The 68,587-nt window shown below is 39.3% G+C and overlaps 1 protein-coding gene across 1 annotated transcript; it reads right to left on the bottom strand.

Annotated features, from left to right (window-relative positions):
• Window positions 1-36,821: 36,821 nt before the first annotated feature.
• Window positions 36,822-65,610, bottom strand: ARL5A (ADP ribosylation factor like GTPase 5A). Its single transcript, XM_061438020.1, has 6 exons — window positions 65,218-65,610; window positions 54,667-54,727; window positions 53,410-53,557; window positions 51,593-51,676; window positions 46,455-46,606; window positions 36,822-43,313 (listed from the first exon to the last, which is right to left on the bottom strand). Exons 1-6 carry the CDS (start codon window positions 65,261-65,263, stop codon window positions 43,265-43,267), a joined length of 540 nt encoding a protein of 179 aa, XP_061294004.1. The 5' UTR covers window positions 65,264-65,610; the 3' UTR covers window positions 36,822-43,264.
• Window positions 65,611-68,587: the final 2,977 nt, after the last annotated feature.

The following is a 68,587-nucleotide window of genomic DNA, read 5'->3' as shown; positions in this document are numbered from 1 at the left end:
ACTATGTATCAAGTCCCTCCTTTTATTCCTATTATTGATTTATCATTTATTATCCTTAATAACTTTTTAATAAAACTTATTAGGATTTTGAGAAAGGTAGAAATAAATGTCTGTGCTCAGTCAGCTGTCTTGAATCCAATGCATGGACACAGCAATTTTGAGTGAATTTTGGATAGAACTTCAGAGCCAGCAATGATAGGAGGAAGAGCATTAGTAGATAGTATGAACAACCACATAGGGATGGGAAAGTGTATGACATGTTCAGGGAATGAAGAGTAATGTGATTTAGGTCAGGTAAGGTATATGTAGGCTTCCCTGGTGGCTCAGATGGTAAAGCGTCTGCCTACAATACAGGAGACCCGGATTCAATCCCTGGGTCGGGAAGACCCTCTGGAGAAGGAAATGGCAACCCACTCCAGTACTCTTGCCTGGAAAATCCCATGGATGGAGGAGCCTGGTAGGCTACAGTCTATGGGGTCGCAAAGAGTCAAACACAACTGAGCGACTTCACTTCACTTCTTCAAGGTATATGTAGAGAAGTAATGGAAGACTCTAAAATAGCAGTTATGCTGTGAAGGACCCTGAATGTCCAGCTAAGCAGTAGAAAAATGGAATGCTCCGACAATGTCATATTGCTATTCTCTTCTACATAGTGTAGAGCTTTGTTTAGTCAGACAGTAGTTAAATAAATATACATCTGAAACACATTACATATACAATTAAACACATTCAATTGTGAAACATGCAAATTCAACAACATAGCAGAATATATAGGTATGAAATGGAGCTTTCTCAAATTATCAAAACTCCCAGGTGTTATTTGCTTTTCAAAAGCCATGTCAGACACAGTGAATTTCAGCAATATTGCCTACTCACCCTTCTAAATTCTCCCATCTCCTTTTACTGAGTTTTCCTGCAATCAGAACCCATGAAAAACACATAAACATGGAAGAGGGACATTTTTAAATGGTAACTTACCTTCTGGCCCATTTCTGGGTTCCTTCTCTCCTGTGCCTGCTTTCAAGGCAGACTTGGACACGGGTTTATTTTTTAAGTGAGTTCTCCATTAAGTTTCCTTTTTCTAGAGTCTTGACTTTGAAGCAGCATGTCTCTGAATCTCTGCAGTGAACTGAGAACAGCCAAGGGTTTTCTTTGTTTTTCCTTGGCTGCTTCTCTCTCCACAGCCTACTCCAAATTATCCTTTCAACCCACTACCCATGGTTATTCAATTATAATGGAGTAAATTAACAGAATTTACAATTTACTGCCCATTTCCAACCAAACTTTGCCAATGGATGAGTGTCAAAAAAATGTCAGCCTTAAATTGTTGACATTCCTAGAGAGTTTCCAACTTGAGATATAAAGATATTAATAAAATAACAAAGCTGGTTTTCTTATGAACTTACTCCATAGGCAGTACCTCCAACTCTTACCCTCATACACAAACATGTGTATGTGTGTGTGAATCCTTTCATGCATATATAAGTATGTGTCTGTATTTCTTTTTGAGGGAAATGACTTCCCAAATACTAGTTTGAATATATGTCATTACATTGTTCTTAAAAGATCTAGTGTTCAAAAATTATTCATTATATATATATTTGTGTATATGTAAATCTAAAAAGAGAGGCAGCCGTAGAACTTACAATAGGAGCGTGTAGCTAAATGACAATTTTTTAAATTAAATATACATTTCCATGTATTAGTTTTCATATTTATTGGTCTTAGGGGAGACAGACTCTGTATCACTTTCTAGTTAGCAAGAAAAGACTGTGTGAAGGAGGTGGGATCTTATGAGGTCCTGTGTATGCCAAACCAATCCACCTAAGCCATCCTTAGACAATGACTTTTTTAATCTTTAAAAACAAGAAAAGTTAACCAGTTCCTAATGCTCTTTGAGTTATGAGCAGTCCGGGACTGCATAACTCACTTGACAGAGTTTGAACCAATATCTAACTCACCTGTCTGTCACTGTCAGTGGGATCAAGACAGTTCATTTTTCAAGAAGGAAAGTGAAGAGGAGAGAGTTTGCCAGTAATGTTTTTATAAGCATTCACATAGCATTGGAAGTTGGATGTTTGACAATATAGAAAATATGGGCAGGTAAACAGCGGACAATAGTGGTCCAATTGATTCTCAAGTGTGGTGTAGTTCCAGGAAGACCCCAAAATGCAGGTCTGTTCCTGAAATCCGGTTCATCATGAGATGGGCAATCTAGCTGACCTATTGAATACAGGTGGTCTGGAGGTCACAGGAAAACAGGGTCAATTCTATCTTCTTCAGTGACTTTAGATATTCTTAAGGGAAGACGAGGGTAGCACTATGGACCCTGAATTAAACAGATAATCTTAGATCCAAACTGCAGCCTAAATAGCTGCACTCCTGGAATCATCATTTCAGTAGACAGCTGCCTAAAGTGGGCATAATTGGTACTTGGTTACTCTTGAGAATAGTTTTTTTCCCCAAAATGGAAGCTTGTACTATAGAACCTCTCTATGACTTCCTTTTCTCAAAAGTAACCTAGAAAATTGGGACTGGTCTTTCCCCATAGAAGTTCTTGAGAATCATTAGCCTTACAAGTTGGTCCATGAAAAGAGGGTTCCATTGTCAAGAAGTATGGGAAGTGCTGGGCTTTCTAACCCCTCAATGCGATTTGCAGGCACATTCAATTGTAATGGCTCTAAGCAATGGCCTTCAAGGAAAAGAAATCTACTGGTTTCTTTGGTTTTACTTTGGATGTCTGAAAATTATTTGACCCAGAACAATATATTTAATTTTGTCCCATTGAATATACTTTGCAGATCCTGACATTAAGACTTGTCCAGTATGGCAATTCCAGACCTGCCTCAGTCTAAACAAACCCTGGGGACCAGCACAGAAAAAACTGGCTCCCAGGGCTTGGAAGAGAGAGTTGGTTTACTAACTTTCCCATCTCCAACCTGCATGCAATTTAATTGAGAACTAACTGTATTACTCTTGAAAATCCTCCCCCTGCTTCAGGACTCATTTTCTTTATCTATAAAATGAGTGAGCTCTATGACCCTTTCACTTCTGTCATTGCATAAAATACCTTCCTATGTGTGAGGTTCACTTTAGAACTTGACCTCTCCACTGCTCCTTGGGCTGCTGAGTGACAGACAACACAGCTAATCTTCCATAAATAGATGTTCCACATCTTGGGTCTCAGGATAAATTTATAGCTGAAGATTGACACATAGTAACTTTCAAACGAGACCAATTTGAACTCCATGAGAAAACATATTACACTATTTAAAAAACATTATCTTATATTATAAAGCAATAGTATATTTTTAATTTAACAAGTATGAAGGCACAGTCCTGACTTTTATTTAAAAATAAAAAGTGTTTAGAATTAACCAATACTTATCAAGCAATTTCTCCAGACAGGTCAATGACCAAGAGGCATTTCAATGCACCTTAGAGCTATCCCAGGAGCCACTAGGGTTAAATATGACTTTTTAACCTAGAAAACTTCTTTTTGTTTTCTCCTGTTTTTTATGACGGGCTTCTCTGATAGCTCAGTTGGTAAAGAATCTGCCTGAAATTCAGGAGACCCTGGTTTGATTCCTGGGTCAGGAAGATCTGCTGGAGAAGGGATAAGATACCCATTCCAGTATTCTTGGGCTTCCCTCGTGACTCAGCTGGTAAAGAATCTGCCTGCAGTGTGGGAGACCTGGGTTTGGTCCCTGGATTGGGAAGATCCCCTGGAGAAGGGAACGGCTACCCATGCCAGAAACCAATAAAAGACTTTTCAGTGTGATTAGTACATTTCTTGATTGATTACAGGTATGCCTCATTCAACCATCCTAGGGGTTTAACAACTAGCAGAAACATTTTGTTTCTCTATTATTTTGCTTAACTCTGAGGTGACAAAAGGGTATAAACACCAACTGATCTAAAAATGAATCTAAGGTTGCAGAGGCTGAGAGGGAGCAATAGTAAAGTTTAAATCTAATTTAGATGCCCAGGAAAACATGGCTTTCAAGAAAAAATACTTCAAGAAATATTGCTTAATTTTAAGTCATGGTATTTCCAGCAAGAAACTATGAGATAATAAACTAGCAATGTATTAATTTCAAGCGAGTATCCAAAACAAAATTCTAATCCCATTAGCAGTTTGGAACTTGCTTCATGAAATAAGCAAAAAATAGTTCTACAGATAAGGAGTAGGTCAAGTAAGTCAAGTCCTATACACAGGGAATAGGTAGAGATCGGTAGCTTTAAAATGCACAGTTCCCAGAGGCTAAGTACCTGGCGTCCATAGAAAGACAAAGGAATCCTTCCTCCAGCCTCAGCTCAGTTCACCTTCCTGACTTTCTCTTTATCCAGATGCACAAAATGTAAATAAACACCGAATTATAAAGCTGATTGTTGCTTTGCCATGCCACCTAAAAACCCAGACTGGGGGCCTTATCAGAGACCATTTTGGGCTTTCAGCTCAAGAAAACCTACAGGTGGTGTTTTATCAATGTACCATTTGTCCCTTGGCCCTCTGGACATATCCCATCATTTCTAAAGCCTAATCTGCATCTCTGTCCCTGAGGCCCTTTTCCTCAGGCTTCGAGGAAGCAATACTGCCCAGCAAGCTGCAGACCTATGTGAAAAGAAATTAGCACACCACACCAGTCACCAGCTGCTAAGTCGCTTCAGTCGTGTCCGACTCTGTGCAGCCCCATAGATGGCAGCCCACCAGGCTCCCCCGTCCCTGGGATTCTCCAGGCAAGAACACTGGGGTGGGTTGCCATTTCCTTCTCCAATGCGTGAAAGTAAAAAGTGAAAGTGAAGTCACTCAGTCGTGTCCCACTCTTTGCGACGCCATGGACTGCAGCCTACCAGGCTCCTCCACCCATGGGATTTTCCAGGCAAGAGTACTGGAGTGGGTTGCCATTGCCCTCTCCAGCTACCACACTCAATTGTGACTGTCAGGAGATTTTGTATTAATACCCCAGTTCCCTCCCACCTTGATAGAAGTAATTCTGAGGCACGTGTTTTGCTCTGATCCCAGGTTCCCTGTGGCTTAACAGTTCTGCCTTCCCTTCCTTGTATTACATGCCTTCCTTTACTGGAGTTGTTTGCACTTCTTAAATTGTTGTTTAGTTGTGTCTGAACTCTTTGCAACCCCATGGACTGTAGCATGCCAGGCCTTTCTGTCCTCCACTATCTCTCAGAGTTGGCTCAAATTCATGTCCATTGAGTTGGTGATGCTATCTAACCATCTCATCCTCTGCTTCCCTCTTCTCCTGCCCTCAACTCTCCCAGCATCAGGGTCTTTTCCAGTAAGTTGGCTCTTCACATCAGGTAGCCAAAGTATTGGAGCTTCAGCTTCAGCATCAGTCCTTCCAATGAATATTCAGGGTTGATTTCCTTTAGGATTGACTGGTTTCATCACCACTTCTTAAGTACTTTCACTTTAAATCCATCTTCAGTGTCTGTACCTGGGAAAATCCACACTAAGACATTAGTATATCCATTTCACAATGAGGAAGGGAAGTTCTCTAAAACGTTATATGTACTGCAAAGGCACATCTTTGTCCAGGAAAACATCTTCCATCATGCTCAAGCTCTCCAGAGGCCACTCCAGTGGGCTCTTATGATTGCCTTGCCTGTGCCTTTGACCCCTCCCCAAAATGTCCCCTCCATCTTCTCAGCTAATTTATGTCTAAATCTTTTCTGGAAGCTACATCAAAATATAACTATAGGGATATCCTGGTGGTTCAGTGGTTAGGACTCTACACTCCCAACCCCTGGTTGGGGAACTAAGATTCTGCATGCTACAGCAAAGTAAAAAAGTGACTATCCCATTCTCTAGGATAGTTTCCAAAGTGTGGTCCCAGGACTAGCAGCATTAGGATCACCTGGGAACTTGCTAGAAACACGCATTCTTGAGTCCCTACCCTAGGCTGCTGCTTCTGCTCCTAAGTCACTTCAGTCATGTCCAACTCTGTGCGACCCCATAGGTGGCAGCCCACCAGGCTCCTCTTTCCCTGGGATTCTCCATGCAAGAATACTGGAGTGGGTTGCCAATTCCTTCTCCAATGCATGCATGCTAAGTCACTTCGGTTGTGTCTGACTCTGTGCGACCCTATGGACAGCAGCCCACCAGGCTCCTCTGTCCACAGGATTCTCTAGGCAAGAATACTGGAGTGGGTTATTGAATTAGATTCTCTTGGGTAGTGGCCCAGCATCTCTATTTTAACAAACCCTCCAAGTGATTCTGCTGCATTATAAACTTTGAGAACTACTGCTCTCAGAAGTATTTCCTACCACCCACAATGTAACTGTAAAAACCTCTAACTCCAGTTCCCTGCCCTCTTCCACAATTTTTCAAACTCTCTTGCTGCCTCCTCAATCTCTCACATGAACCTCTTTTCTCCGTCTTTAATGTGACTGGTTTAATTCAGGCCAATCCATATTTCTGTCTTGAATTATCAATGCAGTTCCCCACTGGTCTCCCTGAATATGTACCTCCCATCTATTCTCCATCAGCCCTTAGGTGTGTGTGCCTAAAATGCAAAACTGTTGTGTCCGTTCTAGTGCTTCAAATATTTTCATTGCTGCCTGTCATCTAAAGGTAAGTTTATGACCCAAGGTCATTGGTGATTTGGATCCTGCCTAACTTTTTCTGGATTTCAGACACACCAAAGTACCCACAGCTTACCTCCCCATTCACTCCCTCAAGGACTGGCTGAACCACCTCTATGACAGGTGCATTCCTTAAGATCTTAAAGACCCCTAAGGAAATGGCAACCCACTCCAGTGTTCTTGCCTGGAGAATCCCAGGGACAGGGGAACCTGGTGGGCTGCCGTCTATGGAGTCGCACAGAGTTGGACACGACTGAAGCGACTTAGCAGCAGCAGTGCTCCTCCTTAAACAAGCCGTTCAGTTCAGTTCAGTCACCCAGTCGTGTCTGACTCTTTGTGACCTCATGGACTGCAGCGTGCCAGGCTTCCCTGTCCATCACCAACTCCTGGAATTTGCTCAAACTCATGTCCATCGAGTCAGTGATGCCATCCAACCATCTAATCCTCTGTCATACACTTCTCCTGCCTTCAATCTTCCCAGCATCAAACAACCCTTCAAGTCAATCTCTGCTGCAGGGATGAGGAGAGGAGAGAGGGAGGGGCCAAAGCTTGATTTTTTTTTCCCCCCCGCTACATTTCAGTTTTGCTTGAGGTAGGTCTTACCTCTCAGGGACCAGTGAGGGCACTTGGCTTCTAGCCCATTCTGCATTCACTATCTTTGGCTCTAGGGTTTCTTTTGTCCCTAAACTCTTTGAGATGAGTTCCTCCTCTGGAAACTAGAGATACATGCTTGCTTTGTGTAAAACATGGGGTTAGTTGAGGCTCAAATGAGAAAATGTTTATAAGATTTGTAAACTCTGAAGTATGAGACAAAAGTAAGGTATCACTGTCAAACAATTGTAACAATTACACTAGCCAACATTTAGTGGACATTAATTATTTGCCAGGGTTCATCTGAGCATAAAGTGCACCATTTTATTTTATCCCTTTAATGACCCATGAGTAAGATACTATGATAATTCCATTTTACATAAGAGGAAACTGAGGCAGCAGAACTTACAGATAACCTGCCCAACATTATTTAGAAGTAATGGAGCCAGGATTCAGACCCAGGGACTGTCAGCTCAGAGGCCAGTTTCTTAACTCCTATATGCTACTTCTTTATGAGCATGTCCGTGACTGTAGGGATGTGACATTATTCAAAGGGTCTGACATATTCCAGCACAGGCCAGTTAAACTCACTGTACAGGGATCAATCTATGGCTCTATCGTCCATCCATCCATCTACCTACTCACTGGTCACTCATTCATGTCCTCCATTGGTGGCTGGAGTGGTGAAGGGTCATATTCCTTGGGTCAGAGCACCTGAGGACAAAGATACTACAGTGTGACTCTGAGCAAGTAACCTACCTGCTCTGCACCTTGGGTTACTTTCCTGTAAAATGAGGAAGACATTCGTACTGGCCTCAAAATATTGTGCAGATTAAGTGAAAGAATTTATGTAAAAAGTTGAGCACTGTGCCTAATCTATGATAAATATTCAATCAGTGTTGGTTATTATTATTATCATTTCTCTGGGGGCAGTAGCCATGTGGTCAGACAAAGCAATATTCTGTACCAAAATGTGAAGAATGCATTATAGGAGCCATCACATGTCTCCAGAGAATGCTTGCAGTACTGAGAAAATTGTCTTGAGCCCTTGAGCTGTCTTTGGGTCAACAGACAAGAACAAGCAGGCTTAAGACGTGGGGTCAACACAGTGCTGAATGTGGAGCTCACTGCTGCAAATAGCAGCCACGGGCAGGCTGGACAGAATGTGTCCACCCTCTGGCGAGGAGCAGGCAGGGTGCAGACGAGGAGCGGGCAGGAGACAGCAGGCACTGCTCTGAGTCAGGAGCACGAGGGTGTGAGGAACGCTAAGCCAGAGCAAATTCAGTGTGTGTTGGCTCATGGGCAGAAGGGAAGAAAACCAAGTGCATTTCAATCAAAAGTGGCTTCTTTCTGAGACGGGGTGGGGGCTGTGCTATCTGTGAGGCCCAGCCTCATTTTCACAAAGGATCTCAAGAAGAGGCCTCTGAACTTAAGTTTAATAAGGTAACACAGTAGCTGACCAAGATAAACCAACAGGATTAAAATGAGTCACTGTTCATTGGGAAACTGAAAACTTGGATCCCACTTCTCAGAGTACACTGTAAATTAAGATTTTTGAAGTTAAGTCCTACAGTTGTCTTGTGAATAACATAATTATATTGCACTCTGTTTCTGTGTTATAAGTTAATCTGTTTATTGAAAACATTCAAAGTATCCCACAATATTGATAATCTTGCAGTCCTGCTGCAATGCTTTTTAAAAGTTGTTTTTTTAATAGATCATGAATCTCCAGAGTGCAAGTGGAACAGACCAGGCACTGAGTCTCCTGAAGCTTTATATTACTTTTACAAAATGAACCTCAGGATGTTATGGATTTGTGTGTCTCCCGGCCCCCCATCCCCCACAAAGGTAAACTGACCTTCTAATCCCCCAGGATCTGAGACTATGACCTCGTGTGGAAGCAGGGTTGTTGAAGATGTGACTAAGGAAGTGAGGTTGTAGTGGAGTAGCACAGACATTTGAACACTGTGACTGGTGTCCTCATAAAAAGATGAGCAACACAGAGGACAGTGCTATGTGCAGAAACAGAATTACAAAGGAGGAAATGACCACACGAAGGTAGAGGCAGAGACTGGAGCCATGTACCTACAAGTTGCTCGATAAGCCAAGGATTACCTGCAAACACCAGGAGCAAGAGGAGGCGAGATTGGATTCTCCACTACAGTTTTCTGAGGGAGCCTGGTCCTGCCAACACCTTGATTTCTGCAACACCAGACTTGCAGCCTCAAGAACTGTAAGACAGGTAAATTTCTGTTATTTTAAGCCACTCAATTTGAGGGACTTTGTTACTACAGCCCTAGGAAACTATTACACAAGGTTACATCTTCCCTCTATTTTCACAGACTCTGGGCCAGGCATCTGTTAGAACAGGGTTCCAAGTGTTGCCTTATGTTTGTCTTCTCTCATTAGGCTATAAGCAGGAGCTTAGTCATCTTTAACTCAGCACGTAACAGTTGTTCAATAAATGCATATTTAATTGAATGAATGATTCTTAAAGAGCCTCTGGGATTCACCGTGGCTTCTGGCCCACCTTCAGCCTTCAGCCCTTGAATACTGAACTATTTTCCAGATTAATAGATATACAAAGGTGCCAGAGATGAGAAACCAGGGCAGCAGCAAATGGCCCTGGAGGAAACTATAGGATCTGATACACTAAGTTGGCCACACAGCCTTGATCTCACATTCGTCCCTTACCTCTGACAAGCCTCCAACCATACACTTTTGGGTCTTTTTAAAAGTAAGTTGATTTGCCTGGGAAATAACTCCTTGATATTAAAAATGAGTATCATTTCAATGTTCAGCGCACATGTAGGAGATACTAGCTGTATTCGATACTTCTCCTTCTCCATATATTATGCACACACATGGGAACACACACCTAAGTACATGTGTGTGTAGGTGTGTGTATGCATTTCTGATAACAGCCTTTGAGTTGATATTCAATGACCTTTACAACTAGGCCACTACTGTATACACAACCATTTGGTTGAAATAATCATGTTATCATGAACCATGTCAGTTCTGGAAAGATGAAATATGTAACAAAAGGAAAAGAAACAGTAAAACAAAAATCAACCCATTAAAGGTAATGTGTTTTCAGAAGTACTGGACATTTTAAGTTCTTCAAAATGTATAACGTCAAAGACACCCAATCTGTACTAGAAAAAGTTGTATTTTGTTATTTACCCCAGATGCAAATTGAGTTATTTCTAACAGAACCGTCGTGACTTGAACACCAGAACCATTCAGCCAACCTCAATAGTTGCCCAGAGGATCAGATGGGAAAGAGAATGACTGTGTGCTAACCATCTGTTCGCCATATGCTTGAGAAAAAATTCAGAAAATCCATGTTCTCAGGGCCCCTGGCCTTCGAATCAATCACCTTCAGGAGAACTGCCTCCTGCCACTGGCTACACTGACCACGCTGCAGTAAACACACCTGACGATCAATGCTCAGAACCTTGCTTGTCTACTACAGTGCGACGCACAGTGCCAGAGAGAACGCTGACCCATTGAGGGTACACCTTCACACGTCTGTCTTTTAGATGTGATGCTCGGCTACCACGGACCTTCCTTTCTCTGAATCCATACTCTGGCCTACCTGTCAAGCAATGTGAAATCCAGTAGTTTGCCAGAGGGTTAACAGAGACTGTGCTTTTTAAACTGGGGTATGTTACTCAAAATTAGCGATTGATACAGAGCATACTTTTTGAACATTTAAAAATATTCTTGGGACCCTAGTGGTTGGAAGTTTTCTTGGGGTTGCTCCAGGAATAGCCGACAAAGAATTTCTCCATATCCCCCTCCCTTTACATGTTTGAATTTTGCTCCTGATAAGCAAGCCAGATTTTTGTTTTTTTATTATTTGAATGCATTATAGTAGCTACTCAGTAAATAGTTACTGAATGACCCAAAAGATTCAAAATATATGTGCTTAGTGAATTTTGGATTAACAAATATTAAATAATGTCACTGCTTAAGAATGCAAACCAGACTAAAAAGATCTAGTCAATGAAATCCATAGGAATGACACGCAGGTGACGATCTTCCTCTTGGTGCCGCTTTATGGGTGTTTCATGCACCATCAGCTAGTCCTCTTGGGGATGAGAGAGGAAATTCAGAGGTCTTGAAAGCCTTTTACAACTTTTAACAGCTTCATGGAAACAGATAAACCAACCAACCAACCAAACACAAGAGTGGATATATATATATATATATATATAACTGATTCACTTTCCTGTATACCTAAAACTAACACTACATTGCAAATCAACTATATTCCAATAAAAATTACAAAAAAAATAAAAGCAAACTCATCAACCACATATGGTTGAAACCATAGATGGCCCTGGGGCTGTGTGGGAGATACCAGGACCCTGCACAGAGATCTGGGTCGATATGTTACAGTTCCTATCACCACTAGCTCGGTGGATCCCCTCTTTGAGATGCATCCTCAGCACTACCCAGAGGCCAGACACGTCCTCAACAGCATCTCCCCTCTGCTAGAGGACAAAGGGAAGGTCTGGCGACCTGAGCGCTAGTGGAAGCCTCTGAAGCTGAAGTTCTGAAAGGTTCCTCTGCTTTTTGGCCACATGGGTTTCTGAACGTGCAGCCATGCCTATTTTTTTAATTTTTAAAATTAAAAATAAAAAAGTAGCAATTTTATTATTCTTAACATTCAAATGAATACACATACACACATGTAACCAGTGGGTATAGTCAATGAAGATGACATCCATAGGCTCATGAACCTAGCTTGTGCTGGAGACACTGCTGGACCAGCAAGTATGACTCTGCACCCTCAATCTAAGCATGCATCCAATGAACATCTGCTGAGTGACAACTAATGTGCTAGGCTTCCCTGGTGGCGCGAGTGGTAAAGAACCCACCTGCCAAAGCAGGAGATGTAAGAGACCCCAGTTCAATCACTGGGTCGGAAAGATCCCCTGCAAAAGGCATGGCAACCCACTCCAGTATTCTTGCCTAGTGAACCCCATGGACAGAGGAGCCTGGTGGACTACAGTCCATGGGGTCACAAAGAGTCAGACACGACTGAGTGACTTAGCACACATGCATGCAATCAATGTGCCAGGAATGTGGATATGGCAATGACTGAAAAAGACAAAGTCTCTGTCCTATTAAATTTACATTCTGGCAAGGAAGACAGACTGCGCAAAGTGCACAGATCAAAGCCTAACAGGCGAAAGAGCGGCGAGGCAAGCTGCTGGTCTGGAGAGCCACGGAAGTTCTGTGATAAGGTGAAGTTGGAGTCCAGGTCTCAGTGAAATGAGAGAGCCACATGAACGCCTGAGGGAGACCATTCTGAGCAGAGGAAGCAGCAAATACTAAGGTCCTGAGGGAGGAATATGCCTGACCTATTCAAGCAAGAGCGGAGCCAAGGAAGCAGGAAGAGATTGATGGAAGAGATTAGCAGGGAGCGGTTCATGTTAGGGTCAGATCCCATGGGCCCTTATTATACTTTTGGTAGGTTCTGAGTCAGGGAGTGACAGCCATGTACACTGAACCACATGGATAATCCTGGAAAGGGCATTAGTTCTAACAATTGGGTGTCCTTGGCAGACTTCTCAGGGGTAGCCAGAGAGTCAGCAATCCTTGTAGAGGATGAGTTCTGATCCCAGTATCTTGGATTGTTGTCATTGTTCAGTCACTAAATCATGTCCGACTCTTTGTGACCCCCATGGACTGCTGCATGCCAGGCTCCTCTGTCCTCCACTGTCTCTGAGTTTGCTCTGATTCATGCCCATGCTATCCAACCATCTCATCCTCTGCTGCCCCCTCCTCCTTTAAGCCTTCAATCTTTCCCAGCATCAGGGTCTCTTCCAGTGAGTCGGCTCTTTGCATCAGGTGGCCAGACTATTAGAACTTCAGCATCAGTCCTTCCAATGAATCCTCGGGGTTGATTTCCTTTAGGATTGACTGGTTTGATCTCCTTGCAGTGCAAGGGGGACTCTCTTGCTTGGAGAACCCCATGAACAGTATGAAAAGGCAAAAAAAGTTCTCTTAGATCCCATGGGGCTAATTCAAGAGTGGGAATCACCCTGCCCACTGTTTCTCTCCTTCCTCCTGCTGCCCACCCTCAGGAGCTGTTCCTCCTCAGTAGGCTTCTGGGAAAGGTAAACTGGGGAGAGGAGATAAAATGCAAAATGAAAGTCATCCAATTTGAATCTTTCAACTTCGTCTAAGCATAGGGAAAGAAGGGTGAAGAAACATCTGATCTGAGGTCTGGGAGGTAGCTGATCCATGTCCATCAGTAGTATCTGTCCTTTTTGCTTTAGATTCATGAATCCAGGCCCACGCTGGCCCTTTTTATTTATCAGTTTATTTTATTCTATTTTTTCTTTTATTTTAGAGGGCTTACCCCTCTGAAAAGATGTACACATATATCAGCCCACACAGCCACACACCCTAGAGACACTGAGGCCAGGAGAGCAGTGGTTTTCGTTCTTTGCTTTCAAAAAATTTTATTGAAATGACCGAGGGTACTATGGGAACAATTTATCTACAACACATAATTATTCAGCTTAGCAAATATTTTTAAAAGTAAGCTAAGAGACAAAAATTAGGCATTGCCATCAACTGTTCTGTGTTCTCACAGAGGAGAAAATACAACAGAAAAGGGAAAGGTGGAAGATGACAGGGCTTCTCTTGTCATACCAAACAGTGAACTCAGACTTTGAAAATACAAGACAAACCGGAAGGCATACCCTTTCCAGCCTCCTGCCTGCACTCATCAACTTCACAAGTTTTCCCAGAAGCCCGACCAGGCCTACTCACCTCCCGCCTCCCCGCCGCAACCTCCTCCTCTCACCTCCACCACCTCTCGCCTCTCTGCACCACCAGAGATGGAGGGGAGCTGGGGAAAGCAACCCAGTTAGCAGCAGAGCCCAGGGCTAGAAGTCCAGGGGTCCAAATTCTCCTACCAACCCCGCTGCCTTTGATTCATTCATATTCTCTCTTCCTTATAATGAACCACAAGGGAAAACTCAATGATATTCAGTAAGTTACTTCCTGCTTCAACATTCAAAGTTCAGGCCAAGAAAGGAAGTAAGTTTAGAGCTACTGAGTAAACACTGGTGCTAAAGCCTGCAAGGCAAGGATTCCTACCAAATGTGACCGATGAAGACACTGGCCATCAGAAGGAAGGAAGGAACGTGGCTGTTTAGCTGCAGTGCTGGTGCCAGAAAGCTCTCTCCGACATGTGTGGCTGGGCTCCCTCGCTGACCTGCCTGTGTCAGACTCTGAGTCTCTTTTTGAGTGTCCCCAGCACTGTGATGTCCCAGAGCCATGGTGAGCTATAGTTTCAGATTCTTCATAAGCCATGCACTGTCCCTCATCAGCATTGTGGCAATAGCCCTACCTTTGATTTGGGGTTCAGGGTAAGTGGGTTGCAGGTTGAGGCAGAGAGTTGCTTCCTGGAGTGATAGCTCATCCAGATATCCATCCTTTGAGGGTTCCATCGACTGAGGGAAACTCCAAGCCACTCACTTTTCCTAGGAGTTGCTCTCATCCCCTCTCATGCGTCAACTCACAGGCAACAGGAAGAGCAGGTGGCTGTTCCAAGCTAGAGATCACTGAGCAAGACCACCTTTGAGATTAACAAGCCAATCTGCTGCTGCTGCTGCTGCTGCTGCTAAGTCGCTTCAGTCGTGTCCGACTCTGTGCGACTCCAAAGATGGCAGCCCACCAGGCTCCCCTGTCCCTGGGATTCTCCAGGCAAGAACACTGGAGTGGGTTGCCATTTCCTTCTCCAATGCATGAAAGTGAAAAGTGAAAGTGAAGTCGCTCAGTCATGTCCAACTCTCAGCGACCCCATGGACTGCAGCCTACCAGGCTCCTCTGTTCATGGGATTTTCCAGGCAAGAGTACTAGAGTGGGGTGCCATTGCCTTCTCCAACAAGCCAACCTAGCGCTAGCGCTGAGCAAATGTGGGCTCGGAGGTGTACATTCAAGCACCAGAGTGAACCAGCCAGGCCTGGAGTGGTTACCTCACTTGTCTTTTCTGCTCCCTCCTCCCAACACACACATACACAAACACATACACACACACACAGACATACAGACACACAGACAGACACAGAGTTTTATTTTTTGATCAGCGGTAGGTAACCTCAGGGTTGGAACTTGGAAATAGGGTCACAGGTTAATATTACGTGCATGAGGGATTAGGGAGAATCTGAGCAGCTCCAGATGGTGGAATGAGACATAATGGAGGGTGAGGCAGGTCACAGAGGTAGACTGCGGGTCAACAAGGACAGGCATTCTTATAACCAGAGCTGTCCGACGAAGGGGCAGCCTGCTTGGTAAGGTGATAGTTGCTGTAACTCAAAGGGCACAGAAGATGGCTGCAAAGCCTCTGATTTGGGATGTTGAGGGAGGCCTCAGCATGCTGCAGTCCTTCTGATTCTATGACTCTAAGAGATCTCGAAATAGTTCACTTACTGTCAACTTGCATTGAATCATTTTGCTGAATCACCACTTCCTAAAGTCACTATGACTCAGACAGGGTTTATAAGCAAAGCTTTTATCCCTATATCCCCAAAGTGCTCAGTTTGAATCTGTAAGAAAGAAGATAAATTTATAAATGGGGGGTTTATTTTTTACTTTCAGAGATAACTTACACATATTTCTCACATTTTAACTCTCTCCTGTATTTTTTTAAAAAGTTACTACAGACAGCATGCTTGGACACCCTCAAATATCCTCAAAACCTAGGGAGTCAAAAATTGATGTCCCGGCTCTCTGAACTAGCCAGATAAATACTCTCATTAGCCTAAAACTGTCTGCTCAGCACTCCAGACTCATCTTACACTTGTCTGGGGTGACAGAGAGAACTCACTAACCTTCTTCTTAAAGAAGGAGGGAAATATTTGCCATTTCTATTGTTAACCTGTTCTGTGACCTCGGAAAACTTACTAACTTCTCCAAGACACAGTTTCTTCATGTGAAATAGAGACTATAATAGCATCTATCATACAGAGTTACTGTTAGCATTAAATAATACATGTAATATACTTTTTGAAGTATCTGACACACGGCAAAAAAAAGTTAGCTACCACTATTATTCTTAAAATCATGGAACTTTATTAGAAATTACATACAAATATATATATATACACAAATGAAACTATAAATCAGTCATAAAAAAGAATGCAATTTTGGCATTTGCAACACCATGGATGGACTTGGAGGGCATTATGCTAAGTGAAATAAGTTAAACAGAGAAAGACAAACACTGTATGGTATTACTTATGGGTAGAATCTAAAAAATAAACTAGTGAATATAATAAAAAAAGATACAGACTCAACAGACATAAAGAACAAATTAGTGGTTACCAGTGGGAGAGGGAGGAGCAAGATAGGTATAGCAGTTAAGAGGTACAAAGTGAAGTGAAGTTGCTCAGTCGTGTCCGACTCTTTGCAACCCCATGGACTGTAGCTTACCAAGCTCCTCTGTCCACGGGATTTTCAGGCAAGAGTACTGGAGTGGGTTGCCATTTCCTTCTCCAAAGAGGTACAAACTACTATATAAAAGGAAATAAGCTACCAGGGGGATTTCTCTGGTGGTCCAGTGGGAACCTGTGCTTCCCCTGCAGGGGGTCTGTGTTCAATCCCTGGTCAGGGAACTAAGATCCCACATGACATACAGTGCAGCCAAAAAAAAAAAAGCTACAAGGATATATTGTTCAACACAGGGAATATAGCCTGTCTTTTATAAAAACTATAAATGGAGCCTGACCTTTAAAAATTGTGAATAATTATATTGTACACCTGTAAAACTTCCATTATATTATATATCAACTATATTTTAATAAAATTTTTTTTAAATACTAAGGAACTATGCCTTAAAATGCTCTTTCACGTAAAAAAAGTCTGAAGATAAGCAGTTTGGGGCTAGCATGCAGCTCTCAAGCATTATTAATAACCGAACATTATTAATTACAATAACATTAACTCAGACTCCTATGTTTTTTCTAGGAACTTTAGCATGTGATACCCATTCTCAAATCACCTCCTGGTCCAAGATGGTTGCTAGAGCTCCAACCACCTCATCTGTATTTCAAGAAGTAGGAAGACAGGGGAAAGATAAACATGCACCTTCTTAGTTTCTGTTCTCTGTTTAACTTTGCAAAGGTTACTGAAGCTCTGAGAGTCAGAGGCCAGAAATGGCCTTATGGACAATCTAATGAGGTCTGATTCTCCATTACACTTGGGCAAACTGAGATAAACTGTGTCTATAGACAAAATGTCTTGGCCCAGGTAGTGCCAGAACTAGGGAACTGAAGAAATCTGAGATGATTAATAACTCTGGTAGACCCATCAACTTTCCCTCTGAGGGCAACCCAGATTCAGACTCTCCAATCAAGGAAAACCAGTTCTAAGGAATTTACATGCTAAACAAATCCAGACTTCTGAAGGCCTTAATTTAGAAATAGGGACCCCCAAGCCTTAGCCTTGCCTCCCTTTCCAGCCTTCAGCCTGGCCTCTATGGAGCATTCCCAATATCTAAGCAGATAAGCCATTTTATTGCCATGTCATATTTACAGTTTAGAACTTGCTGCTGTGTTTTCTCAGATCTAGTTCATGGACTAAATAGAGAGGTGACATCAAACGGTTGAGCAAACAGCTGTCGGAAGCTGCCTCTGAGCACTCTGGGAAAGCAGCTGGTCCCCCTCCAGTGACACCCAGGGGCAGGCTCACACCGAAAGGTCATGGCTACCAAACAGCAAGCTGGCTGGGAGGCGCCTGGGACGTGACATCTGTTTGGAGTCCACTAATGCTGGTTTTACTCAAGAATTTGTTGTTTTTCAGGGCAACCATGGATTATTATGACGACCAACGTTTGCTGTCTATTCAATGTCTATGGAGTAAACAGAAAAGGCAACGTCTCCATCGTTAAGAAGAAGCTGGCAAACATGCTACATGTGGGCTGGGAAGGGGGTACATTTCATTCTACAGCCCTTGGAGGCCTCACACATCATACAAACCCACTTACTCGTCCCCCACCTGGGTCAGGGAAGTGCTGGGACCTTCAAGGGCAGCGAAGGTGTGGGATGGGGGAGGAGGGTGTTGGCCATAGGCCCTGAGTCAGGCTATTTTATTTCCAACCTCTTTTATTTCCAGAGAGTCACATGTGCATAAATTGTAGCCAAGACAGTAAACTCTGCAACAATACAAGTAACTACAGACTACAAAGTGAACTAAAAAACACTCACTCTGAAAGACTCCAAAAAATGACTCCAATCAGACTCTTCATAGCACCATGAGTTTTATAGAAAAGTGGAAGGAACTTTTAATATATTCAAATCTAATTTCCCTGTCCTCCACACAACATTCCTGTGAGATAAATTTTAGTGCCTGTTTGAACCATTTCAAGGTCTGAGATTCCTCAGTTTTTTTGAGGCAGGTTTATTAGTAATGTTCTGCTTTGGTTCTGTAATTCCTCAATAGGGAATCTTTAAGTAGCAAGGACCCGGCCTAGAGGAAGAAAGAGAAGAAAGAATCAAATCCTGTACGGTTTTGTAACTTAAATAATAGCATAAACAAAGTCAAAAGTAAACAAACTGGTGAAAAAAAAAACAAAAAACTGTGATACATGTAAGAATGGGGTTAATTTTCCTAATATACAAAAGCACTTATATAACAATTTGATAAAAGAATCAAATTTTAAAAATGAGAAAAGGCTATGAATAGGCAGTTCACAAGACAAAAACGGACCAGTAAGCAGATGAAAAGAGCTTTTACTCCAAACATTATTCGGTTCAGTCACTCAGTCGTGTCTGACTCTTTGTAACCCCATGGACTGCAGCATGCCAGGCTTCCCTTTCCATCACCAACTCCCAAAACTTGCTCAAACTCATGTCCATTGAGTCGGTGACGCCATCCAACCATCTCATCCTCTGTTGTCCTCCTGCCTTCACTCTTTCCCAGCATCAGGGTCTTTTCAAATGAGTCAGTTCTTCGCATCAGGTGTCCAAAGTCGTGGAGTTTCAGCTTCAGCATCAGTCCTTCCAATGAATATTCAGGACTGATTTCCTTTAGGATGGACTGGTTGGATCTCCTTGCTGTCCAAAAGACTCTCAAGTCTTCTCCAGTACCACAGTTCAAAAGCATCAATTCTTTGGTGCTCAGCTTTCTTTATGGTCCAACTCTTACAAACATTATTGGAGAACTGTAAATTCAAGCAATGAAAGGCCATTTTTCACCAATGCTTGACTAATGCCAAATCATCTGATAATACCCAACATGGGGAAACACACTCATTCTTCTTGAAGAACAATTCAGTTATGACTATTGAAATTTAAAATGGACACAGTCTTTGAAATTTAGTTCATAAATATACTTTTATAAGTGCATAGAAATATTTTCAGCAATATCTGTAATAGAGGAATGTTTGCAATAGAAGAAAGTAAACAACTTTCCTTTCTATTGATAAGCAACTGGAGTAATAAATTGAGGTACATCTCGCATGGAATACTCAGAGCTATTAAGTCAAATGAAGGAGATTTACATGGGTAAAAATTAGATATCTAAGACATATTAAGGGAAAACACAAGGTGTAGAAATGTGCGTATGAGCTTATTTATGTAAAAATTATATATGCTTGCATATTCATAGACATAATCTGCAAGAAGATATAAAGTATTAGTATTAGTAATTATTTATTTGAAAATCAAAATATGCAAAGGCAATCCTATATTTCACTTCTGGATATATCATATGTAGCAAGTAGAAAACATGCATGGAGCACAGACATAATAAAATAGTTAAGGCAGGAAGAGGATTGAAACTGGCAAGGGGCCCATAAGAACTTAAAAATGTATTTTAATGTTTTGTTTCATTAAGAATACAACCACAATGTTCTTTATAAATATTTGAAGAGGAAAAAAATAAAAAGACTCATTTGATTCAAACATCCATTAACATTTATAAACTCTCTTAAAATAATCAGTGAGACAATGATGACTCATTTTTTTTTTAATGTGAAATCCTGTAGCAAGTATGGATTAAGTTTTCCTTGGAGAAATCGGATCTACTTGGTAGAACACTTTTGTACTAATCTTTTTTGTTCACTAGATTTTTCTATTAATATAGTCTGAAAAGAAGAGTTGTGCTTTCACAGCATGCTTGTTGTCAAAGAGAGCTGGTATTTTGTCAAATTGCAGCTTCTTTTGTGCTGGGGAAACAGTCTTACCTTCCTCACCCCACTTTGGAAACCTCTCATGAAAATTACTGGATCTTTTATAGATAGACCATGGGTCTCTAACAAAATTTTACTGGCAGATACTGTTTGAAACTTGTGCAGACTGGGTCTTCATTTTCAGAAGTCAACATGTTAAAACCATTCTCAGATACGCACTGTGGAATTTGCCCTTAAATATCCTTAAACGTGCTCTTGTTCACAGATCCCCATGACACCTTCAGGAACTTTGTGCAAAATGATTCAGAATCTACCCCCCAGATTTGCTCTGTCAGAGCAGAGGTGGGCTCAGTGACTCTGCACTAATGGCCCTTTTGTCCTTCTGATTCAGGAACTCACAGTGACAAGCGATGATGATGGTACTGACCAATGAAACGTAATCATTAGTCAAGTGCAGGTGGGAGACAGTTCTTGCTTTGGATACAAGTGAGTAGTTTAACTCTTGTACTGCACACATATTACTCTCAGAGTATGACAACTGAGTTTTAAATGCACACAATGGATTTTTCTCTCAAGCACTGTGCCATAGATGCAATGGTGAATATTATCTAGCGAGAGGCTCTCATCTAAAAGTCACTTTTAGGAGACAATTTCCTACCTGGAAAACCGTCTTCAGTAGACAGCCTAGTTGGCTCGTTTCAAATTCCTAACTGAAAACCTGCTGGCCACAAATTAGCCAAAGGAAGTTTTCATAATAAGAAAAGAAAAAATGATCAGCATTACATACTCTGTCACCAACAAACCCCAAGAACAGTATCTTTCTGCGAGATCTCTGATGGTGTCTCAATGGATTCCGTTCTGAGATTCTCCGCTGGCAGAGAACTTTCTGGCAAAGCCTGCTGCCCATTTTCTTCTCCCACCCAGGCAACAAGGCTGCTGTCCTTCTGGTGTTCTCTGCACGTGCTCTGTGGTTGTCTGCCTTCTGTACAGATGCCCATCTTGCCCCTCATCCTATGGCCTTATCCATTAGGGCACACTAGGTCTCCCTGTGGTTCCAGGTGCTAGCAGGTGAACGAAGAAGCCTCAGGTCAGTAGGTACGGCTCTTCTCTGCAGCTCTCACAATGAGCCTTTCTTACTCTGAAGCTTTGCATTATTTTTATTATCTAATAGCTACAACATATCAAGCCCTATACACTCTAGACCTCACTGTCCAGTGCAGGAGTCAAGAGCCTCATGTGGCTTCTGAACACCTGAAATGTGGTTACATCAAATTGAGATGTGCTGAAAGTGTAAAATACACAATGGGTTTTTAAGACTTAGTATAAAAAATTGTAAAATTTCCCATTAACAATTTTTATGTTGATTGCATGTTGGAATGGTAAGATTTTGGATACACTGGGTAAATAAAATACATTATTAAAATTAATTTTACTGTTTCTTTTTTACATGTAGCTACTGAACAATTTAAAGTTACTTATGTGGCCCACATTATATTTCTATTGGATGACGTTACTCTGGACAAGTGTTCATCCATACCATCCTTCAAATATTACTGATGGCCTACTAGAGTTCAGGCACTAAAGCAGGTACAGATGCATTGGTGGGGTTTGTGAAGTATGCCAAGCCTTTGTCCTCATAAAGACAGTAAATAAGAAGGCAGAAAGATGGATAATCACAATACAGGGTAGGTACAACAAAGAAACAGCCTCAGTTTTGTTGCTCAATCGTGTCTGACTCTTTGTGACCCCATGCACTGCCGATTGCCAGGCTTCCCGGTCCATCACCAACTCCCAAAGCTTGCTCAAACTCATGTCCATCGAGTTGGTGATGCCATCCAACCATCTCATCCTCTGTCACTCTCTTCTCCTCCTGCCTTCGATCTCTCTCAGCATCACGGTCTTTTCAAATGAGTCAGTTCTTCACATCGGGTGGCCAAAGAAACAACCAAAGTATCACAATAGATAATAGCAACGGTGAGAGGCTGGGACCTATTTATGTGGAGTGGCCAGGGAAGATTGCACCAAGAAGGTAACACCGGTGTAGAGACCTGAGGGTGATGTGCCAGATGCATGAAACCCAGGTGGAGCAGGACTTCAGAGGAGAGAAGGGTCAGTACAGACCCTGAGGGTCCTGGAGTACCATTGGTGAAGGGGACCACTGGATACCATATGAGGCTGTTCATGGAAACATGCAGGCCTGACAGGTCGAAAGGAGTTCAGATTTTTCTCAAGGCAAATGGGAAGCCAAAGAAAAGATTTAAGAAGAGTGGCAGATTGATCCATTTTATGCTTAAAATATGTTTTTTTGGCAACTGTGTAAAGAATGGATTGAAAGGGACAGTGGAAGATTCTATAGTTAAGAGGCAATTGCAGCAGTTCAGAATAGAAGGGTGGTAACTTATTCTAAGGTGGTAGCAGTAAAAAGTGCTCAATATATTTCACTCATCCCGAAGTCTTCCAGGCTTCCGGGCTCAAAGGGACACAAAGACCATCAAATGCAAATGAATAACTAGGAGAGTTCAGGTCCCTTCTTAATGTTTCTGAGGACCACCCAAGAGGAAGTTACATTTTCCTGGTGGTTCCTCACCACTTGTCCCTGGTCTCTGCTCTAGACACAACACTTGATCCCTTATCAACGTCTGCAGGATGCCCCAGCCTGTCCCAATCAATCCTTCTCTTGATTCCTTAAAGCAGTGTTAATTCAAGTCTAAGGAAGCTGCAAAGCTCCACTAAGACACAGGAAAGGGTAACAAGAAACTGGAGCACCAAAGAAAAGCAACCTTCACTTTATTATCTACCATGCCTGTTGGGAAGAGCACTCTGGTCTTATTGCTTTTTCCCTCTGATTCCAGGGAGAAAATTGCAAAATCCCATGGCTTTATTTCTCATAGCAAGCTACTTTTAAACCCACTGTATCCCAATCTCTCCCGTCCAGGTGGGTCTGGACTTTGCCTCTCAGAAGTAGATGGCCCATCAATATCCTTTCCTAATCAAAAGCATAAATTTTCCTCTGTTGAGGATCTTTCATGTGGAAGCATCTGAAATTAGGTTTTAAAATCACATTTTCTTTCTTCCACCCTTGTATGATCTTATTTAATTCTCCTCATGAAGTAGATGTTACACCCATTCATGAAGAAGAAAAGTGAAGCTAAAAGAGGTGGCCGAGAATAATTTGCTCCAAATCCTACAACCAATCAGGGATGGAGAGAAGACTGAAAACTGAATCCAGCTAAAACCCTGCCTGGCCATCAGCAGCCTACACCACCTCCTGGCAGAGATGGGGCCCAAGGGCAAGGTCATTTTTCTCCTCAAAGCACCAATGCCTGCTCCCCTCCCTTTGGGAATCCACTTTTTGCCTAGACATCTAGAGATTCAAGGATACATCTTGCAGAATCCATTATGTCTTTCCTCCGTGAGTGGAGAAAACAATCAGAAAATGGGCAGAAGGAGGTAACTATGTAGATAAGAGGCCAGGAAAATCAAGAAATGGACACCTTATAGCCTTGGCTTTTTTTTTTTTTAATTACAAAGCAAGGTTATCTGCTGAGCCCGGGCTAAGGAAGGTAAGGAAAATGGTGGAGACCCTAGCTGTCCACTGAGGTGCTACAATACCTCACATGGGCGAGGAAAGGGGGCAGCTACTGTGTGTGGATTTAGGTACTTCAGGATGCACTCTGTACAAAATGGGATTCCCATCTGTTAGTTATTATCGTATCTACCATACTTAGGTAAGGGTATTCCACTGTTAAGAGATAAAAATTTCACCTTAACCAATGGAAAGCCATTTTAATACCAAGCACTTTGGAAAGTTCCTGGTGTTAGCAAGGGGTCCAGGGATTAGTTATTCAAAGTTAGTTATTAATATATTGTTGTTTTGAATAGGAAGTTCTCTCAGAAATTCCTCTCATATCATATACTATAAGCAACTGTGTCAACATTTGTTCCTTAACTCTAAGACTTTCCCTTTTCTAAAATTATTCCTTGGGTCTAAAGAAGGCACTTTTGAAAACTGCATTTTTGGATTATCACGTCCCAGAATCTTGTTTAGAGGCAAATGTTTTCTCATATAAATTCTCTTGACCCTCTCTTGAACCTTCCCCAGATCCTCTGCACGGAGTTGTTGGGTCAGGGGCTGTCACAGACACCACGAGAATTGGGCCTCAGCCTTTGGGGGAAATGACGCCTTTGTATTACATGAGAGGAAAACTATGTTTTTGGAGACTTCCCCCAACACTGAATCTTGCCTTGGCTTTTGCAAAACCATATCCAAACTTTTAGAAAAAATTCACAATAGCATTGTTTGGTATTGTTTTCACATTCTCTCGTCTCCCTATACCTGTTGTTTTTATCTATTTCTGTTGCACCCTGAGACAGCAAAGCTGAGAACATTCATTTGCATAAACAATTCAATGTCACTCTAAAATAGAGATCCATACTACTACACTATACTGTCATGAACCATTTAGGAACTGTTTTATTTCAGAAAGTAGGGACAGAGTATGTTTGATTGAATAACTACAAATGTATCCTTCAGTTCAGTTCAGTCACTCAGTCATGTCCAACTCTTTGTGACTCCATGAATTGCAGCACGCCAGGCCTCCCTGTCCATCACCAGCTCCCGGAGTTCACTCAGACTCACATCCATCGAGTCAGTGATGCCATCCAGCCATCTCATCCTCTGTCGTCCCCTTCTCCTCCTGCCCCCAATCCCTCCCAGTATCAGAGTCTTTTCCAATGAGTCAGCTCTTCACATCAGGTGGCCAAAGTACTGGAGTTTCAGCTTTAGCATCATTCCTTCCAAAGAACACCCAGGACTGATCTCCTTTAGAATGGACTGGTTGGATCTCCTTGCAGTCCAAGGGACTCTCAAGAGTCTTCTCCAACACCACAGTTCAAAAGCATCAATTCTTCGGCGCTCAGCTTTCTTCACAGTCCAACTCTCCTTAGTTTTGTCTTATTTACAGTAAGATTGAAAATTCACCCCACAGTTACAAGGCCTTAGGTGATGTGGCCTCTCACTACCTCTCAGATCTCATCTCCCATTCAAACCTTGTGGATTCTACATCCTACAAACATCTTGAACACACAAGTTTTCCTATGAATCTAAAACCTCTTTAGCCATCTATTTTGGCTCACCTTCTTATCCTGACTCCACAATACAATCCACATATATTGCACTACTTTTGTCCTCCGAATAGGCCATATACTTCTATACCTCCTCATCTTTCACAAGCTTTCTCTGCCCCAAATCACTTTCTTTTTCACCTGGTTTACTTAGACTCTTAAAACAAGCTCAAACGTCCCTCCCTCCCCAAAGCTTTTCTTGACCTCTCTCCCAGTCTGAATTAAGTGAGTTAAATGTATTCTTTATGGCCATACTGTTGTCAACTTGTCAAAGTGTGCTACATGACAGAGGGTTGTTGTCTACAAATCCCACTATTCCCAAGGTTTGTGATACAGTGATGACCAGGAAGCAGCTTTCCAGCCAGGGACTGTATTTCCCAGCCTCCCTTGCATCCTGAGGTGGCCATGTGACCAGTTTTTGCCAATGGAATGTGAGCAGAAATGAGGCATGCCACTTTTAGGGCTGAAACAGTTTAAGAAGCAGACATACCTCCTCCACTGTCTGTTCCTTCTTCAATCTTGACGCAATTGACAGTAAGGCCCAGGGGATGGGTAGCCACAAGATGGAAGGACCTGGCCATTAAAATGGAACACCTGCCTTGGACAATTATGGGAGAAATAAACAACTTCAAGGAATCTCTTATTTTGTTGTAAGGAAAAGTTGTTTTTTTAAAAAAGTATTGGTTTACAGGTAAACAGTAAATCTGTAGAAAATTAGTCAATTGATTTCAGCACCATTTGATCATTTTACGGGACTTTTGGTTCTTGAATACTGAAAGATTCAATGGGCTTATTTAGGTTGGTGCCAGTTTTTGGAGTAGGAAGAATAAAGGTCTGGACAACTAGAAAATCTCTCAATACATGTTAAAGTTCAACTCAGAGCTGTTCCCTACCAACTTACTTTTTAAACAATATCTTAAGTAAATTTTAATACTATTTTTGGCAAGAGGACTAGGAATTCAAGAAACACATGCATAGAGAACATTAACTTAAATGCATAATCACTAGTAAACATCTATTTTAAATGTTGTCACTGTTCTGCTAAATCTTTTAAAAATGATACTTGGTCTACTAGTACTTCTGTGATAAAGTAACTGATTAGTATTAAATAACTTGAATGGCAATTCTGAAAGAAATATTAGCTAAAACATTATCCTAGACTTCAGGAAGGAATAAAGTTTCAAGCTGAAACCTGGAGAACCTTCCAAACATTTGTTTGTTTGAAGTCTGAAAGAAAGAAACATACATACTGGTAACAAAAATGGGAGAGAGGGAACGGAAAGGGAAGGCTATTCTATTTAAGGAGGTTGTTACTTTACGGCCCAAGAGTACTGAATCAATGGTACTGAAATTTCAGAGAATTGAAGAAGGAAGAGGTGAGTAATAGGAAGATAAGTTTTTCTGACAGACACATCACATTTCAGACACCTGAACAATCACATAGGCAGCATACGTCTGTAGGTGCCACGAGTCTAAATAGAAAGTAAATTGTCAGGAATAGACAGGGAGGTTTGGTAAAACCCTGAATGACTTAGAGTAGCAGAGTGGTGGTGTATCTGGAGGAACTCCCACAATATAGGGTAAAAAAGAAGTCAGTAGGCACACATATAAAAAAATATCCCAAAGAAGAACCAAACTATATAACTGATACATAATAAAAGGGATAGATCTCTTTTATTTCTGGCATAGATTTATTTCTTATAGATCTTGGGCCAGAAACCTTACAACTAGAAACAGAAATACTTACATGTGTATGTTAGATGTTTCTAACACTGCCTAAGTTATTTGCTTGTAAGTCTTCCCCATGAGAGTAAGCAACCTGTGAACATATGTGGCTTCATTCATTCTCTGTGTCTCTGTCTCCTAGCACCATTTCTAAAACATGGTAAGTACTCAGGTATCTGTTGAATTTCATTTTGCTACTATATACAGAAAGATGCACTTTTGGACACCAGAGAAGGGGAGTGAAGAGATACATATGGTGTCAAAAAATCACTTGTAGCTAAAATATTGTCCTAGAAAACTCAGTTCAGTTCAGTTCAGTCGCTCAGTCATGTCTGACTCTTCGTGACCCCATGAATCGCAGCACGCCAGGCCTCCCTGTCCATCACCAACTCCCGGAGTTCACCCAAACTCACGTCCATCGAGTCGCTGATGCCATCCAGCCATCTCATCCTCTGTCGTGCCCTTCTCCTCCTGCCCCCAATCCCTCCCTAGGAAAACTAGCTATACACTTTACAGATTTGGGGCCAGGTTGTTGGTCACTGAATGCTACTCACTTCATTTGTGTTTCCTTTGAGCCAAGGAGGATGGGAATTCTGACTCCTTGCTTTCATGCCGTTGGGATTGTGCACTTACATGCCTGTCAGCCTTGCTCTGAGGAAACAAATAACTAATAAACATCGCTGAAACATACTTAACTGTCTCAGATGAGATTAGTAATGTAGGTTTAAATTCTAGCCACCTATATTTTCTTCCTGTCAGCCTTTCCCGAATTCCTAATGTGGGCTATGCAAGCTGGCTTGGTTGCACTTGGAAGACACACACACACACACACACACACAGCACTTGGAAGACACACACACACACACACACACCCCCCCCCACACACACACACACACACACAGGTTTCCTTTGACTTTAATGCATAGACTCCCAGCTCATTTCCTTTAGAACACTGCCCCTGAATTGCTAATTACTTCACGGTCTTTTTTTAAGTACACTTTCCTCCTAGACTGACAGAGCCAGCTGCAGCATTGTACTGTCTATGGAAATGATATCATCAGTACTCTGTCCTTGAATAAGACCACAATCATTACATGTGGCTCTTTTTCAGAGAGCAGGAACCGAATATACGCTTGTTTACAGCAACAGTGCTCACTAAGTTATCATGTTGGCACCCTATCAGCTAGCAACTTGAAATCAAAAGAAAAGTTGGCATGAAATACCTGAATCCTCTTTTAAAGTAACAGTCATTTTAATACAGTACTACTGTTTAAAATGTTAGCTTGATATATTTTCTCATATTCAAATTCAGCACATGAATTCTGATAAGTCAGCTGAAAATTATATTTTGCTTATAGTCATTATTCATTAGATATATTTCTTATACTTCTCTATTTCAATTTTACATCAAAATTATAACATACTGTTTAATTACAATAAATTTGGTACTAATTACAAAATTTAATAATTATTAAATAAAAATTTTAATAGTTATAACTAAGTCATTTTTATACCTGGCATAAAAGTTAGACTGCATTCCTGCAATCCCATTCCTTATAGAGAGCATCTATTAATCACTTTATGTATCAGCTTTGCTTTTTCATGGATGGGCTCTTACATGTATTCATTTTTAGGGGTAGCAAATAATTTTGTCTGAATTAAATGAATTTGTTATTTAATCAAATGATAATATAAAAATAAAATATTTGAGAGCCATACTACCATGAAAAATGTATAAACATCTTTTATTAAAGTAATATTACCATCTGGCAAATATTAGTGAAGCATTCCATTAAACTATAAATAATTTTAATTTGGTTCTCATTAAAAACAAAAACAGGCAATTTTATAATCTGAAACAAAGATTTCATATTTTCTTAAATGATTCTCTAAAATATATCTTTTGTACAGTCAAAATGTTAACACTATTTACAAAAAGACTATTATTTAAAATTTATTTCTATCTTTAGTAAATCAATCTTTTCATTTTGTCAATTACTTTCATACTTTCAAAAAGTAAACACATTAACAAATTCTAAATAAATGTAAAATTTTAATTAAGTTGGAAATTAATTTTTAATTATACTTCTCCCCCTTTTTTTCACCTAGTAAATATGGGAACTTGCAGAAATAAAACATCAATTTTACCTGTTTTCATTTGACATTCCACAGAATATCACTTAAGGAAAAAGAGTTCCATTGCTAAAACGACTCTGAAAAGTAAGGAAGTTGAGGTCTTAGAAAGTGTGTATGTGGTAGATCTAAGTTTATAGCCCAGGTTGTAGCTCAACCTACTGTTGGGCTTACTGTTGCTGTTGTCGCTAAGTTGTATCCAATTCTTTTGCGACTCCATGGACTGTACCCACGGACTGTACATAGCCTGCCAGGCTCCTCTGTCCATGGGATTTCTCCAACAAGAATATTGGAGTGGTTGCCATTTCCTTTTCTAAGGGATCTTCCTGACCCAGGGATCGGACATGCCTCTACCACTGAGCCACCAGGGAAGCCCACTTGGTTTACCCTACCATCCCACATACACACTACTTCTTCAGCCTCCCGCAATGTATCTTTTTTCTAACTTTCACTACATTTTGCTTGTATCTTTTGAAAAATAACCATTTGAATGGGTCTTATCTATGGTCAGGAATCCTTCAAAAGCAGTAAAATACCAACAATAGCTAAGAGAGTAGTTCATGTCTTTATATATACAACGCTTGATGAGAATTCTATCAAAATTAATCAACCATGCAACTGGAGTTTGCAAGTCGTATTGTATCTGTGAATTAATTTTACTAATCACCTTGATCTCTCTTCATAATGCCCAAATGCAGTTAAAGAGAAAACAGAGTTGCATCTCATTTACTTATAAATTAGAGACATTTTAGTATTTTTCCTACCCCATTAAGATGATTTTGTAAAAACACAAACAAAAGTGATCCAATGCTGTTTTCTAAGTATTAGTGTAACACACTCAATTTAGATATCTGGTGTACAAAAGCATAAAGAGCCAGAAAAATATCAACCATAATGCTGTCATCTTACCACAACCTGTAATACATACTGTTGGATATTATTTCCTTCTCTTTTTCTATGCTTTTTTCCTAATCATGTAGTGGAGATCATACCAAATGTAAAAGTTTGTTCTCACCTGTCACAATCACTAATTATTTCCCCACACTGAAAATCTTCCTTGCAAAAAAAAATTAATGGCAGCATGTTTCATCTTAGAAATTAACAAATCCCTTAATATACTGGACATTAATGGATGGACCTGGATCTCTTTTTGAATTAACACAGGACTTTCAACACTTTTTACCTTTGAATTGTATTCAATGTATAGCTCAAGTAGGGCCCTACAAAAATACAAAATCTTAAAAACAAAGAAAATGCAGGATATATATTTCAGTAGGTTAAAAAGCCAATATAATGTCCTCTTTGCTGATCCTATCATATTAACTACAAACAGTTTATTGGGGGGAAAAAGGAATAGTCACTATCATCCACATAGGTACATATAAAAATATCCTACAACCATTAGTTATAGTTATTTTTCATCTTCTCCCATCACAAAAATTTTTAATCAGACAAATCATAATGAAAGCCTAATATATCCAACTAAAATTTTTAATTTTTCTGAAACGAATTTAAGATATCACAAAAATAGGTAAAAAGACTAATGACATGGCAAAAGATCACTATACTTTAATATAACTTTTACAATACTTTGCCTACCTGATGCAAAGAGCTGACTCACTGGAAAAGACCCTGATGCTAGGAAAGACCAGGGCAAGAGAAGGGGATGTCAGAGGATGAGATAGTTGGATGGCATCATTGATTCAATGGACATGAGTATAAACAATCTCCGGGAGACAGTGAAGGACAGGGAAGTCTGGCGTGCTGCAGTTCATGGGGTCGCAACAAGTCAGACATGACTTTCACACAAAGTGGTAGTAAAATGTACAAAGGAGTTAGAAAATTTATATAATACAAATGCCCAAAAATCTATGAAAATGTTCACTCTCATACCTCAAACATACTAGGAAGGTTTTACTTCTGATTTAGAGATTAGGTAAGAATTTAAAAGCATGAAACAGTAAGTGCTTGAAATATACAAAGATATGTTTCTGCAACTTAAAACTTGTTCACCAAACACATTTTTTTACAAGAGATAATAAGATGGGAATTTCAGTCACACTTGTTAAAGAGTACATTCTATATTATTAAAATGAACCTAAACTTCCTATAAAACAAAGAAACTTTAAAAGAAAACAAGATGACTAGCATTAAAAGCTGACAGGTGTAGACAATACATTTGTAGGAAAAAGGATCACCAAGGCATTAGACCAGTAGTCTATGATAGATGATAAAGTATTAGAGCCTTGTGGCTCAGATGGTAAAGAATCTGCCTTCAATGCAGGAGACTCAGGTTCAATCCCTGGGTTGGGAAGATCCCCTGGAGAAGGGAATGGCAACACACTCTAGTACTCTTGATAGAGGATCCTGGCGGCCTACATCCATGGGGTCACAAAGAGTAGGACATGACTGAACAACTTTCACTTTCACTCCCCCACATTAAAAAAAGATCAGCTGGGAGTATCTTTTTTTAGTTTTTTTCCTTTCTATTCTTCCCTCAAAAGTCAATGGTTACATTACAAGAGGATTAACAAGTAAACTTTGCACAATAAGTAAAAGTTAAATATTACAGAAAACTTGAGGGTAGAGCAGCTCCGTACTGCCCTTGGCCGAGTCAGGGAGAACTAACTAATGAGCTTGTATCACAACCTGAAAACTCCTGGCAAGAGCAGGCCTGTGAACCCCCTGGGAAGAGAGATGAACAGGTTAACAAATCTTACTATAGTACAAGATGTCTTCAGATAGAATTGACCAGGATGTGGGTACTCTTTTGGAAAGATAACTGGGCAATATGTAAATAATGCTTTTTAAAAATCGACACACCTTTACTGGGCCATTCAATTTGTAAACTGAATAAAAAACAAATTCAAGTATTAATTGTAGTATTTGTAGTAAAAAATAAGGAACAATTTAACAACATTAGAATGGTTAAATAAATAACAATCCAAACAGGCAAACACAATATATTCATTAAAATAATGTCATGTAAGAGATGTTTATAGTACATTGTGAAAAAAATTACAGGGTTTTAAAATTCTGTATTCAGAATACTGACTCAAATTTATACCCATTTCAAAGTGTTGACAGTGGTTTTATTAGAATGATGGAGCAATGAACGAATTTTCCTTTTGCTATTATGTCTCTTTTCTAGTTTTTACTCAAAGAAATCATGCATTTCTTAACTTTTTTACATTCACAAACACTTTTATATACTAAAAAGATAATTACAAAAATTAAAGGGACAAACGGGAAAATCTAATGATCAAAGACTAATATATTTTCTATTTAAAGAACTTATTCCATTCACAAGAAAAACACTAAGATTCTAATAATAAACGAACAAAAGCATAAGAAGAATTTGAAGCATGTAAGAAAAATAGTCTCAATAATCAAATAAGTGCAAAATAAGACAACATGCTTATCCTTTTATTCGAGTGGAAAAGGCCCCCCTCCCAAGTATACAATATTAATAAAGTACGGAAAAATAGGCATTCTTAAATCCCATCAAACCATTTAATCCAATAGTTTCTCTGCTGGGATTCCAGCCAAAAGAAATACAGGAATACCCTGAACTATGAAAACAACTTTCAGTGGAAGCTGTCCATCACGATGTTCCTTATAAAAGAAAATAATGGAAATACAGTAGAACATTTTTTGGGGATTTAAATAAGAAAAGAATTTAAACACTGGATCTATTTCAAAAATACTTTATCCATTTTGATATGCTAGAATGTAAGGCATGTAGTGATATGAGAAACTGGTCATTCATGAAGCCCAACTCAAGCAATCCCCCAAAAGTTGGATGTTGTAAGTCATAAGGAACACATTCAAAGGGACTGCCAGAGGCTATTTTCTGTTGTGAAAATATCACTCTTTTCATGGGACAAAGGTTATTTACCACCAAAAAGAGGATATTCCAGATGTGAAAACTAAAAAAAAAGGAAGGGCATAAAAGATCAAGATGATGATGACCCAGATCTTTTCCCAAAAGAGCTGTTTTACCATTTATTATTTCAATGTCTGCAGATGCTAAACCACAAACTCTGGTGCATTCCTGACATTCCTAGATGCAATCACACAGATCTCAAAGAAATAAGATTTGTACATATTTATTTGTTCTGCATGATGCTTTTAGGCAATTTTTAAGAAAACAAGTGTTATTTCTATTAGAAGAACTAGTTAGAAAAATAAATAGTCACTTTGAATTCCTTTTGAAATAGATCAGATCAGATCAGATCAGTCGCTCAGTCGTGTCCGACTCTTTGCGACTCCATGAATCGCAGCACGCCAGGCCTCCCTGTCCATCACCAACTCCCGGAGTTCACTCAGACTCACGTCCATCAAGTCGGTGATGCCATCCAGCCATCTCACTCTCTGTCGTCCCCTTCTCCTCCTGCCCCCAATCCCTCCCAGCATCAGAGTCTTTTCCAATGAGTCAACTCTTCACATGAAGTGGCCAAAGTACTGGAGTTTCAGCTTCAGCATCATTCCTTCCAAAGAAATCCCAGGGCTGATCTTCTTCAGAATGGACTGGTTGGATCTCCTTGCAGTCCAAGGGACTCTCAAGAGTCTTCTCCAACACCACAATTCAAAAGCATCAATTCTTCGGCGCTCAGCTTTCTTCACAGTCCAACTCTCACATCCATACATGACCACAGGAAAAACCATAGCCTTGAGTAGACGAACCTTTGTTGGCAAAGTAATGTCTCTGCTTTTGAATATGCTATCTAGGTTGGTCATAACTTTCCTTCCAAGGAGTAAGCATCTTTTAATTTCATGGCTGCAGTCACCATCTGTAGTGATTTTGGAGCCCAGAAAAATAAAGTCTGACACTGTTTCCCCATCTATTTCCCATGAAGTGATGGGACCGGATGCCATGATCTTCATTTTCTGAATGCTGAGCTTTAAGCCAACTTTTTCACTCTCCACTTTCACTTTCATCAAGAGGCTTTTGAGTTCCTCTTCACTTTCTGCCATAAGGGTGGTGTCATCTGCATATCTGACGTTATTGATATTTCTCCCTGCAATCTTGATTCCAGCTTGTGTTTCTTCCAGTCCAGCTTTTCTCATGATGTACTCTGCATATAAGTTAAATAAACAGGGTGACAATATACAGCCTTGATGTACTCCTTTTCCTATTTGGAACCAGTCTTTTGTTCCACGTCCAGTTCTCACTGTTGCTTCCTGACCTGCATACAAATTTCTCAAGAGGCAGATCAGGTGTTCTGGTATTCCCATCTCTGTCAGAATTTTCCACAGTTTATTGTGATCCACACAGTCAAAGGCTTTGGCATAGTCAATAAAGCAGAAATAGATGTTTTTCTGGAACTCTCTTGCTTTTTCCATGATCCATCGGATGTTGGCAATTTGATTTCTGGTTCCTCTGCCTTTTCTAAAACAAGCTTGAACATCTGGAAGTTCACGGTTCACATATTGCTGAAGCCTGGCTTGAGTGCAATTGTGCGGTAGTTTGAGCATTCTTTGGCATTGCCTTTCTTTGGGATTGGAATGAAAACTGACCTTTTCCAGTCCTGTGGCCACTGCTGAGTGTTCCAAATTTGCTGGCATATTGAGGGCAGCACTTTCACAGCATCATCTTTCAGGATTTGAAATAGCTCAACTGGAATTCCATCACCTCCACTAGCTTTGTTCGTAGTGATGCTTTCTAAGGCCCACTTGACTTCACATTCCAGGATGTCTGGCTCTAGGTCAGTGATCACACCATCGTGATTATCTGGGTTGTGAAGATCTTTTTTGTACAGGTCTTCTGTGTATTCTGGCCATCTCTTCTTAGTATCTTCTGCTTCTGTTAGGTCCATACCGTTTCTGTCCTTTATCGAGCTCATCTTTGCATGAAATGTTCCTTTGGTAGCTCTGATTTTCTTGAAGAGATCCCTAGTCTTTCCCATTCTGTTGTTTTCCTCTATTTCTTTGCATTGATCGCTGAAGGCGGCTTTCTTATCTCTTCTTGCTATTCTTTGGAACTCTGCATTCAGATGTTTATATATTTCCTTTTCTCCTTTGCTTTTCACTTCTCTTCTTTTCACAGCTATTTGTAAGGCTTCCCCAGACAGCCATTTTGCTTTTTTGCATTTCTTTTCTATGGGAATGGTCTTGATCCCTGTCTTCTGTACAATGTCACAAACCTCATTCCATAGTTCATCAGGCACTCTATCAATCAAATCTACGCCCTTAAATCTATTTCTCACTTCCACTGTATAATCATAAGGGGTCTGATTTAGGTCATACCTGAATGGTCTAGTGGTTTTCCCTACTTTCTTCAATTTAAGTCTGAATTTGGCAATAAGGAGTTCATGGTCTGAGCCACAGTCAGCTCCTAGTCTTGTTTTTGCTGACTGTATAGAGCTTCTCCATCTTTGGCTGCAAAGAATATAATCAATCTGATTTCAGTGTTGACCATCTGGTGATGTCCACGTGTAGAGTCTTCTCTTGTGTTGTTGGAAGAGGGTGTTTGCTATGACCAGTGCATTTTCTTGGCAAAACTCTATTAGTCTTTGCCCTGCTTCATTCCGTATTCCAAGGCCAAATTTGCCTGTTACTCCAGGTGTTTCTTGACTTCCTACTTTTGCATTCCAGTCCCCTATAATGAAAAGGACATCTTTTTTGGATGTTAGTTCTAGAAGGTCTTGTAGGTCTTCATAGAACCGTTCAACTTCAGCTTCTTCAGCATTACTGGTTGGGGCATAGACTTGGATTACTGTGATATTGAATGGTTTGCCTTGGAAACGAACAGAGATCATTCTGTCGTTTTTGAGATTGCATCCAAGTACAAAATAAGGCAGAATTAAATAAAAATTGAGATAAGAATTAAATTGAGACAATTAAATGAGGTAGTTCTATGCTACAATCACATAGTTAAGAAAAATTCATACATGGGGGAGTGAGCACAAAAATATTAATAGTTTGTTCACTGATTTGTCAACACGTATACAAGGAACACCTGTTACGTACTAGGGCACTGTGTTCAGTGCTGAGAGACAAAGACTGGTAAACACAGTGCTCTAGAGCTTATATTCTAGGAGACAGAAAGACCAGTAATCAGATAAATATGCATGTGGGAATGTTGCTCCTGCCATCCATAACTTTTTTTCTCCTTTTTCTTCTGTTTACTATCAACCATTCTCACGAATGTTCACTTTAAAAATTTCAGTTAAAACAAAAAGACTGGACTTTCCTCACATTGTAAGACAAATCAATCACACAAACTGGTCACTATTTATCAGGTTCATTCATGATCAATTCAAATATCTAGAAATAAAAGACAGAATGCTATTAATTGACTAAGTTCCACAAAAAGGATTCTAGAGATTAGTACAAGCATTTTTTTTTTTTTTCATTTGCAGAATACAGCTGTCATACCTTTTCAACTGCCCTGGTGATCTCAGTCCTGGGCAATTAACAGAGCTGCCATCACAAAGTCTGCACACATTAAGACAAAAACCCAGAATGAAAACACTGACAACACTGAACATGTGAATAGTAATTTATAATTAACCTTTTCTAAAAGAAAAGGTATTTGTAATAGTACATAATAGGGTAACAGTTTAACTCATCTTTTTTTTCTTTTTACTCAAAGCATAAAGCAGAGACAATACTTTATACCAGGTTTACATGCAACTTAAAAAAAAAAGTTAATATACATATTAAACATGGAAATTCACCAGTAAAATCGTATTTGTTATTTCCCCTCAAACATACCTTAACATTATTTCTTTATTTCATTATAAACAAATTCCTACAATTGGTCACCTGACCCAGTGCCTTACATTTCCGGAGCTTGACATTTCAGTCAGTTATGGACACAAGAATGATGTTACAAGTATAATGAAGTCACACATCTGCAAAAAAGCTGACTGAACTATTTTACCAATGGAGAAGTCCCTACATCATCTGCCATGACGTCCAACATGAGCACCGACATAAGTATCCCCCAGTCACCCACAAAGTGGTCTTGTCAGGAAGGTCCAGAAGCATTATTTCCCTATGTAACGAACATATCAGCAATGATCAAATACAAAAGCACCCAAGTGCCCTAAGATCATCACTTTTTGGAACATTTCTTGAATGTAAAATTTTCCTAGGATACAGAGAAATATAAGTTAATAAAATGACAAAGAGATAAAAAATGTCCACCTCTTCTTGCATACAAAGCTTGAGTCAAAACCTTGTATGATATCATAAAATTTAATACAATAAACCTAAAAATGTTCAAAAAGTTTCTAATGTGGTGTACCTAATGCAGTTTCAATTATGTCAATATACATAGAGCACATATGCCAATATACAGAGACTAGCTGGAACACATCCTCATTTAGGTTTCTCTAGGAAAATACAGTAAGGAAGATTAATATCTACAAGAAGAATCCATCATATTTAAAAATCAATAGTTAATCAGTAAAATGTATTTTAAGCACAAATTAAAATCAGTATACACTTTCCTCATCTCTAGCAACCAAAAGAGCCCTCATTGGACATAATTATAGCTTTCTTTTCAATGTGTTATCTTGACCATTAGCCTAAAAAATATCTTTAAAAGTGCTCTGCAGGTATCACTTCCTCTTAAGGAATCACAGAAAGACATAAAGTAAGAAAAAGCTACTCTAATCTAAAGGACTATGTCAAGCAAAAATAATTAGAGGAATTCTTTATATCACAAATGTAAGAAGTTTGGGAAGAGAATAGTATATAATAATTAAAATCATATATACCTTTTACTTTTCATGCAAGATTGTTTAAAATAGAAACAAAATATAATTGTAAATCACTGAAAAAAACAGTCAAGTCTTTGCCCCTAGAGTTCACAGTCAACAGAGAGAGAGAGGAAGGAAGGGAGAAGGAAAGATGGAAAAGAGGAAGGAAAAAGAAGGAAGGGAGGGAGGGAGAAAGGAAGGAGGGAGAAGGAAATAAAGAAAATGAAAGAAAAAGAAAAAAAGAAGAATGCATAAGAGAAACGTAACAGCAGCCTATCAAATATTTTACTTTTTAAGAAGAATCTAAAGAGGAAGGATTCTGGTGTGCATGCACATCAAATGGCTCAAGATCTAAACGATAGGACAAAATTACTAACCACTAAGTATGAGGAGAATTAAGAGGCTACTCTTACACAGGCAACAAACTTTTACTAAGGTTTTAAAACACACAATATAATTTTATGTGTGTTAAAACTATTTTAAAAAACAGCAACAGAGTGTTTTCTAGTTTGGGCATTAACACCAGAGTCAGGGAACATGTGTACTTGCAAAGAGGAAAAAATGGTTTTGCTCCTGCTTCCTTAACCTATGGGTTATTCAAGGTCAGGATGGGTATTTTCATCTTCAAGGCTTTTTATTCAAAGCAAAAATTATGACTTAAAAACCCTCAAGGCTGTATCATCAGTAAGCCAAGCACATATAATACCATAGAAAACACATATAATTTATTAGATGGACTTAAAAATCAACACAAATCAATTTTAGGCACTTGTTGAGTACAGACTATGGGAATTCTCTACCAAAGAACATAATATCTAGCAGGCAAGACCATAAAGATTCAAACTTTAGTTTTTAGAACAATACACAAGGGCTAGACAATTGGTAAGATATATTGCATAATTAACCCAACTGTATCCTGTTACAATTTCTTCATAACTCCATACACAATTTTAGGGTTTAATAGAAGCAGTCATTCTTTAGCATACAAAGTTTTTAAATTCTTTCTTTCCTTTACTCCACCATTCCGGTCTTAAATATCACACATTCTTTGCGGGAGCATGATATAGAAGTATTATTTTTACATAAGCAGAACTTTAAAAAAAAATTTTCTATATTAAATCTGCATTTACAGTGTCGAAACATGATGGCTGATAATTCTGATGTCTTTTAAAGTTCATTTCAACAGGTTTGGTTTGTAATCATACGTGTCTCATTACCAATTCCTTTAGACAGTTAATGTTTACCTCTGTTCTTTAAGCATGAGGGGGGAAAATGGGATGTGGTTTATGGTTTTAAGGATGTGGGGATGGCTTCAGGTTAAACACTACATATATGATTTGGTTTGTCATCTTTCTCCTCATATTATTTGTACTGATATTACTTAACACATACCTCATTTTTGGTAATGGGAAGAGAATACATGTATATAACTTAATCCCTTTCACATCTAACTAGCAGCTCAAGGAGCTGGCAGTCTAGGTACTTCTCTTATCTTTCTGAATCTACTTTTCAATGTGAGAAGCTAAAGTTTAAGAAGCATTGAAATGCTAAATACAGTATAATTTAAAGGACTTTACTGCAGGCATTTATGTGCTGTGCACACAGCAAGCCAGTTTGTGACGTACTCAACAACTCTGACAGTACTCTCTAATAAGCAAAGTGCAAATCAATGAATCAAGACAGTGGAGGATAGCACAGGACAAGAGAACCAACTTAGAGGCTAGCAGTTTGGAGAATAATGGATATAGGTAAAGTTGAGAATATCTCCAGGACCAAGAGAACATATCTTTGTTGATGGGGAAAGGAGTGGAGGGGATGCTGAGCTAAGCCAATCCCAAAGCAAGAAGTTCCAGATTATACTTGGACAGTGGCAGGGTTCATAGTTAAGTCATGCAAAACCTGGCCTTGAAAGATGGATTCATTTCAGGATACAACTCGGCAACTGAGAGAAGATAACCCGAGAGTTCACAGATAGTCTGGGATGTGCTGCTATCCCCTATATACAAAGTAGAACATGACAGATAAATTCCTGAAAAGGCCTGCAGAGAAAACTAGAACGTTGTCTACAGTTTTTCTATTTACACTAATATGGACAAATTCTGAGGTTGTCTGTACTGTACGTGGTTGCTGTAGTCACAGCAAGAAATGTAAAGGGCCTAAGAGATGGACAGTCAAATCCCATTTCTAGGCATCTTAGTGCTATACACTCAGACAAAAGAGCCAAGCATGTCTCAGGCACTGCCTGCCTCTGCTCGGTGCCCTGCACTCCTCTGATCCCACTGTCACTACCTACCAGGCACTTCCTGAAGACCAGGAAACAGAAACTCGTTCTATTTCATGCCGTGCTTCTAAAATCACTTTAACTACCTGCATTAAAAATGCCAGACAGCAGGTGAAGCACTTTTTTATTCTTAAGGCAAAATGTCATATTCCCTACCCACTTTCCTCTGCACCCCAAACCACCAGCCTTCAATGTATTCTTTGCCCATCCATGAGGGCCAAAGAAAACAGAACTGGAAAATTTCAGACAAGGATCCTCATTAGAATGCGTAAGATATACCTTCTAAATGCTACATGACAAAATTAAACATATTTAAATGCAGTTAGCAATATGGTTCCTTTTATCGCGGTATTGAGAGAAGTTACACAATTTTCAAAATTAGTATCAAACATAGGATATTTAAATCCAGTCACATGAACAGAGGTATGGAGCTTTGTTCTTTTCAAAGTTGAGTGTAACAACCCTAAATAAGATGTTTGTTTAACCCAAACGCAGTATATTAAAAAACCAAAAACAATCCCCTTTGCTTAATTCCACTTAAAAACTACATATAAATTGCCAACATGACTATTCATGAGGTGCTCCATGTTATTTGGAAGTAATACTGTTAAAATGATTTTGATGTATTTTCACATTAAAATTAAAAAAAATTTTCTGCTGTAATTCTGGTTTTATGCACAAGTACAAAGGTACCCTACAGTACATGGGGTCACAAAAGCATCAGACACAACTTAGCGACTAAAACAACAAAAATAAAGGTACCCATCTCATTTCTAATGCTTGGCCTGGAGGGTAGGATATAACCAAAAAAGCATGTTTATCAACGTGGCATAAGAATACATGCATTCTCACGATGCCATGTCAATCACTACACCTGACACGCTTTAAACATCCAGTTAAGATTAAATTTTGGCCAACACCTTGATGACAAGGGACAGACTGTGCAGGTGTACAGCTGAACTGGTGTGGCAGCAATCCAAGGGACTAAATTATAATTACTCAAACTGAAAGGCAAAAAGGATAAAAGGTGTGGATTTGCTGGGTTACTTTACAGAGTATTTGTTTCTGATGACACTGCAACATCTAAAAATAGATTTGGGTTTTTAATATACAAGCAATTCCTTATAGTGATTTGAAAAAGTATGAGGACATATGAACAACTAAAGTTAGTAATTTAGGATTTACTTTTCAAAAGGAAGTTGACAAATATTAAAGTGTTATGCTTGCATTTTGAACATGAAACAAAACATAACATATAATTTTAAACACTGATCTCCCATGCCTGACTTGGATTTATATAATGAGTATTTTATATTTTACAGAAAGGAATTTTCCGAATTTTGTCAATAATTATAGTATGTACTATTTCTCATCAAAATCTTTGAAATTTAAAAGGCTGGTATTAAAATTTTTTTCCCCCCAAAAATAAAATAAAATTTTTTTCCCTTGAATATTCTAAAACACGTCAGTTTTGCACTAGTCACCAGATTTTCAGGGCATGAAAGATATACCAACATAGTACCCAAGAATATGTTTTAACATATTTAGGATAAGTTTGCTTACAGTTACAACAGAAATACCTTAGATTTTCAGATGCAGAAAAAAGAAATACCCAAGTAAACATAAAAAGTTTGGGGGCTAAGTTACTTCTTAATAAAAATAATACATTACGTTGATCAATTTTTAAACCAAATTCTTAAAAGCATTAAAAAAATTCGTATTTTGTAACTGTCAAACAACACATTCACGTGGTGTAAGATGATAAAAGAAAACTTAGACACAAATAAATCCTCAAACAATTTCAACTCCTAAGATAAGAAATCAGAAATTTTCAAATTAAGAAATTATCTTCACTGCTTAGAAAATATGCTTCACCTTTCATCTCAAATTCACTTTAAATGCTTGACATATGATTTGGTATCTAAGAAGACTGTAGCTAAATTATTTGACAATGTTTATGGTGTGATACTTCTCTTGGTAGACATATTTCACACAACAGTTTCCAATTAATGCTGGAAAAAATCACTTTATAATTTTAATCACAATTAATGATCAGCCAATTAATGGATTAACAATTCACTCAGTAAATTTAGATGGCATAAGGCCCAATACAGGGAGCAATCTGGTAACTGCTCAGTGTGCTCTTCTGTCCACCAGTAATACTAAGTTAAGAATATGATAGATACTCCACTCAGCTAGATTACAGCTTTCCATGTACGTGATTTGCTCAACAAAAAATTAGGGACACAACGTGAAGCTTTTTCCTTTCTTTTTTTTTTTTAAAGAGTGGCTCAATGATTTGGGGGTGGGTTAGTATAATACAGAGAACATAGGGGAAGTACAAAATGGCACTCAGCATCAATGCCAGTACTCATCCCAGTACGTTTGTAACTAAGGGCATTAGTTTTTGTGTTATTTGCTTTTCTTTAAGAACATAAATCAAAGCCATTAACTCGAACTTGAGGTATATACACAATACATACACAACCTTATGCAAAATACTTTTCATAATTACATTTTGAAATATTGGAAACTGAGTATCTGTGCTGATTTGTATTTTGACTTAATGGAACAGGAAGAGAACAACATTCAACAGGGAGGGTTATACTGATAATAAAGCTCTGAAAGTTAAAAATGTCTTCCTCTCCCTTTGTACTTACCACAGGCTACACAATGTCCTGAGAGGATTCATTATGAGAAAAATGTCAATCACAGCTTTAAGACCTTGCTTTGGAAGGAACTAATAAGAAAGCAGATTGAAAGGTGAAACTTCATCTGTGTTTTCAAATAAGTGGTCTTAATTTTTCTTCTTATAGAAAAAGTTTAAATGTTTAAATCAGTTTATTATAAATATATCTAAACCATTAATTTTTGCAGCTTTCAGGTAAAGTCCAGCACTTCATTTACACAAAGTCTATGAGAAGAGGTCAGTAGAGATCATCTAATCTTAAGTCGTGACATCATCCATTCAAGTCCTTGGCATAATCTATAAAGAAAATAAAATATCTTGATCAAATTCTCAACTAAAAAGCTATGAAGAGCAAATTAAAAGAAGATACGATTTTTTATCTAAACAACAAAGATTAGAAAAATCAGTAATATTCAATGTGGGTGCTATACTTCTATACAGTACAACTGCACATTTTTGCTTCTGTTATATCTCTAGTGCATAGAGTACTGCCTGATATATAAGAGAAGCTCAATAAGTACATAGTGAATGCTCATAGAAAGTCATTTAGTAAGAAGTATCAAAAATGCTTAAAATACCAACACTCTACCCTTTTTTTCTACTTTTAGAAATATATCCTAAAAAAGATAAAGACATGTTTATGTATTATTACTGTTCATAAAAGCATTTTTAATAGGAAATAGTAAAATCTAGATATCTGACAATAGAGAAAAAATTTAACAAATTATGGAACATTCATATGATGATGTATTTAAAAATTCCTTTCAAAGATTGTTTTACAATATGACAAAATGCTCACAATATAAATGAAGTAGAAATGGCAGGATATTTAATATATAGCAGCTATTAAAACAAAGTATGCACGTAGTATTTGTGACATCTATACATCAAAAAAATCTGAAGGAAATAAAATAAAATCTCATATTACTAACACCAGTTATCATTGAACAATGGGTAACTGAGCATAATCCAAAATATAGAAAGAAATACTTATTAAGGTAAAAGAATCTAAATGTTTATTTAGCAAGAGGGAAATATAACAAAATGAAGGACTGTTATGAAGCATCAATCAATATCTATGAGGAGGTTTTACAGATATGAGAAACAATGCTACCATTTAATACTTAAAAAGCCAGAACTCAGATTTTTGTGCCTAAGTCTAAAAATGTAGAGACAATAGAAATAGAAGGAAAAGAGGGCAATGAAGTAAATAAACGATTGTTTTGGTATAGGCCCATACTTCTTCCCTATTAATTCGTTACCTTTCAACTACTCACAGGAAATGATACAATAACAAGATGAGTAAATTAATTAATTCTACACTGTTAAAGGTACAGGAGTTACTTAAGAGCAAACTAGAGACTGCACTAAGCACTTCATATCCATTATCTAATCTTCACAGTACTAGGACCAGAACCCTTCCCATATTTCAGAGGGAGCCTGACCTTAGACAGGTGAGCAAATGACAGGTGCGAGTCTAAATGTCACCAATACTAAAACCAAGACTAAGGTGGTCAGATTACACAGGAAACAACATTTCCCCTAAACCAAACATTTCCATTTGCTAACTCCTGCAAATGGAAGACCACATAAACCCAAAATTGAAAAGATGGCATCATCTGCTGATGTCCCCCTTTAAAAATAAAACTGCTGGAACTCAAAATAGAGGGGGGTGATGGCTGTATCACACTGTGAATGTACTTAATGCCCATGTATTGTACACTTAAAAATGGTTAAATTACCAGTTTTATATTATATATATTTTGCCACAAAAATTAATTTAATAAGTAACGTTCTTAACACATTAAAACTGCCAGAATTCATATGTATCCTAACTAATGATATATTTTCCACACAATTACTCAAAGTATACAAGTTAAATCTTTTATCCGTCTTAGATCACTTATCTTTGTTGTCAGATTTAGTATTATAATCAGTGCTTTTGCTTTAAGACTTTTGATAAAGATAATACAAATAAAGATACACCGATATCTATATATGTATCCTATATGTATATAAACTATTTAACAAAGAACTATGTAGAAGATATTTTTACTTAAATGAGTATGTGGATAGTCGGTACTGTCTGATTTTTTTTTTTTTTTTAATGAACAGATTTGCTGTTTTGAGATTCTAATAACTACGCTCTTCCAAATGTCTGTAATCAGGTAATGGTGCCTTCTATTTCACTAAGATTCGGCTTCATCTCCAATTTACTTCTTAAATTTGGTGATCAGGTTCCTCAGGTGTTAGAAAAGGGCAGAAGCTTTGAGGCATAGACATGAATTTTCCTGCAGTGGGAGAAATTCCCTTCTTTTTAAGGTCACAGAGAAGGGTAAACCAAATACTGAATTATTGACACTAAAGGCAATGGCACGCCACTCCAGTACTCTTGCCTGGAAGATCCCATGGACGGAGGAGCCTGGAAGGCTGCAGTCCATGGTGTTGCTAAGAGTCAGGCACGACAGAGCGACTTTACTTTCACTTTTCACTTTCATGCATTGGAGAAGGAAATGGCAACCTACTCCAGTGTTCTTGCCTGGAGAATCCCAGGGACGGGGGAGCCTGGTGGGCTGCCGTCTATGGGGCCGCACAGAGTTGGACACGACTGAAGTGACTTAGCAGCAGCAGCAGCTATGCCTCATATAACATTATGTTTTATATCTTACCTATAACAATGCCGACAAGCTCTGCCTGCTTGAAATCCTTTCACCCCTGAGCATTAAACTAGGGCAAAATTCTACTGCAGGCACCACCCTTCCCTCCAGGGCCAAGGACACTTCTGCCACACTCTCTCCAATTCTAACTCTCTTATTTTTTGAAGTGCAGGAACTTCCTTTTGGCAACACTGATAGCATATCTGCAAACTAGTCCCTCATGCATATTTTCTATTTCAGCTTTTTTATGCATGAAACATGAATTTTTTTTTATTATTATTATTTTATTTTTAAACTTTACATAATTGTATTAGTTTTGCCAAATATCAAAATGAATCCATCACAGGTATACATGTGCTCCCCATCCTGAACCCTCCTCCCTCCTCCCTCCCCATACCATCCCTCTGGGTCGTCCCAGTGCACTAGCCCCAAGCATCCAGTATCGTGCATTGAACCTGGACTGGCATCTCGTTTCATACATGATATTTTACATGTTTCAATGCCATTCTCCCAAATCTAACTGGTCTACATGACTATTAGGAATAAATGGTACACTCTATAGAAAGCACACAAGGCACAGGACATACTCAGCAAGTGCCAGTTCCTTTCTTAGAATGTAAGTCTCAACGACAGTGCAAGAACTATTTCCTGACTTGCGTGGACTGTGTCTTACATCTCTCCCTCACAAAGTTCTGTACGTGGTAACCTTAAATATTTGATTTTTAAAAGAAATACATGTTTTAAAGCTAAATACATGTTGTTCATGAAGAAGACACCTTACCCCTCGCCAGTAAGAGCACAGCATGCCTGGATGTGCCACTGGTGATCTTTAATAGAAGTTAGTTTCAAAAACTGGGAGATTTCTGCTACAGTCATGCATCCTTTAACATCTTGTTTGTTAGCAAAAATCAGCAATCCAGCTTTCCTTAGGTCCTACAAAAGCAAACAAAACTGTAAAGGTCAGTTCATTTTTTTCAACACTTTCCGGCTTCACAGATTATATATGATAATCTGTGTAACCTAAATTGTCTCAACTACTTTACATAAAAGTATCTCATAGCTCTTATGATGGAAAGTAAACATCACACTGAACACATTTAAATTAATCAATCTATACTCGCATGTGTTTACATATTTCTTACAGTGCTAGATTACATTTTTATGGTCCTATGTGCTCTATTTAACAGTCGCATCTTCCAATTTAATACATGTCTAACCATTCCCCCAGGATTCCCAAGTGGCTCAATGGTAAAGAATCTACCTGCTAATGCAGGAGACAGAGGTTTGATCCCCTGGTCAGGAAGATCCACTGGAGAGGAAATGGTAACCTACTTCAGTATTCTTGCCTGGGAAATCCCATGGACAGAGGAGCCTGGTGGGCTAAGTCCATGGGGTTGTAAAGAGTGAAATGTGACTTAGCAACTAAACAACCACCACCCCAACCCTAATTACTCTTTAGAGTGGCACTCAAGAGCTTTTCAAAATTCTTGCCCAACCTATACTTTAGGTAGAGCTTCCTTGGTAAACCTAAGGAGAGTTATGGACTTCTCCCTCATAAAAATGTACGTATGTATATATGCCCAAAAAAGTTTTTGTACAATTTTAGGGTGTTCATTGATATCCTAAAGTCCATTCGTAAATACTGGGCTAAGAAACCATGATGGATCCACTCAGCTAGTCGACAGAACTCTCATAAAACTCTGCCTATATATTTTAAGAGATACAGAGAACACTAAGGTTTTGGTGCTATGTCTGCAAGTGTTCCCAGCTCTGTTAAATGCCATCTTCTTTTCAGGGATCTCAGTGAGAATATTTTGGTTTCAATCATGTGTTTGTGTGTTCGAAGAAGAGTCTTTAGTAGGTTTAAAGAGACATTGTTCCACATTATTTTACTCTTGCTAGAAGAGAGTCTCAAAGGCTTTTCATTCTTTCTGAAGTAAATAAACAACAAAAGTAGTAAATTTCTTACTTGGTTAACAGGAGTTCTGCTGCATGCTTTACATAAACAACGAGACTGACTTAGTTACAGTGCCCCCTGCAGGACGGCACTACAGTACTGCAGATAAGGACAGAGTTACCTGAGTAACTTGGTCAGAGAAGGGATACTCTAGCATGAGGGTCTCAAACCTCTGGAATCTAATGCCTGATGATCTGAGATGGAGCTGATGTAATAATAATAGAAATACAAGTGCACAATAAATGTAATGTGCTTCAATCATCAGGAAACCATCTCTTTCCCCTCCGCAGGACTGTGGAAAAATCTTCCACAAAATTAGTCCCTGGTGCTAAAAAGGTCAGGGACCACTGCTCTGAAAACATTAAGTTCTAAGAGTTCCTGTTTATTGCTGTGTGACTCAGGGAGCTCAAACCCATGCTCTGTGACAACCTAGAAAGGTGGAATGGGGTGGGAGGTTCAAGAGGGAGGGAACATATGTATACCTATGGTTGACTCATGCTGATATATGGCAAAAACCAACACAATATTCTAAAGCAATTATCCTTCAAATAAATTAAAAAAAAAAATACTACCGCTCCCCCAAGAGAGTTTCAATTCGTTTCACCTATAGTTCAGATCACCTGCCTATTTATATAAGGCAAAAAGTTGAAGGGATGACCTATAACTAGTGCTCATATGCATTATCAAGTATATGAATTTTTTTCTCTTATCCTAATTGGAAAATGGAACAGTTATCAATAGTTGATATATGGCTGAATCACTGAGTAGATGGACTTTCCATGGGATTTAATTCCTATCTTCCTATCGTTTAGGTTTCACTATCTCTTCTTGCCAGCATGTGTTGCAATCTTTATATAGGTCATGCCAGGTAATGCTGGCATGTTCAAGGAACACACTTTAGAAATACTTAACAACAGAAATATTTGGCACAAGTTAGGACACATAGTTTATGCTATTTATAAGTAACCTATATTCATCACTTTTAGTAACAAAATTATTTGGAGAGGCCCGTAGACTGAAAATTGGAAAACCTAAGAAATAGAGCCAGGTACTGCAATGTCTAAAAAAAAAAGAAAAAACCCATATTGAATGTAATTTTTCTAGATATTAAAGGCTCAAATTTTATTTAAGGTTCTTGATTTTTTTAAAAGCTATGTTATCTACATTTAAATATTTAGGAAAAGAGGAAAATTACGTCTTCCTTTACTTTTTCTTAAAATAACCTCACAACAAAGTATGCATTATGCTAAACAGTAGAAAAGAGATACACTGGATTAAGGCTGTTACTTGACTTAACAAGAGGTCAAAGTACAAGGTAAAGAGTGGTGATCTTTTGTATATCACCCATTTTAAACACTTTGAAAAAGTTCTGCTCCATACCACAGACTTCTGTTCTTAAGAGTCTAAAAATAGTTTTTAGTTTAGTCAAGGAAATGAATAGTAGCACACACAGACACATTTACTTATTAGCATTGTCTATATGCCATATATAGTTGTCAATTTGTTTCTCAAACTCCATTTGTAAAGATAATTACTAGAAGTTGAGTCATTCTGAATAAAACACATCTATTCTTTCGTCTTTGGAATTTTAAAAAAAATTCATGAGTTTCAATGTTTTTGCGCTTCATTTAAGATGAAGCTTTCAGAAATGTATTTAAATGCTCTAGTTCTGTATTTCATAATACATAGAATCATTACTGGTGATGATAAGAAGACTGTTGTTTATTGTGGTATGCATGAAGCACTTGACTAACCCATGTCAGAATTTATTTTTCATTCACAAATTCTCATCCTTGAGCCGGAAGCTCCTCCCCAGAACTCTGCCTATTGGCTCTTCCTGACCCTATTAAGTAACTTAACTCTAGTTCCCAATTTCACCTATAATTCCTTTCTTTTCTGGTAATCTCATCCTTTCTTTCACTTTCCAGCTAGGCTCTATTTCTGGCTTTTACTATTTTTCATCCCTTCTTTCACTTTCCAGCTAGGCTCTATTTCTGGCTTTTACTATTTTTCCTAGCGAAGAGCGGAGAAGGCAATGGCACCCCACGCCAGTACTCTTGCCTGAAAAATCCCATGGATGGAGGAGCCTGGAAGGCTGCAGAGTCCATGGGGTTGCTGAGGGCTGGACATGACTGAGCGACTTCACTTTCACTTTTCATTTTCATGCATTGGAGAAGGAAATGGCAACCCACTCCAGTGTTCTTGCCTGGAGAATCCCAGGGACAGGGCATCCTGGTGGGCTGCCGTCTATGGGGTTGCACAGAGTCGGACACGACTGAAGTGACTCAACAGCAGCTAGTGAAGAGCCTGAATGATGTGAATGCTTAAATTCAAAAGCTCATCAAGTCACATAAACTACTGGGCCTCAGTGTGCTAATCCATAAAAGACGAGGTTAATTGATCTATGCAAGTTAATGACTCAACTCATAAAATCCAACGACTCTGTTAGAGCCCTACTCTCTGGACTTTTTATAATACTGATGTCCTACATATTGGCCAATTAGAGTAAGAATCAAATAGGGAGGCTACCTGTTAACAGAGTAAAAAATATAGTCAAGAGACAAATACATTTTGCGTCTTATTTTTCTTTTTCTAAAGTCTTCATAAAACAACAACAGAACAACTCTTTGGTAAAAACTGAAGAATGATGCATTGTTGTAAAATGCAAAGGGGGACATTTTAAAAATCCTTAGCTCATGCCTCTTTTGAATTGAAAATTGTTAAATACATGTACAAAGGCAAGATGAATTAAAAAAAAAAAAAATTCCAAAGATTTAACAGCTGCTAGAATCAGTTCAAAATAGCATCTTGGTGGGTATGACCACCACAAGCAAAACAGAAACTCCAATTTACATAACTACTTCACCAAGTTTCCTTACATGTGAAACATACCAAAATTCTTAACAAAAATCACAAAAGGAAGCCATTGAATCAGTATTAAAACTAATATAAAACGTCATTACAAAGATATCCCAGTTTCCTTAAAATTACACTCAAATAAAAATTATACAACACATTTAAGTATTTACTATTCTATTGCCACCTTTGAGTTGAGAAAGTAACATCTGTGATAAAAGGCAAGTGAAAATAATCAGATGCCACTACAGTTGGCCTTACTTATCCATGGGTTCTGCAGTCACATGAACCTCAAGTTGAAGATATTCAGGGAAAAACATTCCAGAAAGTTCAAAAAGCAAAACTTGGATTTGCTGCATATTTTCATAGCATTTACACTGTACTAGATATTATAAGCAATCTACAGATGACTTAAAGTATACAGGAGGATATGCATAGGTTATATGCAAATACTGTACCATTTTATACAAGGAACTTGAACATCTTTGGATTTTGGTACCTACAGGCATCCTAGAACCAAAACTGCTAACACAGAGGTACAACTCTATTACAAATAATATATGATTTTATAGTTACTATTATCATTACTGACTATATTATTCAGTCCATTTAATTCTCAAATTATGTTAACAGTTATATTTCTCAAGGGCTAAGAAAATATGGCTAGTTACATAGTTTTATTCAGCTGAGGGAAAAATACCAGAGACTAAAGGGCAACAAATTTAAGTATTAGTCAGATAACTGAGTTATCATCAGAACTTGCTGTGTGTCTTAGAAATAAGATGCTGTAAAGTCTTAATGATAATCCTCTGTATGATTAATCAATTTAAAATGAAAAATGAAAGCCATTTTAGATCTTTTTGTCCAGGAAAACTTCTAAACCAAATTTATTCAAGATAAATGGTGTTAAAAATCTACAAGTGATTCCACAATCTTTCTACTGCTTTCAGATACACTTCCGAATTGGAAAGTGTCAAAATTACAAACTCAGTAGCTAAATAATTTTTTCCAAAAATCTGAAATAGCATCCCCATGAGAAAATATAAAGTAAAAAATGTGACAGAAATATCCCCCCAACACACATCTAATGCCAGAATCCTACTTACCTCATGGGCTAACATTTTATAGAGTTCTTCTCTAGTTACAGAAATCCTTTCTCTGTCTGTACTGTCCACAACAACTATTACAAACTAAAATAATTACAAAAAAAGTCATTAGTGATTACATAATTTGCTATCTGTAAAATTTATCAAGTATTTATTTGATTTACAGTCTAACAACTATCAAGAAATTAGAACCTTATGGTATAGTATTATTGAAAACCAGAGATACCCACTATACTTTGTGAAGCCTAAAGGTCTAATCTTTAATTCAAACATATTTACTAATTTTTAAGAGAAAATAAAAGACAATATGATGTCATCATTCTATTAGAATATTCTGCTAATAAACTAAGCAAAATATAACATGTTTTCTAAATTAGTATCTTAATTCTATAATATCTTAATTAATATCTAATATCTTAATTCTATTTGCACTGTAAGACAAAAATATATTATGACCCAAAATTTAAGTTACTTCTAGACAGATACTATTTATTAATGTCAATTTAAAAATCTAAAAGGGCAGGTGTATGAGAATAAAGTAATATGAGAGTTAATTTTCAAAAAAAACCCAACAAATTTAAAGAATAAATCTGTATCTAAAACCATGCCTTGTTCCTTATATAAGTGGTCCCTGCTACTGCAAGCACAATCAGTTCAGCTCTTTCCTGAACTGTTGACGAGACCAGCATCAGAAGATGCAAACACTCATAAAGGAGCTATGCAGGACTGAGCTCCAATGGCCCCTCCTTCCACTCCATGAGCACCAAAAGGCACCAGGGAAACAGGAGCAGGTATAGTCACTTTATGATGGCACTGGTTATGCCCAAGTTAATTTTGACTGCCTAGTATTAGTATGCACTATATATTGTTTAGAACTAGCATTTCCAAACAAACCACTTAATTTTCAGGATCTTCTCTATTCTTCAGATTTCATCAACCACAATGCAGATGGATAAGAGAACTGCTACTTGACCTCTTCTCCCATTGAGACTTTACTGATATGTGGTTATATTGCTCTAAGACATGTCCTACTCTAAACCTTTCAACAAAGCTATTGATTTTCAAGACGTTGGCATGAATTTACAATACATGCAGCATTTTATATGGGGATACTAATCATATATATACTCCTCCTTCTCCAAAAGACATGATCAAATTCTTAACAGAGTGTTAGGGAATCAAGTCATTAGAGACATTTAACAGTGCCTCATCCATATATACAGTTGGAGACTTATTAACTTATAACCAGCACTACAAAAACAAATATCATAGCCTTTAATCTTACAAGGTCTATACAGTGAAGATCTCAAATGTCAGAAATTTCCTCTTGGCAAATAATATGTAAATAAAACATATGACTATATCTAAACTGTTTTATAATAAAAAGAGTTCTTTAATGTGCAATTGCATTGCATAAAAGAAAATACACAGTAAAATTATTGAACAAGGATTCAAACCACCAGTCCCCTCATTTAACTCGGATTTCCTCTATACAGACACAAGTAAATAGTACTAAAGAAATGAAGTTACAAACTGTGAAATGGAGTTCTTTAGAAAAACAATTATTTAAGACAAGCTCTGGGATCAGTATAAAATCAGACTAATCAATCACCAATTCTTCTTACGGTTCAATGAGACTGGATATACAGAACAATGACCCTGAAAGAGGGAATTAAAGATTCCATTATGTTTAAAGTCTACTTATATTAACATTAATATACTGTGATATTTCAAAAAGATAACTTTAAGAGTTTATATCTAGAAAGTATTTCCCAAGTATTATATTCACAAAAGACTTAGTATATTAAGAAACATACCTCCGTGTTAGTATAGTAAGTGTTCCAGGAAGAACGAAGAGATTCTTGGCCACCGATATCCCACATTAGAAAACGTGTATTATTAATCACTATCTCTTCTACATTACTTCCTATTGTTGGGGATGTATGCACAACTTCATTCATAGAACTGGGGGAAAAGTTCAAATATATCACAATTAGCAAAGAAACTAGATTGTTTGAATATTTTTCAACTAAGGGATAAATTAGCATAACCTCCTTTTATATTTTATACCCAAATATCCCCTTTCCATTAGGTTTATTAAGAGTGAACAAAGGGTTCACTACTGTATATATAGCACAGGGAACTCTAGTTGGTGCTCTGTGGTGACCTAAATGGGAAAGAAATCCAAAAAGAGGACTTATATATGTATGTATGGCTGATTCACTTTGCTGCAGAGCAGAAATTGACATACCAGTGTAAAGCAACGGTACTTCAAATAAAAAATAAATAAATAAAAACAGGATACTACATATTATACATATATTACACACACGTGTAGGATCTCCCAGGTGGTTCAGTGGTAAAGAATCCGCCTGCCAAAGCAGGAGACGCAGGCTTGATCCCTGAGTTGGGAAGATTCTCTGGAAGAATTCTTGAGAATTCTTGCCTGAGAAATCCCATGAACAGAGGAGCCCGGCAGACTACCGTCCATTGGGTCGCAAAAGAGTCAGACATGACTTAGCGACTAAACACCACCACCACCACCACACATAAATAAATAATGTTCAGAAGAATACTAACAAATACACACACTGGACTCTTTATGTTGAAAAAACTACTATATTTCTGGAATCATAGATATGAACCATCCCTAATTTTAAGATGCCACACTTTGGTAAAACCTGAAATACATCACTATCATGTGTTGTATGAAAACAATAAAGCTCTTTGAAACTTCAAAAAAAAAAGAGTGAATGAAGAGTTCAAACAGAGGTGGAACTAGGTAATGGACTAGCTGGAACACTTTGTAGTTTCATTCCAAGAAACTACAGAAACAAATATTTGTCTGCTCTCTATAAGCGAACAACTGAACAACACTCTCAACGTCTTATAAAGTTCTAGCTCTCTAGAAGCAGTTGCTTAAATTCGGCTCCTGGTTCATGGCCAACCTGCCTTCTTACAGAGTAATGTGGATTCCATAAAATTTTTTACTGCTTTTGCTAATTAAGTATCACTCTGGCAGAGAAAGTAACTATATACAAAAAGATACCATTTTTTAGCTAGTTAGTACTTACAATTGGTAAAGGATGGTAGTTTTTCCTGCATTATCCAGCCCAACAATGATAACTTTGTGCTCTGGAAAAAAAAAAAAACTGATTTATTAATCAAAAATTAAAAATTTTCCCATTTCATCTACTCTTTTCAGCCATGGTGTAATTCAGTGTATGGCATTTTATTCCTTCTTGTAACTCAGAAGAACATCACAGCAAGAGAAGAATTATTGGTCTAACCCCTCATTCTGCGTAGATAAGTTTCACCTGTCTAGGAAGCCAGAAGTACTACATTCTTTCCACTCCTTGGAAGCCAACTCTCAGTCAACTATTCCAAATGCAATCACAACAATTTATGTAAGACTTAACTTGTTAATGTTTCACACTGGACTAAGTTACTTAAATTCTAAATATGAATTTAAGGCATTAATGGGGTATGTACAGGTGAGATGGGTGAATGGCAGGGAGAAAAAGGGCAGCCTTTTAAAGCTGCCTTTAGCAGGCATCTCTAAGTATCTGAGCACATGTGAACCATAGGGTCCTTCTAATCAAATTTAAGGACCTATGACTATGGTGGCAGTGACTCCCTGCTTCCTTGGCTTCTACAGCATCACTTTTTCCAACTTTTTCTTCCTCTGTCTCTTGATTTATTTTTTCCACCAACTCCTTTTCCTTGGGTCCTCCTTCAAACACTCATGCTGTCTTCTTGCATTCCTTTCACATTTTAGCAAGGTATCTTGGGGCCCATCTATTGCCATCCCGTCTAAAAACGACTCCCAAAGACAGCAGCGCATGGAGGAAGCTAATCTCCAAAGATGGTCTCTGGATATTCATGCTCCCTTAAATCCTGGCGGGTCCGATGACTTGCTTTTAACCAACAAGACGCAGAAGTGACTGTGTGACTTCCACACCTGGATCATCTCACACCTTGCAGTTGCTGCCCAGCTCTTGGACAACTCCCCCTGGAGTAAGCCAGATACCAGGTAACAAGTCTGACTACCCCATGATTGTTGTGCACATGAGTGAGGAAGCCCGGGTGACGCACAGTTGCCCTCAGCTGTTCTAACCATTCTGAGATGCCAGACACACAAAGAAACCACCCTGGATATGGAGCCAGGTGGAGCCGGAGATGACTCCAGTCCTAGCTGTCATCCAACTGTAATCAAATGAGCCCCAAGCCAGAACTTCCTAGCTGAGCTTAGTGAGCTCACAGAGCCATGAGAGATTGTAATAATTCCTTTAAGTCATCAAATTTAGGAGAATTGGCTTGTTACACAGCAACAGGTAACAGAAGCAAGATGGGAAAACACATGTGGTTGTGTCACGTTGAGCAAATGACTTATTCCTCTAACCCTAAGCTTCCTCACTGTCAAACAGGGAGGGACAATACTATCTTTCAGGGTTGTATAAGTACGACAGCACTTGGGCAGTGCCCACTACCAAGAAAGACAGTTCCTAATCCATGTTCCCAAATCTTTCCTAAGTTCCAATCTTAGTGGATAGATACAGTGCCCCTCAACAACATCCCCAAACCCAATTTTCAAACCTTTTCCTGATTCTATCTTACTTTATTTGCTTACTGGTATTACCATTATTTCAGATGCCTTTGGAGTCCCTCAACCTCAACATCTAATTTGTCACCAAGTTCTATTCTGCCTCAAAAATATATTCTGAACTACCTCCTCCCCACTGTCCTAGCTGCAGTCCTCCTCATCTCTTACTGTACTTAACTAGACTACCTCCAATCCATCTTTCTGTTGTTTCTTGAATAATTTTTATACACTATAAAGCTGATAATGAAATGACAGCTCTCCACTTTGACAGGAAAACAAAGTACAAGTTCTAAGCCTTGTATACAAAACCAGTCCCAAATGAGTATGCTTCAGCTTTATCCCTCACCGTGACCATCAGGCATCTAAGCTGGAGTTCAAGTTGTTCTTCCTACACAAGCTGCTACCTACATCCACAGCAAACATTTCTCTACCTCTACTCATGGTGTTTGCCTGTGCTGGAATTATCGTCTCCAATTCTCCATTTCAAGAATTCCTACTAATCTTTCAGGTATAGCTTCCCAAGAAAAATCACTTTCTCCTGCTCTTCTGCCACACCTCTAACAGAGCACTTATAATGATTTACACAAACACTAATCATCTCAGTTTAATGAGGCACCCTTCAAGGGTACTTCCTAGTAACTGCAACTTTTCTGGTATAATAAATGCTGAATTAATATTCATTCTATAAACAAGAAATGTTAAGGATAAAGGAGCTCTTCAAGAGAAAGCTTTTGCAGTCAGGTGGTAGATGTTTTCCAAACACAACACTTACCATTAAGAGGAATTCCTAATGCTATATAGGTACTTCCAGTTACACAAAAATATGAAGATCAAGTAAACAGGAAAAAAAAATGGCTTTAAATAATATACTTTAGCAGGCCAGTGCTTTCTTTTTTAGGTTGCACACCATGTGGGATCTTTATTCACCAATCAGGGACTGAACTTGTACCCCCTGCAGTGGAAGTGCAGTCTTAACCACTGGACCACCAGGGAAGTCCCAGAACGTTTTAATAAAATCAATTTTGTCCAGTCACTCATTCTTTGAAGAGCAGGCAGCTTAGAACCACTAGAGTCCTAAAGTGACATGACCATGCTCCCCAAAACAGGTTCTAAAAAGTCATTTTAAAAATGCAGGGCCCAGTCTCTTTCATCTTTAGAGATGACTAGGGTGAAGGAACTGAGAAAATGACAACTACCTGACAAGTGGAGTTTCTTCCTAAGGAAAAGTAAAGGGTGACCAGATTAAAATCAGAAGCATGGGCTTCCTCAAAGGAGTGTTAAAAAGGCAGTGGCAAATCCATCTTCACAGGAAGGTCACATCTGAACAGGGCCAGATTACTGAGTCCTTGGAGCAGGGGACCTTTATACCTGGGAAGTTTTTAAATGGCATGGCAATTTTGCCTGACTCTATATTTTTCTATGTCCTCAAATTGAGCACTTCCTCTCTAATGACAGATATCTTTTTCAGTTCTAGTAATACTAGCAATTATAAACATTTTAATACCAGCAGAATTCACAATGAGCTATTCTCTGACCTCTGACTTAGGTGAGTTTTTAGTTTCCCACTTGAATAGAATACCAATTTTTAATAATATAATTAATAAAACATCAGCTTATTTTTAAGTTTTAGGAACGTTATTTTGTTAACCTCTTTGTATTAGCTGCAGCACTAAATTTAGACAGACTTGCCAGTACTCAGGAAGAAAATACAATTACCCTGACCAATGAGAGAAATGGTACTCTAAAAATAGTACAAAATTAATAGGGGCAAAACCAATACAAATGTAGGCAAGGATCTATGATACATAACTACACAGTAACTACAAAATGTGTGTGTGTATATGAATCTTACACAGAGAGATCACAAATACAATAGCACTATCTCTGGCAAGGTCCTTAGTCCCTAAAGGTGGTTAAACACTTATTCTAACCATGCTGCCATTTTTCAAAATATTTTGCAATTTTCTCTTGCAATTGCTTTCAGAGCCTGAGACACACTGTTTTGAACACTCCCAATGGTCGCCGTTTAACCCCTGAAGATGAATTTGATTTTAAAAGGGGAGGGGAGTCACGTGGTATCATCTCAGTCATAAGGTAAAAAGCAGTTAAGATGAGTGTTACCTTTTCATTATTAAATGAGGTGTGATCCCTAAATGATGATTTTAAAATATGCCTCTAAAAAAAATTCTAAAAGTAGTTTCAAAAGGTATTTCAAAAAGTAACAATAGGACTTATCAGTAGAAAACTATCTGGCCTCCTAGAGTAACTGCTTTTAGGGGAAAACCCTACCTGGTTTTGTTTTTAAAGTGGTCTCCTTAATTTAGCCATGCCCCATAGGACTTATTTCTTGATTTCAAACACATTTTCTACCATTTCTGTGAGGAAAGACTAACTAAGCAAAAAAGAAAAAAAAAATAAAGAAGGATTCTGTGTCATACCTGACCACAAGATGAACTTGATAAAGTCAAACTACTGTGAACCAACCACTGTGCAATAACACACATACACTGAGATAAAGCAGATGGCACAAGAAGTTCACAGTGGGATTTCATCTTCTCCTGACACAAGTGGAAGATAGGATGGGGTGAACAGCTTCAAGATACAATGTCTTTTACAAGCCACTGAATGAATGAACTAGAGAATAAGATGAAATTGGGTCACATGATTTGGTGGATAAAGATGTAAAGTCTTGTTAAGTCTTTCTTCACTAGTGCCTAGAAATAAAAGCAGCACACTAGGGAGAGAAGGCATAGTGGATGATACAGGGCGAGAATTCATGCATGGTGTGGTAGAAAATAAACAGGAGAAAAGACTGTCAAGAGATATTCAGAGACGAAGGAAAGAGCAGCTCAAACCACTCTCCATACTGGAAACAACCTCCCTCTTCTAACTAATTTTACAAACTCAGTGAATAACCGTCACTTACAAAAGCATAAATATGCAAATATGCCCCCAAACTCTTAAGACATAAAGCAGATTTCCAACGTCAATCAAGGAAATACAAGCTAACATATTTGAACACATGAAGGTTTTTTAGTAGCTAAAATATTTTAAAAAGAAGAAAGGATCTCGTATCAAACGTGCTGCTGCTGTTAAGTCGCTTCAGTAGTGTCCGACTCTGCGACCCCATAGACAGCAGCAGCCCACGAGGCTCTCCTATCCCTGGGATTCTCCAGGCAAGAACGCTGGAGTGGGTTGCCATTTCCTTCTCCAATGCATGAAAGTGAAAAGTGAAAGTAAAATCGTTCAGTCGTGTCTGACTCTTAGTGACCCCATGGACTGCAGCCCACCAGGCTTCTCTGTCCATGAGATTTTCCAGGCAAGAATACTGGAGTGGGTTGCCATTGCCTTCTCCAACAAACATGCGCAGAATTCAGAAAACCTCTGGGGAGCCCCACGTTCTGTGGCTCAGTCTTTTTTTTTTTTTTTTTTAAAAAGTCCCCGACGCGGAAGGTTCCGCTTGTAGTCGATAGGGCCGTAGCCCCCCACCGGGGGCATGTCCTGCTTCACCTTCGACACCGCCATGCTTGCAGGACCTTGCCTGGCTCAGTCTTAAGATCAGGACAGTTCAATGAGGCCACGAGCCAGAGGCCCTTCACCTCAACATCTCTAACACCCACAAGTCACGTTCAATACCAACTTATATCTACTCCCTCCCAAGACTTGTTTTTTCTCTATTTGAATTTCTGTGTTTTTACAATAAAGCACCATGGCTATTCTCAATAGCTTCCTAAGTCTGAGGTATAGCATGTGGGTCACAGTGAGAACTATAAGATTAAGACATCATTGTGCAATGGGCTCAAAGATAAGGGTGCCAAGTCAAAGGTGAAGAGTTGTTTTATCCCCAACTATAGGGTTAGATTATTCACACTGTCTAATCATCAGCCTTCTCTGAATAGCCTTAGATTCTTTCACCACTGCAACCTGTTTCTCTCACTACCAGGATAGAAGAGACTTCTATGAAAAACACATATTCCAGGTAGTGTTACAATGCACTTCAAAACAAATAATACATAGAACCTAAAATACAATGTGTACACAAGAGACAGTTATCATGTGAAAATGTAACAAAACTTTTGGCTGTTTCAGTGCTTTGATGCATGTGATTTATGACAAGTTACTACTTAGTATGATTTTTCTTTTAGAGTATCTATGCCACAGCATTCTTGCAGTTTTTCAGATAAGCCCAAACAACTGTACACTTGTCACAGTACCTGGATGGAATTTTGCATTATCACCTGGGCTTTAGTCTCCCAATCAATACTTGACTCTCGTCATCAAAATGCTTGTTTCCCTTCTTTGTTTCCTTCTGATATACTCAGGCAGCCTACCAGTTCTATTTACTAACAGGTTCTAAAAGTCAATATATATCCTGCCAACTACCAGTCAGTAAATTAAGCAAAGCAAAAAAAAAGTCATCGTTATCCTGGAGAACTTCTATCTCTGTGAATCATACCAAAGCTAGAAAACACAAATACTAAGGCAGATAAACTGAGAGTCACCCTGATTTTTCATTCTCACCTCATATCCAAACTAAGTCCCAAGGATTCTGTCTCACAAGGAGCAAAAAGTCCCATTTCTGTCAGGTATACTATAGTTTTCACAGGTCTTAACACAGAATCTATAGAGTAAATCATGTACTTAATAAAGTATGAATGAATAAATAAATCAAAATTGGAAGACATAAAGGTTAGAAGGGAGATAATCGATAAAGTCCCTCATACTAAAAATTCAATTTGCAAAATCTAAAAGCATCATCAATTTAAAAAACGAAGTTTGAAAATAAACTTGCAACTTACAGCAATGGTAGTGAAGTTTCAGCTGGGGGCGGGGGATGGGGAGAGGGGGACAAAAAACTTTGCTGAATGAAAAGCAACAATTACACATGAAAAAAGTAGAGATCCAATTAGGAAACAGAAACCACAGAGCAATTTGAACTTGAAAATAACTACTCCAGAGGACTGGAGTAATGAGGGACTGGCTAACAAGAAGTAACAATAAAGATTAAAGGAATGACAATACACAGCGCTTTCACCACCCAGGGCTGAGACAGGGCTTCTCCCCACAGCTCCCCAGGACTGAGATACAGACCTTGCTGAGGGCCTGGCCATGGCTCACTGAATGTCAGAGAAGTAGCTGTGCGGACTCGCCGGTGGCTCTTTCTGGAAATCCTCCCTCTAGCATGTTGGGGAAAGCTGTTCATTGGGAAGTGTTTCCCTGGAGGACCTCCATTCTGAAACCAACTGAAGTGGGTATTAGAGGAAGCTGCTGTGACCACTAGACAGTGTAAGAGCCAGCGGCTGGAGAAGGCGTCCACACTGCACAGAGCAGGAGAGGGCCTGCTGAGAGGCACATCATATCCAGAAAGAAAACCCCCTCCTCTTGCAGTGCCACCTACCAACAAAGCTTGACACCGTGCCTTTAAAAGCCTAGTATTTAAGGACCCAGCTCTGTATGCACAGAGCACACAAAAAAAGTGAGTTTGGAGCTAAAGTTTTAATAACTGGTACAGTTCACCCCTTTGGCTACTCAGCTTCTATAGGTGCTCATTTACATATTTGAATTCCCACACGATGAAAAGAACAACAGAAGCAGAGGTGGCTTTCCCAGCACCAGGTCCTGCGGCACCGGCAGCTTCTACATAATTCATTCACAATGGATCATTCCTTTTCTGTGAGCTAATCAGGAGAATGAAACAACGCTCCCCATGAGGAAACTTCATAACTTCTTTCACAGTTCACGAGTCTAAAAGTTCTTCCTTTTATCTAACATGAATCCTTCTTATACAAAGAAGTTTTTGTTAGGTTTCAAGGGCACCAACTCAGGCACTAGATGATCCTGGTTAAAGTCTCAATCTAAAAGGGCTTCCCAGGTAGCACTAGCGGTAGAGAATCCACCTGCCAATGCAGGAGATGCACGAGACTCAAGTTCAATCTTGAGAAGGAAATGGCAACCCACTCCAGTATTTTTGCCTGGAGAATCATATGGACAGAGTCCATGGGGCAGCAAAGAGTCAGACACAACTGAAGCAACTTAGCACCAAAGTCTATCACTTTTAACTGTAATGCCTGGAACAAATTACCTAATGTTTCTTTGTCTTAAAAACTGGAGACTATCAGGCTCACAGGGTTCTTATTAAGAGTAAATCAATTAAGTGAAGACTAAATTAGCTGCATGAAACACATGGACCCTAACCTTGCAAGTCAATATTAACTGCTATTATTTTATCTATAAAGACAAAGTTAGCTTATGTCCCCACATAAAGGCAGGGGGTCTTGTGTGTTTTGTTCTTGGTCTACCCCACCTGCATCTCTTTGTCTCCGTGCATTGACAGGCAGGTTTTTTACCACTAGCGCCACCTGGGAAGCCCTCTACAACAGACCCCAGCACAAAACAGGTGTTCAAAATACTTGTTCAATGAACAAATGGAGTTCTGATCACAAGGCCTTCTATACTAAAAGGTACTAGTGGCAACTCTTCCAAGCCCTAAAGTTGTAAAGACTTACAGTTTAGTAACTGAAAAACAGCAATGGGGATGGGGGCGGGGCGGTGGGGAGGGTGGAGAATTCACATGAAAAACCGATGCCAGTCACTTCTTTAAGGCCAGCAAAATATTTCTGCAGTATTTAGTTGCATTACCTAGGAAAATCATTCCACTAGTACCTCAGTTTCCTATTTTCAGGAGAAAAGAAAAACTACTTCAAAGGAAAAACTACTCCAAAAACCTACTTCAAAGTTTCTATAGTAGAAACTTTAAAAAATGATATATACAACAGCATCTAAGACAAACTTTGTACCCTATTAAAGTATCACGTAAATGCAACCTTTGGGTTTTCAAGCCTGAGCAATATACAATTAGTTTTCACTATGTACTCAACCTAACTAAGCTTAAATTGAAAAAGCTGGTCTAAAGGGTGATAGAGATATCACACAGTTTGTTTCATCATCATAGCAAATTCTGTTATCCCTCAAAACTTCCTTCCAAGAGTTTATGTGAAAAGAACATAGGACTGTGTTCTGCATCTTCTGGAGGTAAAATAAAGTTTAATTCACAACTAAAAGACCAACAAGTACCTGATAGATTTAAACTGACCGTGCTGATAAGACAATCACATCATTTAATAGGAAATCGTTTATTCATATTTTCATAATGCTGACATCTAAATTTTTAGAACTTCATTAACTTCTTACTATTTCCCAATACTGAAAAAAAAGGTCCAGTCAAAAATTACCACAAAATAGAGGTAATAAGAACACGACTCAGTGATTTTTAGTGGTAACAAAGCACAAATCATTATCTAGTACTGTCAAGTAGCTGCTGGCAAAGTTCGAATTCTGTCTTCACTAACAGAGACAATTTTATCATTGACTCAAAATATAACATGGAGATATCTAATTTTTCTTGCAGGATTAGAGATCAATTAACAATCTTTCTAAATTTCACAGTAGAGTAGAAATATTAGCTTTGCTAAAAATAATACAAACTATGGATTTAAACATTAAAACAGACTATCTACTGTAAGTACCACCAGTATCATGTTATTCTTAAGACCTACAGATTAAGTTTTCAGGATTTGTGGGCTCCATGGTCATACAGTCAAGATATCCTGCTACTCTAGGTGAGACCCAGATGGACAAAGGTTAAGCAACTGGTTTCTATTCACCCTTCTCTCAACAGAAACAGCTAGCTAGAGACAGTGTATATTAGAAGAGGCTTTCTCCAGTTCATGAAAATTCTCCACATCATTTGAAAATCATTTGAAATGTTGCTCTTCCATTTAGTATCATGAGATCTACACTATCATCTTTATTTTTTAAAAGATAAACTGGAGATCACAAGTTCCAGTTCTGTTCCCTTCCCATTGCCTTCTTGTAGGAGCAGCTGGATTACCAAGGAGGAAGCAGGGATGGTTGCACATAATAGATGCCACCATTCATTTATGTCTTTACTGGAAAATTTTGGGCTGTGACAGTAACACCAGCTTCACAGGAGGAAAACACAAAGTTATTGACAGCCGGGATGATGAATCACCCAACTTGAGTTAAAAAGAAATGAAAGTACACCAGTAACTATTTTGTATCTTAATGGCTGTGTTGTCTTTTTGTTAAAATTGCATCCTCTTTCCCCCAGTTTTACACTTATTTTTTTAACAAATGTCAATAAATCTGATATGTATTTCAAGGTAACGTTTGAGTTTAGATGAACTTAAGCATCTCTTTATGATAATACACTCCATATCTGGTAAATTACTAGTCACTTACAGTTAACAGATGTTTCACATGATATGATTTTTAAGTGCTTTCAATGATACTTTAACATTTTAAATCCAGCCATAAAACCTCTACTTAAATAAGAAACAAGAAACACGAGTAGGAAAATGACCTTAAGCTTAACCTTAAACACAGATACAAATCTGGCAAACGGAGAGAGGACCATCACTACTTAGGATGCAGAAGAATCTTCCAAAGGCGGGGGGGCGGGGAGGAGGAACGGGGAGGTGGAGGCGCAAGGAAGGCTCATAAACCTGAATGTACTGGCTAAGTCAAGAGAGATTTCTCATGTTTTCCGCATTCTGCAATCCTCGGTCGCTCAGGGGTGCGTTTGCGGCCACAACCTATAACCTTCATCCCAGAGAACCCCAGTACTTCAAGTGGTGTGCAAACCCAATCGCCGAAGGACGGAAACGTGAGCCAGGCTGGGCCACTCAAGGGGCGTCGAACGTGGGACAAGAGACCTTTTCCACTCCCAACAGAAATCGGAGCAATGGGTGTATTTGCGGAATGGATTTCTTAGGAAGGTCTCCTAAGACAAAAGGGCAGCGAGTCGGGAACCATTCCCGAGCTGGGAGTGGGATCGACCAGCCCCAGGCCCGCAGCCGCAACAGCCCGCACTTCAGCGCAGAGAACGCGCGCGACCGCAGCGCCCACATTCCGGAAGTATTCGGAGACCCCCACCCACCCACCCACCGGGCCACGAGTGACCCTCTCCCCGACCCGTACGCGCTCGGCCTGAGCCCCTCACCCTGGTGATTGAACAGTCTCCATATCCTGGTGAAGAGAATTCCCATTCTCGGGCAGCGGACCCCTCTCCAGCCACCCGGGCCGCCTGGCCTCCCCCGGCTCAGGCTCAAGGGGAGGAGAGAGACGCGCCGGAGCCTCCGTCTCTGCCGCTGCTGCTGCCGCGCTGGCCGTCGGCCCGCTTCCTAGGAACCGGAGGGAGGCCGAAGCCCAGGCCGCCGTGCCGTGCTTGAGGCCCCGCCGCTGCCGCCGCGGCTCCCGCCTGGCTCGCGGACATCGCCGCCGCGTTGTGTGCGACGAACCTCGCGGGCCACCGTCCTCCCCAAGCTCCTCTCGGGCGGCTGCGGCGGCGGCGACCAGGCGGGCGGGGGAGGCGCGGGGCGGGGTGGAGGGACGGAAGGCGCAGGCGCGCGGCCGGAGGGGCGGGGCCTGGGAAAGAGCGCCCGCCTGGCCCTGGCTTACTTGTCAATCTTACCGACCTGTAGGCGGCGGGACTTCGGTCAGGCAAAGCGGGCTTCGGATTGGGACAGGTGGCTCTGGATTGCTTGCTTTGGCGTTTTTTCTACCTTTCTTCCACAGAGCCATAGTGTGAACAAGTCATCGAGTGTTCTTCCCCAACCTTGTTCGCACACTTCATCAAAAGCCCCACCTCCTAGCCTTCGAAGACGTGAATTCCATCAGGGTCTTTGAGGGAGGCTGATTACTTTATCCTTCAAATCTCGACGCCGACACCGAAAAGGGTGGCTTTACCTAAGCAGTGGCCTTATGGCCGTCCTGTACTAAAATGTTGTTCGCTTTCCAGTATCCCTCCACTTGCAGATTAATCTTGCCCAAAACAACGATCTTGATTTGTTCACTCCCAGGTTTAAAAATGTGTGCTGCTACTGCTGCTGCTAAGTCGCTTCAGTCGTGTCCGACTCTGTGCGACCCCATAGACGGCAGCCTACCAGGCTCCCCCGTCCCTGGGATTCTCCAGGCAAGAACACTGGAGTGGGTTGCCATTTCCTTCTCCAATGCACGAAAGTGAAAAGTGAAAGTGAAGTCGCTCAGTCGTGTCTGACTCGTAGCGACCCTATGAACTGCAGCCTACCAGGCTCCTCCATCCATGGGATTTTCCAGGCAAGAGTACTGGAGTGGGTTGCCATTGCCTGCTCCAAAATGTGTAGTGGCACCTAAAGCTGTCTGAGCAGTAAAGTCCAAATACCTTAGAGATATATGCATTGACTCCACAATTTGGCCTCAACTGTCCTTTCCAGCTGTAACTCTCATTATCCCCAGCTGGTTAAACAGCTGGGGAAATGTTCTCTCTGCTCTTTGGGGCTTGCACACCTTGAACAGCCGTGTCACCTACTATGCAAGTGTCACACTGTATTTCATCCACCCTCTAGTGTGGGATACTTCCTTAGCTGAAAGCTAGAATACAAGCGAATCATTAAGTAACATATCAAACTTCTTGTTTTGCGTGTTATTTTTTTTAGCTGGGCAAGTTACTTAGCCTTACCAGGCTTCCATTTTGACATATGGAAGCAGAGGGTTTGCCTCTAAGATCTTTTTTGATTCTAGATCATTGGATGTCTATGATAATTAGTCTGTATTTATTAGAGTCAAGAGGTGGGAAAACAAGAAACCAAGGTTGTTTACTTCTTCTCTTCCACAAAGAAAAAAGAAACAGCTCCAACCTTTAACTTTGGTAAAAAGGAACAGAAAGAAAAAGGGAAGAGAGCTGTAAAAGTCATTTGGAACTGCTCTGTCCCCCATCTGCAAGAGCTGAATGAAATGAATCAAGATCAACAATGAACTCCACCTTTCCACCCCACTTCTCCTAGTCATACACTATCTCATGTCAATATATAGAAAAATAAGCCATTTAAGGAAGACATTAAGACAGTCTACAGTTTTTCTTAGTTGTCTGAGCTGGAAAGCTTGTACCTATAAAACAAAGGGCAGCATTGAGGACTGAAGCATGTCTCCTTTTAAACAACTGTTCAAAAAAACTCCTTTGGTTTCTTTTGGGGCTTATGGTTAAACAGCCAAAGTTTATAGGAGACATATGAAGGGAAAGAAAATTACAGTATTATTTTATGGATTATGGATTTAATCTATTTTAATTTATGGATTGTTATGTTTATATTTACATAATAAAGTACTGTTTAGAAAAACAAAAAAATTGCATAACCAATTTATATTAATTCTCTTAATATGTCCATTCTTGCACACTGTAGCTAATGCAATGGATGTCATATCCACATTAACTTGGGAAGTTAGGGCTTCATATTTTTATAAACCTACATTATTACCCGGGAGATGGTCTCCCAGCTTATTTTCTAAGTATCTCTCAAAAAAAAAAAAAAGGCAGGGCATGGAAAAGAAGTTTTCCTAATACAGTCTTGTCCAACTGTAGGACCCATGGGTGAAATACAAATTTGGAACTACTATAGAAGTAATTGGGAACATTTGTTGAATGGTATGAAACTGTTTGTAAAAAGACTTCTTATTATGAGACTTTTTAAAGATTAATTTATTCATGACTATAATGATGAGCAAAATGTCATTGGAGAGACTTCTGCTTCCATATGTAAGAGAGAGGGATGGTCTTGAATTACACTCCTACCACTAATAAATAGGAAACTGTACAAAATATAGAAAACAACTGTTTTCAGATATTGGCCAACACCCAGCACGGGACTGAGATCCTTGATAAGAGACACAAATGGGGATAGTTTTATTATTATGTGGATTTCTGCCTGGAGGCAATTCTAGCTAGCTACGGTGGGAGTGGAAACTCAGATAGAGTCTGGCAATCTCCTTGAGATGGAAACAGAGAGAGATCAAGGCTACTACAATCTGTGAAGCAGAGTGATTGAAAGGAAGAAGCTATCCAGAGAAAATCTTCAGAAATCTACATAGGTTGAGCTTTTGAGCCTTTGGCTGCATATTAGTCTGTATGTGTGTAATGTAAAACCAGTACGAGGCTAGTCAATAATGACTTGAGGAAAAAGAAAGCACTGAGGAGCTGCAAAACAAGTAATCTCCAGAGATAACAAAGGGCCAGTGTGAGTTCTCTTCAGCCGGTGTGAGGAGAAGACACGGAATATATAGGACATTCAGTAGATACCCCAGAGGCCTTAAAGAGGAGCTAAATTAGCCTAAAGATAGGTCTTACTCTGTGTTTGTGAGTTAGTCGCTAGTTGTGGCCAACTCTTTGCGACCCCACGGACTGCAGCCCACCAGGCTTCTCTGTCCAGGATATTTTCCAGACAAGGATACTGGAGTGGGTTGCCATTTCCTTCTCCAGGGGATCTTCCCAACCCAGAGATCGAACCCAGTTCTCCTGCACTGCAGGGAGATTCTTTACCAACTGAGCTACAAGGAAA

Source organism: Bos javanicus, chromosome 2 (genome assembly GCF_032452875.1).
Source record: "Bos javanicus breed banteng chromosome 2, ARS-OSU_banteng_1.0, whole genome shotgun sequence".
NCBI classification, from domain to species: domain Eukaryota; kingdom Metazoa; phylum Chordata; class Mammalia; order Artiodactyla; family Bovidae; genus Bos; species Bos javanicus.
The sequence above is the reverse complement of the archived record's forward strand: the minus strand, read 5'-3'. Positions and strand labels throughout refer to the sequence as shown.

Bases quoted from the DNA above. Each gene is read 5' to 3' on its own strand.
- ARL5A (XM_061438020.1), bottom strand. From the start codon at position 65,263: ATGGGAATTCTCTTCACCAGGATATGGAGACTGTTCAATCACCAGG. The intron at 46,607-51,592 runs GTAAGTAGGATT...TTGCTTTTGTAG, and splicing joins ATAAAATGTTAGCCCATGAG to GACCTAAGGAAAGCTGGATT. The intron at 43,314-46,454 runs GTAAGGTGTCTT...TTTTCTTTATAG, and splicing joins TGTGCTCTTACTGGCGAGGG to ATTATGCCAAGGACTTGAAT.